Below are 72089 nucleotides of genomic sequence, written 5' to 3'. Positions count from 1 at the left end.
ATATTGGTGTAAAGCGCATGAAGAAACTCCATGCTGATGGGATTTTGGAATCACTTGATTATGAATCACTTGATGATTGCGAACCATGCCTCATGGGCAAGATGACTAAGACTCTGTTCTCCGGAGCGAGCAACTGACTTATTGGAAATAATACATACTGATGTATGCGGTCCGATGAGTGTTAAGGCTCACGGCAAGTATCGTTATTTTCTGAATTTCACAGATGATTTGAGCGGATATGAGTATATCTACTTGATGAAACATAAGTCTGAAACATTTGAAAAGTTCAAAGAATTTCAGAGTGAAGTGAAAAATCATCGTAAAAGGAAAATAAAGTTTCTACGATTTGATCGTAGAGAAGAGTATTTGAGTTACGAGTTTGGCCTTCAGTTTAAAACAATGTGAAATAGTTTCACTACTCACGCCACTTGGAACACCATAGTGTAATGGTGTGTCCGAACGTCATAACCGTACTTTATTGGATATAGTGCGATCTATGATGTCTCTTACCGATCTACCACTATCGTTTTGGGGTTATGCATTAGAGACAACTGCATTCACGTTAAATAGGGCACCATCTAAGTCCGTTGAGACGACACAATCTGAACTATGGTTTGGCAAGAAACCAAAGTTGTCGTTTCTTAAAGTTTGGGGTTGTGATGCTTATATGAAAAAGTTTCATCCTAATAAGCTCAAACCCAAATCGGAGAAATATGTCTTCATAGGATACCCAAAGGAGACTGTTGAGTACACCTTCTATCACAAATCCGAAGGCAAGACTTTTGTTGCTAAATTCGGAGTTTTTCTAGAGAAGGAGTTTCTCTCGAAAGAAGTGAGTAGAACTTGATGAGGTAACTGTACCTCCTCCCTTATTGGAAATTAGTACATCACAGAAACCGGTTTCTGTGATACCTACACCAATTAGTGAGGAAGCTAATGATGATGATCATGAAACTTCAGATCAAGTTACTACTGAATCTCGTAGGTAAACCAGAGTGAGATCCGCACCAGAGTGGTACGGTAATCCTGTTCTGGAAGTCATGTTACTAGACCATGACGAACTTGCGAACTATGAGGAAGCGATGATGAGCCCAGATTCCGCAAAATGGTTTGAGGCCATGAAATCTGAGATATGATCCATGTATGAGAACAAAGTATGGACTTTGATGGATTTGCCCGATGATCGGCAAACCATAGAAAATAAATGGATCTTCAAGAGGAAGACGGACGCTGATAGTAGTGTTACTGTCTACAAAGCTCGACTTGTCGCAAAAGGTTTTCGGCAAGTTCAAGGGATTGACTACGATGAGGCCTTCTCACCCGTAGCGATGCTTAAGTCTGTCCGAATCATGTTAGTAATTGCCGCATTTTATGAAATCTGGCAAATGGATAAACAAAACTGCATTCCTTAATGGATTTATTAAGAGTTGTATATGATGCAACCAGAAGGTTTTGTCAATCCTAAAGGTGCTAACAAAATATGCAAGCTCCAGCGATCCATCTATGGACTGGTGCAAGCATCTCGGAGTTGGAATATACGCTTTGATAAGTTGATCAAAGCATATAGTTTTATACAGACTTGCGATGAAGACTGTATTTACAAGAAAGTGAGTGGGAGCACTACAACATTTCTGATAAGTATATGTGAATGACATATTGTTGATCGGAAATAATGTAGAATTATTCTGCAAAGCATAAAGGAGTGTTTTGAAAGAAGTTTTTGAAAGAAAGACCTCGGTGAAGCTGCTTACATATTAAGCATCAAGATCTATAGAGATAGATCAAGAGGCTTGATAAGTTTTTTTTTTCAATGAGTACATACCTTGACAATATTTTGAAGTAGTTCAAAAATTGGAACAGTCAAAGAAAGAGTTCTTGGCTGTGTTACAAGGTGTGAAATTGAGTAAGACTCAAAGCCCGACCACGGCAGAAGATAGAAAGAGAATGAAAGTCATTCCCTATGCCTCAGCCATAGGTTCTATAAAGTATGCCATGTTGTGTACCAGATCTATTGTATACCCTACACTATGTTAAGCAAGGGAGTACAATAGTGATCTAAGAGTAGATCACTGGACAGCGGTCAAAATTGTCCTTAGTGGAATAAGGAAATATTTCTCAATTATGGAGGTGACAAAAAGGTTCGTCATAAAAAGTTACGTCGATGCAAGTTTTGACACAGATCTGGATGACTCTAAGTCTCGATCTAGATAAATATTAAAAGTGGGAGCAATTAGCTAGTGTAGCTCCGTGCAGAGCATTGTAGACATAGAATTCGCAAAATACTTACGGATCTAAATATAACAGACCCGGTGACTAAAATTATCTCACAAGCAAAACATGATCACACCTTAGTACTCTTTGGGTGTTAATCACATAGCGATGTGAACTAGATTACTGACTCTAGTAAACCCTTTTGGGTGTTGATCACATATCGATGTGAACTATGGGTGTTAATCACATGGTGATGTGAACTATTGTTGTTAATCACATGGCGATGTGAACTAGATTATTGACTCTAGTGCAAGTGGGAGACTGAAGGAAATATGCCCTAGAGGCAATAATAAAGTTATTATTTATTTCCTTATTTCATGATAAATGTTTATTATTCATGCTAGAATTGTATTAACCAGAAACATAATACATGTGTGAATACATAGACAAACAGAGTGTCACTAGTATGCCTCTACTTGACTAGCTCGTTAATCAAAGATGGTTATGTTTCCTAACCATGAACAATGAGTTGTTATTTGATTAACGAGGTCACATCATTAGTTGAATGATCTGATTGACATGACCCATTCCATTAGCTTAGCACCCAATCGTTTAGTATGTTGCTATTGCTTTCTTCATGACTTATACATGTTCCTATGACTATGAGATTATGCAACTCCCGTTTGCCAAAGGAAACACTTTGGGTACTACCAAACGTCACACCGTAACTGGGTGATTATAAAGGAGTACTACAGGTGTCTCCAAAGGTACATGTTGGGTTGGCGTATTTCGAGATTAGGTTTTGTCACTCCGATTGTCGGAGAGGTATCTCTGGGCCCTCTCGGTAATGCACATCACTTAAGCCTTGCAAGCATTGCAACTAAATGAGTTAGTTGCGGGATGATGTATTACAGAACGAGTAAAGAGACTTGCCGGTAACGAGATTGAACTAGGTATTGGAATACCGACGATCGAATCTCGGGCAAGTAACATACCGATGACAAAGGGAACAACGTATGTTGTTATGCGGTCTGACCGATAAAGATCTTCGTAGAATATGTAGGAGCCAATATGGGCATCCAGGTCCCGCTATTGGTTATTGACCGGAGACGTGTCTCGGTCATGTCTACATTGTTCTCGAACCCGTAGGGTCCGCACGCTTAAGGTTACGATGACAGTTATATTATGAGTTTATGCATTTTGATTATACCGAAGGTTGTTCGGAGTCCCGGATGTGATCACGGACATGACGAGGAGTCTCGAAATGGTCGAGACATAAAGATTGATATATTGGAAGCCTATGTTTGGATCGGAAGTGTTCCGGGTGAAATCGGGATTTTACCGGAGTACCGGGAGGTTACCGGAACCCCCCGGGAGCCATATGGGCCTTAATGGGCTTTAGTGGAAAGGAGAAAGGGGCAGCCCAAGGTGGCCGCGCGCCTCCCCTTCCCCTAGTCCTATTAGGACTAGGAGAGGTGGCGGCCCCCTCTCTCTCTTTCCCCCTCCGCGAATCCTATTCCAACTAGGATTGGGGGGGAATCCTACTCCCAGAGGGAGTAGGACTCTCCTGGCGCGCCACACCTTGGCCGGCCAGCCTCCCCCCTCTAGTCCTTTATATACTGAGGCAGAGGCACCCTAGAACACACAAGTTGATCCACGTGATCTATTCCTTAGCCGTGTGCGGTGCCCCCAGCCACCATAGTCCTCGATAATACTGTAGCGGAGTACCGGGAGGTTACCGGAACCCGGGAGCCATATGGGCCTTAATGGGCTTTAGTGGAAAGGAGAAAGGGGCAGCCCAAGGTGGCCGCGCGCCTCCCCCCTCCCCTAGTCCTATTAGGACTAGGAGAGGTGGCCGGCCCCCTCTCTCTTTCCCCTCGGGGAATCCTAGTCCAACTAGGATTGGGGGGGAGTCCTACTCCCGGGGAGTAGGACTCCTCCTGCGCCCTCCTCCTGGCCGGCGGCCCTCCCCCTTGGCTCTTTATATACTGAGGCAGAGGCACCCTAGAACACACAAGTTGATCCACGTGATCTATTCCTTAGCCGTGTGCGGTGCCCCCAGCCACCATAGTCCTCGATAATACTGTAGCAGAGTTTAGGCGAAGCCCTGCTGCTGTAGTACATCAGATCGTCACCACGCGTTGTGGACGGAACTCTTCCCCGACACTTTGCTGGATCGGAGTCGGGGATCGTCATCGAGCTTGACGTGTGCTCGAACTCGGAGGTGTCGTAGTTTCGGTGTGATCGGTCGGATCGTGAAGACGTACGACTACATCAACCAAACGCTTCCGTTGTCGATCTACTAGGGATGTAGATCACACTCTCCCCTCATTGCTATGCATCACCATGATCTTACGTGTGCGTAGGAAATTTTTTGAAATTACTACGTTCCCCAACAGTGGCATCCGAGCCTAGGTCAGGGCGCCATGCTTGTTGCCAGCACGGCGCCCCAGCCCAGGGCGCCATGGTCGGCGAAAATGGCTAAGTCCAAATGAAAATTGCTTCTGATGTTGGGGATGCCATGCAATTTTTCTTGGTGCCATGTATGACGCCCTGGCCCAGGTCGCCATACTTACTAACATGGCGCCTTAAGCTAGGGCGCCGTGACCTGCACTTCTCTATTTTTTGCCCGTTATGTGGTTTCTGTTTTTTTGTAACTAACATGGTTTCAGTTTTGAACCACATAAGTTCACGACATACATTCAAAAGGTTCACGACATACATTCAAAAGGTTCACGACATACATTCATTCCACACATACATTACTTTCATGACTTACATAGTTCAACCACCCAAAAGGTTCACGACATACATAAGTTCGACCACCCAAAAGATTCATGACATACATAAGTTCGACACATCATTAGTTTCACACCCCAAGCCAATAAGTGAAGCCTCGACCATCACCATCAGCACGACCACGTCCTCGAGCACCACCGTCACCACGGCCACATCCTCGAGCTCCACCGTCACCATGGCCACGTCCTCGAGCACCACCGTCACCACGGCCATGTCCTCAAGCACCACCGTCACCACGGCCACGTCCTCGAGCTCCACCGTCACCACGGTCACGTCCTCGAGCTCCACCGTCACCACGGCCACGTCCTAGAGCACCACCGTCACCACGGCCACGTCCTCGAGCACCACCATCACCGTGGCTGACACCACCATCACCATCTTGTTTTGATCTCTTTCTTTTGCCCCTTGAGCTACAACCTCTACTATTGTGCCCCTCGTTGTTACATTCACCGCAACGGTTGATATCACGAGGCTCTGTGAAATGTTGGCTACCCCATTCCTTACGGAATCCACCACCCCAATCATCCATGTCACCCAAGAAACGCTTTGTCTTCCGTCTTCCACGTGTCACCACCTTCATTTCCAAATCAGGGTATAGTGGGGTTCCATGGTATTCCGGCCATTTAGATTGGTCTAGATAGGGATGAAACCTCGCAGCCCATGTTTTTTGACTGCATTGATCGAATACTCCTCCAATCTTACATTGTTGGTCATGTTGACACTCACATTTCTAGTGCGAGATGCAGCCAACAAGTGAGAGCACGGGAGATGATACAACGTAGGCCTCTCGCATGAACACGCGCCCATCTTAAGATAAACCTTGAAGGATCCACCTCCATATGGCACGTCGTCACACGACATTCCACCGTGCTCATCAACTTGGTAAATCAATTCTATGTTGTCAAAGGACTGGACTTTGTGTGAATCTTCCTTCCTTGCTTGGTATTCCATCCAATCGTCGATCTTTCGTGGATACTTGTACATCTTTTTGGCCTTGTTTTTCCCGCACATCAAGTTGGATGTTTCTTCACTATACTTTTGAAAATAGACATTCAACTTCTGGATTGTATACTCTACTATTGCAGTCACCAGCAATGCACGGACACCCTTTAGTACCATGTTGAAACATTCAGCCATGTTGTTTGTCATGTCACCGTACCTCACTCCATCGTTGTCAAAAGCCCGTGCCCACTTTCCTTTATCGGCAAGATTCCTATTTAGGAAATCTTTGCCACCATTGTTTGCTTTGGCATACACTTTGTCCCACAATTTCTCAAAATGTCTAGTGGTGAATGCGAGACAACAATCATGAAGAAGGTCAGACAGTTCCTTGTCTCCACATGCTCGGTAAAAGTTGGAAACAAAATGCCTCATGCACCACCTATGGTGCACGCGAGGATGTCCTGGAATGTCAATCTCCACTGCATTGAGTATCCCTGGGTGGCGGTCGAGATGATGCAAACCTCTCTTTCAGGTCCAATTACCTTGGTCCTCACTAGACTAAGAAACCACTCCCAGTTGTCATTGTTCTCCGCCGACACCAAAGCAAACGCCAATGGAACCAATTTGTCACCACCATCATTAGCCATGGCGATCAACATTGTCCCTTGAACTGGCCAGTCAGAAATGTGCCATCCACGGACATAACCGGCCTACAATGCTTGAAGGCCCTAATGCATGGCTCAAAAGTCCAGATGCACGTCCAAATATACGAACGTTTGCATCGTTGTATATCCTTGTTCTCACGCCATCTGGCTCCACCATATAGTACATGCCAGGATTTTCTGCCGCCATCGCTTTCAACACCATCGCGAGGCGGTTGTATGATTCTTCCCAACCACCATACAATATCTCAAAGGCAGCTTGCTTGGCCTTCCATGCCTTCCCATACTTCACCTCGTACCCAAAACCTCCTTCACCATCTCCATCAAAGCCCGAATGGGATATGTCGGGAGTATCTTTATGGAGGCTGAAAATCGATATGCAATGAATTTGGAGGTCAATTGACGGTGCTCATCCTTTACATTAGCATCATCAATATCCTTGCCACTACATCGATGGTGAAACACAGAACTTGTAATCTTCCATTGTGGCCCGCCTTTGACACATCTTGCACGGATAACCCAAGGGCAATGATTCTTGTGTTCCTCACATTTGACCACATAAGCACTTTCGAGTTTGACTTCTCCACAATGAATGGCCGATGAAACTTAACCGTGTAGTCCTTGGCCCATATTTGAAGTTCTGTCAAGCTTTCAAAGATTGTTCCTTCACTAACACCATACACACTTGCTTTGGTATCTCACTTTGAAGTTAACCTTGGTGCAAGAATTTTACTTGTGCCACCATCAACAATCGCCTTATCGGCTAGGCTTAGATCACGAAACAATGATGTCTTGTGACTACGGCCTATTACCTTCTTGAAAGCATTGCTTCTTTAGCCGTCAAACCATCCTCCATCTATTTCTTCATCCGGGCCTTCATCCTCCGAGTGTTGGGTTTCGTAGTAATTTCAAAAATTTCCTACGCACACGCAAGATCATGTGATGCATAGCAACGAGGGGGAGAGTGTTGTCTACGTACCCAACGCAGACCGACTGCGGAAGCGCTGACACGACGTAGAGGAAGTAGTCGTACGTCTTCACGATCCAACCGATCAAGCACCGAAACTACGGCACCTCCGAGTTCGAGCACACGTTCAGCTCGATGACGATCCCCGGACTCCGATCCAGCAAAGTGTCGGGGAAGAGTTCCGTCAGCACGACGGCGTGGTGACGATCTTGATGAACTACAGCAGCAGGGCTTCGCCTAAACTCCGCTACAGTATTATCGAGGAATATGGTGGCAGGGGGCACCGCACACGGCTAAGGAATAGATCACGTGGATCAACTTGTGTGTTCTAGGGTGCCTCTACCTCAGTATATAAAGGAGCCAAGGGGGAGGCTGGCCGGCCAAGGGGCGCAGGAGAGTCCTACTCCCCTGGGAGTAGGATTCCCCCCCTCCCAATCCTAGTTGGAATAGGATTCGCGGAGGGGGAAAAGAGGAGGAGGGGGCCGGCCACCTCTCCTAGTCCTAATAGGACTAGGGGAAGGGGGAGGCGCGCAGCCCATCTAGGGCAGCCCCTTCTCTTTTCCACTAAGGCCCACTATGGCCCATATAGCTCCCGGGGGGTTCCGGTAACCCTCCCGGTACTCCGGTAAAATCCCGATTTCACCCGGAACACTTCCGATGTCCAAACATAGGCTTCCAATATATCAATCTTTACGTCTCGACCATTTCGAGACTCCTCGTCATGTCCGTGATCACATCCGGGACTCCGAACAAACTTTGGTACATCAAAATGCATAAACTCATAATATAACTGTCATCGTAACCTTAAGCGTGCGGACCCTATGGGTTCGAGAACAATGTAGACATGACCGAGACACGTCTCCGGTCAATAACCAATAGCGGGACCTGGATGCCCATATTGGCTCCTACATATTCTACGAAGATCTTTATCGGTCAGACCGCATAACAACATACGTTGTTCCCTTTGTCATCGGTATGTTACTTGCCCGAGATTCGATCGTCGGTATCCAATACCTAGTTCAATCTCGTTACCGGCAAGTCTCTTTACTCGTTCCGTAATACATCATCTCACAACTAACATATTAGTTGTAATGCTTGCAAGGCTTATGTGATGTGTTATTACCGAGAGGGCCCAGAGATACCTCTCCGACAATCGGAGTGACAAATCCTAATCTCGAAATACGCCAACCCACTACCTTTGGAGACACCTGTAATGCTCCTTTATAATCACCCAGTTATGTTGTGACGTTTGGTAGCACCCAAAGTGTTCCTCCGGCAAACGGGAGTTGCATAATCTCATAGTCATAGGAACATGTATAAGTCATGAAGAAAGCAATAGCAACATACTAAACGATCAGGTGCTAAGCTAATGGAATGGGTCATGTCAATCAGATCATTCAACTAATGATGTGATCTCGTTAATCAAATAACAACTCATTGTTCATGGTCAAGAAACATAACCATCTTTGATTAACGAGCTAGTCAAGTAGAGGCATACTAGTGACACTTTGTTTGTCTATGTATTCACACATGTATTATAAGGAAATAAATAATAACTTTATTATTGCCTCTAGGGCATATTTCCTTCAGTCTCCCACTTGCACTAGAGTCAATAATCTAGATTACACTGTAATGATTCTAACACCCATGGAGCCTTGGTGCTGATTATGTTTTGCTCGTGGAAGAGGCTTAGTCAACGGGTCTGCAACATTCAGATCCGTATGTATCTTGCAAATCTCTATGTCTCCCACCTGGACTAGATCCCGGATGGAGTTGAAGCGTCTCTTGATGTGTTTGGTCCTTTTGTGAAATCTGGATTCCTTTGCCAAGGCAATTGCACCAGTATTGTCACAAAAGATTTTCATTGGACCCGATGCATTAGGTATGACACCTAGATCGGATATGAACTCCTTCATCCAGACTCCTTCGTTTGCTGCTTCCGAAGCAGCTATGTACTCCGCTTCACATGTAGATCCCGCTACGACGCTTTGTTTAGAACTGCACCAACTGACAGCTCCACCGTTTAATGTAAACACGTATCCGGTTTGCGATTTAGAATCGTCCGGATCAGTGTCAAAGCTTGCATCAACGTAACCTTTTACGGTGAGCTCTTTGTCACCTCCATATACGAGAAACATATCCTTAGTCCTTTTCAGGTATTTCAGGATGTTCTTGACCGCTGTCCAGTGATCCACTCCTGGATTACTTTGGTACCTCCCTGCTAAACTTATAGCAAGGCACACATCAGGTCTGGTACACAGCATTGCATACATGATAGATCCTATGGCTGATGCATAGGGAACATCTTTCATATTCTCTCTATCTTCTGCAGTGGTCGGGCATTGAGTCTTAGTCAACTTCACACCTTGTAACACAGGCAAGAACCCTTTCTTTGCTTGATCCATTTTGAACTTCTTCAAAATTTTGTCAATGTATGTGCTTTGTGAAAGTCCAATTAAGCGTCTTGATCTATCTCTATAGATCTTAATGCCTAATATGTAAGCAGCTTCACCGAGGTCTTTCATTGAAAAACTTTTATTCAAGTATCCCTTTATGCTATCCAGAAATTCTATATCATTTCCAATCAGCAATATGTCATCCACATATAATATCAGAAATGCTACAGAGCTCCCACTCACTTTCTTGTAAATACAGGCTTCTCCAAAAGTCTTTATAAAACCAAATGCTTTGATCACACTATCAAAACGTTTATTCCAACTCCGAGAGGCTTGCACCAGTCCATAAATGGATTGCTGGAGCTTGCACACTTTGTTAGCTCCCTTTGGATCGACAAAACCTTCCGGTTGCATCATATACAACTCTTCTTCCAGAAATCCATTCAGGAATGCAATTTTGACATCCATCTGCCAAATTTCATAATCATAAAATGCGGCAATTGCTAACATGATTCGGACGGACTTAAGCATCGCTACGGGTGAGAAGGTCTCATCGTAGTCAATCCCTTGAACTTGCCGCTCATCGTAGTCAATCCCTTGAACTTGCAACAAGTCGAGCTTTGTAGACAGTAACATTACCATCAGCGTCAGTCTTCTTCTTAAAGATCCATTTATTCTCAATTGCTTGCCGATCATCGGGCAAGTCAACCAAAGTCCATACTTTGTTCTCATGCATGGATCCCATCTCAGATTTCATGGCTTCAAGCCACTTTGCGGAATCCGGGCTCACCATCGCTTCTTCATAGTTCGTAGGTTCATCATGATCTAGTAGCATGACTTCCAGAACAGGATTACCGTACCACTCTGGTGCGGATCTTACTCTGGTTGATCTACGAGGTTCAGTAGTATCTTGATCTGAAGTTTCATGATCATTATCATTGGCTTCCTCACTAACTGGTGTAGGTGTCACTGAAACAGTTTTCTGTGATGAACTACTTTCCAGTAAGGGAGCAGGTACAGTTACCTCGTCAAGTTCTACTTTCCTCCCACTCACTTCTTTCGAGAGAAACTCCTTCTCTAGAAAGGATCCATTCTTAGCAACGAATGTCTTGCCTTCGGATCTGTGATAGAAGGTGTACCCAACAGTTTCCTTTGGGTATCCTATGAAGACACATTTCTCCGATTTGGGTTCGAGCATCGCAGCCCCAAACTTTAAGAAATGACAACTTTGGTTTCTTGCCAAACCATAGTTCATAAGGCGTCGTCTCAACGGATTTTGATGGTGCCCTATTTAACATGAATGCAACTGTCTCTAGAGCATAACCCCAAAACGATAGCGGTAAATCAGTAAGAGACATCATAGATCGTACCATATCTAGTAAAGTACGATTACGACGTTCGGACACACCATTACGCTGTGGTGTTCCGGGTGGCGTGAGTTGCGAAACTATTCCACAGTTTTTCAAATATACACCAAACTCGTAACTCAAATATTCTCCTCCATGATCAGATCGTAGAAACTTTATTTTCTTATTACGATGATTTTCAACTTCACTCTGAAATTCTTTGAACTTTTCAAATGTTTCAGATTTATGTTTCATTAAGTAGATATATCCATATCTGCTTAAATCATCTGTGAAGGTGAGAAAATAACGATATCCGCCACGAGCCTCAATATTCATCGGACCACATACATCGGTATGTATGATTTCCAACAAATCTGTTGCTCTCTCCATAGTACCGGAGAACGATGTTTTAGTCATCTTGCCCATGAGGCACGGTTCGCAAGTACCAAGTGATTCATAATCAAGTGGTTCCAAAAGTCCATCAGTATGGAGTTTCTTCATACGCTTTACACCGATATGACCTAAACGACAGTGCCACAAATAAGTTGCACTTTCATTATCAACTCTGCATCTTTTGGCTTCAACATTATGAATATGTGTATTACTACTATCGAGATTCAATAAAAATAGACCACTCTTCAAGGGTGCATGACCATAAAAGATATTACTCATGTAAATAGAACAACCATTATTCTCTGATTTAAATGAATAACCGTCTCGCATTAAACAAGATCCAGATATAATGTTCATGCTCAACGCTGGCACCAAATAACAATTATTTAGGTCTAATATTAATTCCGAAGGTAGATGTAGAGGTAGCGTGCCGACCGCGATCACATCGACTTTGGAACCGTTTCCCACGCGCATCGTCACCTCGTCCTTTGCCAGTGCCCGCTTATTCCGTAGTCCCTGTTTCGAGTTGCAAATATTAGCAACAGAACCAGTATAAAATACCCAGGTGCTACTGCAAGCTCTAGTAAGGTACATATCAATAACATGTATATCACATATACCTTTGTTCACCTTGCCATCCTTCTTATCCGCCAAATACTTGGGGCAGTTCCGATTCCAGTGACCAGTCTGCTTGCAGTAGAAGCACTCAGTTTCAGGCTTAGGTCCAGACTTGGGTTTCTTCTCCTGAGCAGCAACTTGCTTGCCATTCTTCTTGAAGTTCCCCTTCTTCTTCCCTTTGCCCTTTTTCTTGAAACTAGTGGTTTTGTTAACCATCAACACTTGATGCTCCTTCTTGATTTCTACCTCCGCAGCTTTCAGCATTGCGAAGAGCTCAGGAATAGTTTTGTTCATCCCTTGCATATTATAGTTCATCACGAAGCTCTTGTAGCTTGGTGGCAGTGATTGGAGAATTCTGTCAATGACGCAATCATCCGGAAGATTAACTCCCAATTGAATCAAGTGATTATTATACCCAGACATTTTGAGTATATGCTCACTGACAGAACTGTTCTCCTCCATCTTGCAGCTATAGAACTTATTGGAGACTTCATATCTCTCAATTCGGGCATTTTCTTGAAATATTAACGTCAACTCCTGGAACATCTCATATGCTCCATGACGTTCAAAACGTCGTTGAAGTCCCGATTCTAAGCCTAAAGCATGGCACATTGAACTATCGAGTAGTCATCAGCTTTGCTCTGCCAGACGTTCATAACATCTGGTGTTGTTCCAGCAGCAGGCCTGGCACCCAGCGGTGCTTTCAGGACGTAATTCTTCTGAGCAGCAATGAGGATAATCCTCAAGTTACGGACCCAGTCCGTGTAATTGCTACCATCATCTTTCAACTTTGCTTTCTCAAGGAACGCATTAAAATTCAACGGAACAACAGCACGAGCCATCTATCTACAATCAACATAAACAAGCAAGATACTATCAGGGACTAAGTTCATGATAAATTTAAGTTCAATTAATCATATTACTAAAGAACTCCCACTTAGATAGACATCCCTCTAATCTTCTAAGTGATTACGTGATCCAAATCAACTAAACCATAACCGATCATCACGTGAGATGGAGTAGTTTTCAATGGTGAACATCGTTTATGTTGATCATATCTACTATATGATTCACGCTCGACCTTTCGGTCTCCGTGTTCCGAGGCCATATCTGCATATGCTAGGCTCGTCAAGTTTAACCTGAGTATTCTGCGTGTGCAAAAACTGGCTTGCACCCGTTGTAGATGGACGTAGAGCTTATCACACCCGATCATCACGTGGTGTCTGGGCACGACGAACTTTGGCAACGGTGCATACTCAGGGAGAACACTTCTTGATAATTTAGTGAGAGATCATCTTATAATGCTACCGTCAATCAAAGCAAGATAAGATGCATAAAAGATAAACATCACATGCAATCAATATAAGTGATATGATATGGCCATCATCATCTTGTGCTTGTGATCTCCATCTCCGAAGCACCGTTCATGATCACCATCGTCACCGGCGCGACACCTTGATCTCCATTGTAGCATCGTTGTCGTCTCGCCAATCTTATGCTTCCACGACTATCACTACCGCTTAGTAATAAAGTAAAGCATTACATCGCGATTGCATTGCATACAATAAAGCGACAACCATATGGCTCCTGCCAGTTGCCGATAACTCGGTTACAAAACATGATCATCTCATACAATAAAATTCAGCATCATGCCTTGACCATATCACATCACAACATGCCCTGCAAAAACAAGTTAGACGTCCTCTACTTTGTTGTTGCAAGTTTTACGTGGCTGCTACGGGCTTAAGTAAGAACCAATCTCACCTACGCATCAAAACCACAACGATAGTTTGTCAAATAGACTCCGTTTTAACCTTCGCAAGGACCGGGCGTAGCCACACTCGGTTCAACTAAAGTTGGAGAGACAGTCGCCCGCAAGCCATCTATGTGCAAAGCACGTCGAGGGAACCGGTCTCGCGTAAGCGTACGCGTAAGGTTGGTCCGGGTCGTCTCGTCCAACAATGCCGCCGAACCAAAGTATGACATGCTGGTAGGCAGTATGACTTATATCGCCCACAACTCACTTGTGTTCTACTCGTGCATATAACATCAACATAAATAACCTAGGCTCGGATGCCACTGTTGGGTTTCGTAGTAATTTCAAAAAATTTCCTACGCACACGCAAGATCATGTGATGCATAGCAACGAGAGGGGAGAGTGTTGTCTACGTACCCAACGCAGACCGACTGCGGAAGCGATGACACCAACGTAGAGGAAGTAGTCGTACGTCTTCACGATCCAACCGATCAAGCACCGAAACTACGGCACCTCCGAGTTCGAGCACACGTTCAGCTCGATGACGATCCCCGGACTCCGATCCAGCAAAGTGTCGGGGAAGAGTTCCGTCAGCACGACGGCGTGGTGACGATCTTGAACTACAGCAGCAGGGCTTCGCCTAAACTCCGCTACAGTATTATCGAGGAATATGGTGGCAGGGGGCACCGCACACGGCTAAGGAATAGATCACGTGGATCAACTTGTGTGTTCTAGGGTGCCTCTACCTCAGTATATAAAGGACAAGGGGGGAGGCTGGCCGGCCACAAGGGGCGCAGGAGAGTCCTACTCCCCTGGGAGTAGGATTCCCCCCCCAATCCTAGTTGGAATAGGATTCGCGGAGGGGGAAAAGAGGAGGAGGGGGCCGGCCACCTCTCCTAGTCCTAATAGGACTAGGGGAAGGGGGAGGCGCGCAGCCCATCTAGGGCAGCCCCTTCTCTTTTCCACTAAGGCCCACTATGGCCCATATAGCTCCCGGGGGGTTCCGGTAACCCTCCCGGTACTCCGGTAAAATCCCGATTTCACCCGGAACACTTCCGATATCCAAACATAGGCTTCCAATATATCAATCTTTACGTCTCGACCATTTCGAGACTCCTCGTCATGTCCGTGATCACATCCGGGACTCCGAACAACCTTCGGTACATCAAAATGCATAAACTCATAATATAACTGTCATCGTAACCTTAAGCGTGCGGACCCTACGGGTTCGAGAACAATGTAGACATGACCGAGACACGTCCCCGGTCAATAACCAATAGCGGGACCTGGATGCCCATATTGGCTCCTACATATTCTACGAAGATCTTTATCGGTCAGACCGCATAACAACATACGTTGTTCCCTTTGTCATCGGTATGTTACTTGCCCGAGATTCGATCGTCGGTATCCAATACCTAGTTCAATCTCGTTACCGGCAAGTCTCTTTACTCGTTCCGTAATACATCATCTCACAACTAACATATTAGTTGTAATGCTTGCAAGGCTTATGTGATGTGTATTACCGAGAGGGCCCAGAGATACCTCTCCGACAATCGGAGTGACAAATCCTAATCTCGAAATACGCCAACCCAACATCTACCTTTGGAGACACCTGTAATGCTCCTTTATAATCACCCAGTTACGTTGTGACGTTTGGTAGCACCAAAGTGTTCCTCCGGCAAACGGGAGTTGCATAATCTCATAGTCATAGGAACATGTATAAGTCATGGAAGAAAGCAATAGCAACATACTAAACGATCAGGTGCTAAGCTAATGGAATGGGTCATGTCAATCAGATCATTCAACTAATGATGTGATCTCGTTAATCAAATAACAACTCATTGTTCATGGTCAGGAAACATAACCATCTTTGATTAACGAGCTAGTCAAGTAGAGGCATACTAGTGACACTTTGTTTGTCTATGTATTCACACATGTATTATGTTTCCGGTTAATACAATTCTAGCATGAATAATAAACATTCATCATGATTATAAGGAAATAAATAATAACTTTATTATTGCCTCTAGGGCATATTTCCTTCACCGAGTCCCACGCATAGGACCTACTGTATGGAATCTCATGGTCCATGTCCTCTTCCATGCAATTTGCCTCAACATCACCAACATAATGGTCATGAAGATAAGCTTCCGATTCATCACCCTCAAACTCACCACCATCCTTGTGCAAGTCTTCATTATCAACTTGGTCATTCCCGCCGGGGCTCAAACATTGGGTCATTGGAGGTTGGCTCATTGTTGTGTCATGCACATCCAGAGTGACATGTGTTGAATCTCGAACCGGGCTTCTAACATCATATGAAGATGCACACTGATTCAAATCAATGTGCAGCCGAGCACGAACAACCTTTGTGGCAAATAACTCAAATGATTTATCTTGTGAGGCCAACACACTCTCTTTATATGCTTCCCAATGAAACTCGGAGTCAAGAGGCATTATCTTCCAACGAATATGTTGCCCATACCCAACATTATACCTTCCGATTAAGTCTACTCCATCGCTTTCTTCCATCCAATTCAACCTTCTTCGAAGCTCAACCAAAACCTCCTCAAGGCTAGGACTTGTGGGAAACACCATCACTACCGGCTTCTTCTTCGGGTCACCATACTCCGCGTCTCCCTTCTGAAAGGAGACAAAGTCCACATGATGCACATTGACGATCCTCGCCATCTAGAATCATAAACAACAAAATGCATCAACAAAAATAGCAAAATTGGATGACCTAGGGTTTCCCCAAATCCCCACAATGTTGAGATTTCAACCAACAAAAAGAGGAGGAATGATGGAGAATACCTTGAGGGGTCGAAGGGAAGGATAAATCACCGATTTGGAGCTCCGATCCACGATATTTTGTGCGCATTAGATAGGGGATTGAGTGGGGCGGCCGGGGTGGAGAAGGCGGAAAGTGAGGATATGTGGAGGGGAGACTTTGTTTTGTTCACGGAAGGGGCATGGCGCCCTGAGCAGGGGCGTCATGACCATCAACACGGCGTCGTGGCCTGGAGCGCCATGGTGGCATGCCCTGCCAACGTGGCAAGTAAGCGCTGACCAGTCTGGCGCCCTTGACCGAGGTGTTATGTTGTCTAGCATGGCGCCCCGGATGCGGGCGTCATGCGTGTAGGGCCATTTTGTGAAATATTTTCAAAAGAGGTCCATTTTGTGCTAAACTTCGGCCAAAGGGCAAGTTTTGTGATTTTTCACTAGTATATGTACAGTGTTTGGTGTTGAGCACTGCACAATTTTTTAAAATCAGCTGCAAAAAGATGCCCCCTTTAATTCTTGTACAATCATAATGTGTTTACCTTTTATAACCTTTTATCCAAGTAGCTACTGGCAACTATGGACCAATGTATCTGAGCCAATTCATGTTTTGGTTGCATTACAATCTCGTCATATTTATTTCTAGCTGATTGTTTTCTTTGATTGATTTGTATAGATGTGTCAATTTAATTATCATCAGAGCTCTTTATGGTCTTTCTGTTTTCGTCTAATGTGAAAAGTGAATCCTGCATGTAGTTGTGCTAGCGACTTTCAGTAATATGGCCATGAGTAAGGCGGGGATGCCATGAGTGCGGATTTTTGGAGGCCGAGCTCCAGTGAGCTCGATATTTTGAAAAAATCAAAAAGCGTATTTAAAAGTTCCAAAAAAATCTGAAAAAAATATCATGAAAACTTATATGTATTCCGCAAGAACGTGTTAAATTTCGTCGAAAAATGTTGTGATTTGTAGGCTGTACAAAAATAACAAATTTCTGGCCCAATAACAAAAATAAAAGGCCCATTAAAAAATGTGTATTTGTCTTTTTCCTGTAGGCCACATGTAAATGTATAATACTGTGAAATTTTGCATATACATAGTATACATGTGCATGTGTGTTCAAAAAATAAATTTGGAATTTTTCGTGCTCCAGAAAAATAAAAAATGAAAACAAGCTCACTGGACCTCGGCCTCCGATGGCATTTTCCGGGGATGCCATGAGCTATATGGCTAGACATATTTGACCAGTCGTAGCTTAAGGGCTTCTTTGATTCAAAGGAATTTTATAGGATTTCTGGAGGATTGAAATCCTTAGGATTTTTTTCCTATGTTGGTCCTTTAATTCATAGGATTGGATCCCATAGGAATTTTTCCTATGGAATCTTCTGTACTACATTTCATAGGAAATTTAACATCCACTCGAACCTCTTTTTACAATTTCTTTGTTTTTCCCGTGGCATCAAACAATCATTGCTAATTCTATATGATTCAAATGGGCATGCCACTCCAACCCTACACTTCTCCTATTCCTATGTTTTCAAAATCCTACGAATCAAAGAGGCCCTAAAAGTTCTTGCAGTTACATGTTCATCTGTTTATCTTACGAACTATTATCAAAATCTTGTTCCACAGTTCATTATGCCTATTTTGATTTCTATTACTTTGTACTTCTTCGTTTCTGGTGCGTCTAGATATTTGACCTTTTTTGGTTTTTCATTGTGTTCATCTTGCTAGCAATACCAGTACCGTGGATGTCGCAAGTGCCGTGCAGTTCTTGTTTCAGACTGGTTTAACCTGCACATAGTATACTATACATCGCTGCCTACTGTTTTTTTAGGTCCATGTGGTATACCACAGTACCATATTTACACTACTACACTAACTGTATTATACCAGGCTTACTATTGTCATGGCTCACATTTGTAAATGAATATATTATTTGGCAAAATATGCACATGTTTCAGACTTCTGCTTTAGACTAGAATATGCAGCCTTAATTTTTCATGTTTTAGACTAGACTTCTGCTTTAGACTAGAATATGCCTGCTTGCGTATACAACAGCTCAGTTGTTTTCTCTGTTCTACTAGTCTGCCTTGTCATTTCTCCCAAATATGTGTTTGGTTATGCATACATATATTACACGTTATGTGTTCAACGACATATCTTGAGGCTTTCACATATCTTGAGGCTTTCTTCATTCCAACTTTCCAACTGCTGCCTTCAAAAAAAAACTTTCCAACTGCTGACCGATTCAATCAACTTTTGCAATCTGGCAAACAATCAACTGGTCAGCTCAAGTTCAGGGAAGGTCCCATTGAAAGTGCCATGTCGCGCATCAAAATGATGTGTTTCCGTGAATTCCGTGGGGATGAAGGCGAGGTTGCCTTCCTCAGATTGTTCTTCAAGAGCACAACGATGCTGGAGACCGCAGTGGTAATAATGGTGAACCCCAGCTTCACACCATTTTCAACAGCTGCAGCATCTTCCATGGTGCGGCGTACTTCTGAGGTGAATAGGTGCAACCAAGTGCTGGTCCTTGAGAGCATAGGTCCTGAAGGAGGCGATGCGTGGAGCTTTAGAATAGGAAGTGATTTTTCATGTGAGGACCCCTTTGCAGAAATGGAGGCCCTCAGCCAATCTTAGTGCCTGCGGAGCCGTGGATTTTTTTGGATGTGCTGAACTATGATCAGTCATGGATGGTATCTGCTTCTTTTGGCTTGCGGCCACTGGTAGAAAAAGGGCCTATAGTCCAGGTTCGTAAGGGCCTTTAGTCCCGGTTCCTGAATTATTTTAACCTCTAGTCTGTAATCACCACCCTTCATCACTTCTCAATTTATCCTCTAATCACCCCTCATCATTCCAAATCATCTAACTTCCCGAACGGTCACCCATCCTCCCACTCCCCCAGCCTGAGCACGCTTAACTTCCGGGTTCTATTCTCCCTCGCTCCAAGTCTGCACTTGTTGTTTTCCTGACAATAGTAAGATGTCAATCCTATTAACCTTCGGGAATTTTGCTTGAGCATGAAGTGACACATTTCACTGTTTGAGTTTGAAACTATTGTTTTAAAAAACAATAATTATTTAGTAACACTAATATTTCTTGAATAATTAGTTTGACCATTGTTTGACCACAGTTTGACCATAGTTTGACCAGATTTGACCAAAATTGAAATAACTAAAATAATTATTTAGTAACACTAATATTCTAGAATAATTAGTTTGACCATTGTTTGACCACAGTTTGCCCACTGTTTGAATATTTTTCAATTTTTTCCACTCTAGATCTTAAAAGCCCCGTAACTTTTTTTCTATTAGGTTTTTGAGGATTTTGAAAATGTTTAACAGAATTTGGATGTAACTTTTCGAGTAGATGATTTTTCATATAAAAAACTTTTTCATCCGAGTTAGTATGCAAAAGTTATGCCCATTTTTACAAATTTCAGAGAGATTTTGCAAATAAAGTCAAAATTCACATTTGCAAATTTTCCCAACAACTAGACCACATATCACATGAGAAACTTATTTTCTTTTATTTTTTTGACATTTCCATTATTTTCTTTTAAATTTTTTTAAACTGAAAAGGCGATCCACGGGGGGGGGGGGGTACAGTTTGAAAATGGGACCTTTAGTACCGGTTCGTGGCATGAACCGGGACTATAGGTCTCAACCCCATTAGTCCCGGTTCGTGCCTCAAACCGGGACTTAAAGGTCTAATCTTTAGTACCGGTTCGTGGCATGAACCGGGACTAAAGGTCATCGCACCCTTTAGTCCCGGTTCATGTCTTAAACCGGGACTAAAGGGCCCGAGTGAACCGGGACTAATGCCTTAGCCGCACGAACCGGGACCAATGCTCACATTAGTCCCGGTTCTAGACTGAACCGGGACTAATGGGCTGAGCCGGCCTAGACCATAGCCCTGTTTTCTACTAGTGGGCCTTTGATTTGGCGGTCTTACATTGTGTTAAACTTTGTGGCCTGATATCTGGTGGGAATCAGAGATACTATGAATTTGTACACTAGCAGATTTGCATTTTCTCATCCTTATTGAGGTGTCAAATATAAGACCTCCATGGTTTACTGAAATCTGCTGCCTCACTTTCTAATTTGTGTTACACATGAGTAGATGCATATATAGCGACGACACCAGCACAATTATTTTTTTGCCTCACTTTGGTGCTTTGTGCTAGTTCCATGCATGGAAGTATTGATGATCTGCCATTTCTCCAACACCATAATTTGAGGCTTCATTTATGCATGGAGGTATGGTGTCTAGTGGGAATCAGATTTACCATGAACTGATTATTTGTAATGCCGTGTAATCTGTTTATCAGTTTCCATCAGTAACATTTTCATTGTGCTCCTGATAATCACGCTACACTTCTATACACTTGTAAATTTGGTTGCAATTTATCTTGATAGCATATGCACACTCGCAACATTTTGTGCGAAATGGAACAAAGTAAAACTGTGTATCTGCGAACGCATTACTATTCACTCACCACTGCCTGTGAAAGGTCAGTGATTGTCCACTGGAACTATTAAGGAACAAGCTATTCAAATTTGCCGATCGCTTCAAATTTACAAATAATTTACCAATCGCTTTGAATTTCCAAGTTGTACCAACAACAAGAAGCAGGGCATGGAGCTATATTTTTGCTGCAAAGCATAGAACTTGCATCTTTGCCATGAAGCACAAAGAAGCAGGAGCATGGGAAACCTGCTACAACATTTGCTGCAAGATACAAAAGTTGCATCTTCACAACAACATGCCAAACGATAAGCTAGTCACATAGACCACACCATTATACTGTGAACCCAACTTCAGTGCTCCAACTTTTAAGTCAATGCATTATTGCCAAAATTAACCAACAAATATTGTGAGAACTACATGACATGAAAATTTCCTTGTCAGTTCTTAGCGGTGAGAGTATTGTTCTCCGTGACCCAAACCCGGTTGTCCAGCTTGACGAAACGCTTCAGGTTTTCATAAGGCAACGTCTTGGCATCTTTAATCCGCAGCTTGCTCAGAACAAGACGCTTGTTGATCATCTGCCACAGGATATTTGCCCCAAACACACTTGTACTCTTCATTTCTTTGCTGAGCACAGGTTTAGCATCAGCCACGCCACCTTTTTGAAGGAAATATGCCCTAGAGGCAATAATAAAGTTGTTATTTATATTTCCTTATATCATGATAAATGTTTATTATTCATGCTAGAATTGTATTAACTGGAAACTTAGTACATGTGTGAATACATAGACAAACAGAGTGTCACTAGTATGCCTCTACTTGACTAGCTCGTTGAATCAATGATGGTTATGTTTCCTAACCATAGACATGAGTTGTTATTTGATTAACAGGATCACATCATTAGAGAATGATGTGATTGACTTTTTTTGTGGTTGAGAGAATGATGTGATTGACTTGACCCATCCGTTAGCTTAGCACGATGATCGTTTAGTTTACTGATATTGCTTTCTCCATAACTTATACATGTTCCTATGACTATGAGATCATGCAACTCCCGAATACCGGAAGAACACTTAGTGTGCAATCAAACGTCACAACGTAATTGGGTGACTATAAAGATGCTCTACAGGTGTCTCCAATGGTGTTTGTTGAGTTGGCATACATCGAGATTAGGATTTGTCACTCTGTTTATCGGAGAGGTATCTCTGGGCCCTCTGCGTAATGCACATCATTATAAGCCTTGCAAGCAACGTGACTAATGAGTTAGTTGCGGGATGATAAATTACGGAACGAGTAAAGAGACTTGCCGGTAATGAGATTGAACTAGGTATTGAGATACCGACGATCGAATCTCAGACAAGTAACATACCGATGACAAAGGGAACAACGTATGTTGTTGTGCGGTTTGACCGATGAAGATCTTCGTAGAATATGTAGGAACCAATATGATCATCCAGGTTTCGCTATTGGTTATTGACCCGAGATGAGTCTCGGTCATGTCTACATAGTTCTCGAACCCGCAGGGTCCGCATGCTTAACGTTCGGTGACGATCGGTATTATGGGTTCATGTGTTTTGATGTATCGAATGTAGTTCAGAGTCCCAGATATGATCATGGACATGATGAGGAGTCTCAAAATGATCAAGACATAAAGATTGATATATTGGAAGGCTATAATCGGACACCGGAAGTGTTCCGGGTGATTTCGGAGAAAACCGGAGTGCTAGAGGGTTACTGGAACCCCCCGGCGAACTCCGTGCGCCCCCTCCCCCTCTGGTCCGAATTGGACTACAGAAGGGGGGAGGCGCCCCCCCTTTCCTTCTCCCTCTCCTCCTTCCTTTCCCCCTCCTAGTAGGACTAGGAAAAGGGAAGTCTTACTCCTACTAGGAAGAGGACTCCTCCTCTCCTGGCGCGCCCCAAGGGCTGGCCGGCCTCCCCCCTTGCTCCTTTATATACGAGAGCAGGGGGCACCCTAGGACACACAAATTGATCATTGATCTCTTAGCCGTGTGCGGTGCCCCCCTCCACCATAATCCACCTCGGTCATATCGTCGTAGTGCTTAGGCGAAGCCCTGCGCCGGTAGCTTCATCATCACTGTCATCACGCCGTCATGTTGATTCCCCGATTCCCCGTGTTAGGCCATAATTCGCAGTATGTCATCTTTCACAGTATGTCAGGCAATAACCACCACAATATGCTTGGTTAGCAAATTTTTCTTGGAGTTGAGCAAAATCATGAGAAAGGCGCAGAACAGAAATGCCCAGTTATAATACCAGTTTGTTTCTTGCTGAAGCAAAATCAGTTGAAACATCAGGCACTAGTTGCAGCATGAAGCACTAGTCGACTCAAAATCAGATCCACAATCCAGCCTTTAGACCATTTATTTATGCACAACACAGTTCACAACACCGTGCCGCATCGTACCGCGCGAGCCATGCCCGCTGGCCGCCATGGGGTCGCACGCACCATCTTGCCGCATGCCACCTAGTGCCGAGCCGCATCGTACGTATTTGAACTAAACTCCAGCTGTGAGTTGGAAAGAGAAAAAAAAGAAATGAAAGAATTGATAATCCAGTATAAGAGAGGGAAGAAATGGAAACGCGGTTGCAACGGAATAATCAGATCGGGCATGTCGCTTCAACTGCATGCCCAACAGGCCACATGCATTCACCCAAGGGCCGCCAGTGGCAGAGCTGACATGAATACATGGGGGGGGCAAAGACAAAAAAAAATTTGATGCAATTCAAGTAACCGTAGACAAATATGTGGTGCAAGCAACAAGAAATTCCCAATTAGATCAAATGAATAGGCATACTACATGATTGTTAAATTACTAATCAAATTCATACTGGGAAACAACAAGAAATTCCAAATTTTGCTGCCCCTAATTTGACTCGTACATGCAACATTGCTGCAGAGGATTCGGTAGTTTAAGGTTGCAAGCACAGGGCACTTAAAAAAAATTGGCCGAAAGCCGGTGGGGTTCACTACTACCTGGTAAAAGTATAAATTTGGGTTTGGGAGGGGGGGGGGGTTGGGGGGGGGGAGGGCACGGCCCCCTCAGCCTTACATGTAGCTCCGCTGTTGCTGGGTGGCTGCGGCTGCAATGGCGGCCACCGTGGAATTTTTATTCAGATTTTTTTGAAATGGAGAAGTTTGTTTCTTGACTTTTTTTTCAATAAAATAGGCCCTCGTGCATGGAGGCCGAGCTCCAAACTGCCCTACTCTTCTTACAAATATATTGTTACCTGTGGCACTCTTAGTCTTAACCCCTTTATCATACAACATTTGGGTAGAAAACTTTGGCATGGCACAAAGTTTGGATGTCATTTCTTTGATCTCTGATTTCACATTTCATTTTAGGCCTCGTACAAAGTGCTACGCATGTCTCTTTTTTCTTCTTCTTCTTTCTCATTTCCTCTTTTGGATTGGAAGGATCCATTACTTTGCATATATTCTGTAAACAAAGCATGTGTTTATCCGGATCACGCCAATGGAGGGGGTAATTAAGCACTTATCTGATCTTCAAATGTAAACAAAGCATGTGCGACACCGGAGACAATCACAAATTCAAGCTTCACAACTCTGGATCTCACATGAGTATCAGATGATCTTGAATCCATGTTTTGCTTCTTCAGTACCTTCTATAACTAGTGTTCCCTCCATCTCATAATGTAAGCCGTAGTGTAGTGTCAAAAAACGTCTTACATTATGGGACAGAGGAAGTAGTTATTAGCAACCGCGATTTTACAACAAAAGGTGGTCAAACGTTATGCAGTAGGAACAACCTATCATAAAAAATCCTTCTTGCTATATGCGCAAATATCAGTCCATCTTAACAATAATCCGTTGACTGATTCCAGTAACAATCGTCTTCCTTCTTGCTATATGTGCAAAAATCAGTCCAGATATACTAACCAATGTTTAATTAGGCAGTATTTATTCTACAGGCTGAGTACAGCTAATTAACTAAGTTGCGGTTTTGTTCAACGATGTATAACGTACAAGATGTTCAAACATTGTCCACATTACATCCCACAAGTATATCATCAAACAAACAAGATCCGGCCGGCACAACTTTCTCTGTCGCACTCAATCTTCATCGATCTTCCACCTCTACCGGCCATGGCTAGTTACTGGATAGTTCTCCTTTTCACGAGCTCCTGCGCGCTCAGTGGCGCACTGGCGGCACGCGACCTCACCGACGACCCGTCCATGGCCGCGAGGCACGAGCAGTGGATGGGCAAGTGTGGCCGTGAGTACAGTGACGCCACGGAGAAAACACGGCGGCTAGAGGTGTTCAAGGCCAACGTCGCGCTCATCGAGTCCGCCAACACCGGGAACAGCAAGTTCTGGCTGGAGGCCAACCAGTTTGCCGATATCACTGAGGACGAGTTCAGGGCTACCCACAGTCCCACACCGAGTAAATTGCAAAAAACCACCACAATTGAGGACCCTAGTTCAGAAAACCGCCAGCATTCAGTTTTTATTCAAAAAACCACCAACATTGGGGTGACAGTTTTCAAAAAACGCTGATACCGTGATTTAGAGCGTTTGAGTGGATTTCTGGCGGGTGGGTCCCTTTGTCAGGTGCCACGTGGCCAGGGCGAGACGGCGACCGTGACGCGCCGTTAGACGGCGTCGGTCTAAACCTAACCAGCTCGAACCCTACCACCACTTTCCCCCAAATCGCATCTCGACTCCCCTGGCTACCCGCTCGTGCTCACATCTCCCCCATGGCCACCGGCGGCGGCGGCGGATGTGCCGGCAGCGACCTCAGATTCGTCGAATCCGGTGCCCACTCCGCCTTTCCTCGCTCTCCCACGGCCCTTCCTCGCTCTCCCACCCCCCCCCTGCTAGGGTTGCTGGCAATGGTGGATCGTTCACCGACGGCGGAGAGGAGCTCGACGAGCAAGGCGGCAGCAAGTTCAAGCCCACATCCGACGACATTTTTTCGCGGGCGGCAGCATCATTGGCCCAGGTCTGGACGGCAAATCCCGCACAGAGCCACCACTTCACCTCTGGCCTAGGCGGTGTGGAGTGAGTCTTCTTCTTCTTCCTCTTAACTCTCTGAATTAGCTAGGAGTGCTTAGCTCTGTATAATTTTTCGTGTAGTCTATACTTTGCGCTTAGCCAACTGAATTTAGGAATTAGGGTTAACTGAATTGTTCATGTTTATTTGTTCCTGTATGTCTTAGCTATCTTGAGGTGTACTCGATATACATTGTAGTGTTATTTTAAATTATTTGGAACTGAACTATAGTTTAAGTGTAAGTAGTGTTAACTAACATTGGAACAGAACCATAGTGTAACTGAATATAGTGTTAACTAAATTTAAGTGTGACATAAATTAAAGTTTAACTGAATTTAGTGTTAAATGAATTTGTTTTGACATGTATTATAGTTTAAATGAATGTAGTTTAACTGAATGCACTATTAAGTGTAAGTAGTGTTAGCAGAAAATATTTGCAACTAGTTTAACTGAAATTAGTGTTAACTGACATTGGAACATAACCATAGTGTAACTGAATTTAGTGTTAACTGAATTTGTTTTGACATAAATTACAGTTGAACTGAATTTAGTGTTAAATGAATTTGTTTTGACATGTATTATAGTTTAAATGAATGTAGTTTAACTGAATGCACTATTAATTGAACTTGTTTATAAATTGCAGTTTGGATGATGATGAACCATGGGAAGTGAGGTTTCATTTCCAAGGCTGTGACAATCTAGAAAGGAGACTGTATGAGTCAGATATAACATATCTAAATATGTTAGCTATCATTGGGATTCAGGGCTATGATCAGAATGATTCCATGTATTATGTGAAGGAAGATGGTGTAGGAATGTTAGGGATGCAACTAATCAGGAGTGATGAAGATGTTGAAGAGATGCTGGAGTTATATGAGGACAAGATGTGTGTTACTATCACTGTTATGAAAGGTAGAGAGTCTGAGAGGGCAGAATTGCAGATTAACATTGGAGATGAGCAACAAATTCCTATTTCACAGATAGGTTCACCTAAAATATACAATGTAGATGAAGAAGGTGTGCTATATGCAAGTCAGTCAAGTGAAAAAGCAGAACAAGCAGCATGTTCTGCTCCAATTGTCAGTGTACACACAGAGGACTCATTTGGAGAATATCTTATCACTCAGGAGAGTTGCAATGTGAGGAAGGGAACAACTATTGCAGAGCTAGATGATTTCCTTAATGAGTTTGCTGACATGCCAGAAGTGCAAGAACACAACATGGAAGAAGATAACATGGAGGAGGAAGATCTGATGGATTCTGATAGTGAAGAGGAGCAGGAGGATGAGGATGCAGAGCTACATGTGAAAATAAAAGACCTGAAGAGGAAGAGGGTTTTTGAAGGTGATTCTGAGCCAAAAGATTTATTTTGTGAGGCTGATGAGGAAGAAGAGGGCTTTGTTGAACCAGCACCTATGCAGAAATTGCCTATTAGAAGAGGACCCACAACAAGATCTCATTGTAGTTCAGAAGCTAAACTTGAAGAAGACTATGTTCCATTGTCTGATGAGGACATAGATGAGGAATTTGAAGTTGATTCAGATGAAGAGGTTGTGTTCTACTGCTCCTCATCTGGCAGGAAGTCAAGGGCAAAGAAGAGGAAGGCCAGGAAATGGTATGATGAGAACAGGCTTGCCCCACAGGAGCAAATATGCTTTCACATGTGTTTTACTGATGTTTATCAGTTCAGGAGAGCTTTGGTTAATCTTCATGTCACTCAAAGGAGGAACTTCCATTACCATAGGAACAACAAAGACAGGGTAATTGTTGATTGTGTTGAGAAAGACTGCCCCTTCCACATGGTTGCATCTGTTATAGCAAATGAGAAAACATTTTGTATTAGGAAGTTGCAATTAGAGCATACATGTGCTCCAAGTGGTGAGAATTGTAAGATTTCTGCTAGGTATGTGGCCAAAGTAGTTGAGGATAGTTTCAGGACAGATCCAAAAGCAGGAATTGAAACTGTGATAGACAATACAAAGGAGAAGTTTGGTGTGGAGGTTGGGAAGATGAAGGCTTACAGGGCAAGATAGCAAGCTCTTAGTGTGGTCCAAGGTGATCAGGAAGCACAATATACCAGGATAAGAGACTATCTCCAGGCTGTGCTTGACACTAACCCAGGAAGCAGATGTATTGTGACAACAAGAGTTGTGAAAGAGCATCCAAGAAAGAACCCTAGATTTCATAGGTTGTTCATTTGTTTGGCAGCTCAAAGGGATGGTTTTCTCAAAGGATGTAGACCTTTCATAGGTATGTTACTAGTGTAATTACATACACAAGTGTAGCATATTAAGGTTTTGTGAAATTTACTATGGTCTTGTGTAATTGTTTTCAGGTCTAGATGGTTGCTTTGTGAAGTTGAACACAGGTCAACAAATCCTAGCTGCTACAGGTAGAGATGGAAACAATAACATATTTCCACTAGCTTTTGGAGTAGTTGAGAAAGAAGATACTCCAAGTTGGTGTTGGTTTCTCACTCAACTAAAGATAGCTATTGGTGGAGAATCAGGAGAATTTGGATACTACACAATTATTTCAAACAGGCAAAAGGTAATACTGGTGCCTTCATTATTAGTGACTAGATTAGTGCCTTTATTTCATACTTAGAATTACTAGTTGCAATTAGAATTACTTAGAATTATTAGTGTCCATGGCAAAACATAGTTAGTGACTAAATTAGTCCCTTCATTACTGTCATCAGGGTCTTCTCAATGCAATTGACCAAATTTTTCCAAATTGCCCTCAAAGATACTGTTTAAGACACATTTATGCAAATTTCCAAAGTGCTGGCTTTAGGGGGGATGAACTTAAGAAATATATGGATGCAACTGCTTACTCTTACACTGAAAATGGGTTTAAGTTAGCAATGGAAGAGATTAGAAAGGAGAGTGAGGATGCATGGTTGTGGCTCAAGGCAATTCCTGTTGATACATGGGCTAGGCATGCCATGGACACAAACTGTAAGACTGACCAGTCAACAACATCAGTGAGGTGTTCAATAGGATGATTTTGGATATTAGGGGAAAACCCATTAAAACAATGGTTGAAGGTGCCAGGAGCAAACTGATGGTCAAGTTCAATGAGAAAAGGATTGGAGGGCAGACTGCTAGATGGGAAATTACCCCAACATATGCAGAGATGCTAGAAGAGGCCAAGGAATGGGCTAGGAATTGAAAGGCCATGATGGCAGGCCCAGATCTATTCTAGGTCAACAGTGGTGAGAAGTCTTATGCTGTCAACTTGAAAGATTGGACCTGTGGTTGTAGAAAATGGGATATGACAGGTGTACCATGTAACCATGCTGTGTCTGCCATATACAAATCAAAACAGCAACCTGAGGATTTTGTGCATAAATTCTTCAAGAAAGCAATGTATGTTGCAGCATACAAACTAATGATCTACCCTGTTCCAGGTCCTGATCTTTGGACAAGAACTGATACAAGAGACATTGATCCACCTGTGTTTCATAGAAAGAAGGGTAGAAAACAGACCCAGAGAAGGAAGGGCCAATTTGAGGTGCCAAAACCCAAGGACACATCCAGGGTTGGAACAATTACATGCAGTAATTGTGGAAGGCAGGGACATAGGTACACAAACTGCCATGATGCTCTAAAGCCAGCACTTGCTGCTAGGAAAAACAAGCACAAGGTACATTTACATTTCTGCACTGTACATTTCTGCACAGAAACTGTTTTTGATACATAGGGCTGGAACTATTTTGTTTCAGGAAAATAGGGCTGCTCCAAGAGCTACAGCAGGAACTTCAGCAGCTCCTACTCATACTCCAATAGCTGCTCCAACACCTACTGCTAGGAAAAACAAGCACAAGGTACATTTACATTTCTGCACTTTATAATTTCCAAAGAAGCTAGCAAAATCTATTTTTGATACATAGGGCTGGAACTATTTTCTTTCAGGAAAATATGGCTGCTCCAAGAGCTGCAGCAGGAACTTCCGCAGCTGCTCCAAGAGCTACTCCATCTTCTGCCAGCACAATTTCCACATCAAGGGCTTCTGCTGCTCCAAGATCTGCAGCTCCAAGAGGAAGGGCTGCATCAACAAGGACTACACCAGCACCCAGGTCTTCATTTGCTCCTCCAAGGCCTTCCACTGATCACAGGGCTGGAAGTTCTTCAGCTGCAGGTAGAAGGGTCACCAAGAGGCCAAATAGGCTCAAGGATTATTTCTATGCTAGTGCAACTAGCTGTGTAATGCACCCTAGCTGATGGACCAACCAAGGAGTCATTTTGCCAAAAAAAAAACTATGTCATTTTGCAACTTGGTGTGCCTGTTGCTTTGTGGCTATTGAACTCATTATGGATGAGGATTGCCATGTTGAACTTGTTTTCTGGTTGTGTAATGAACACTTGGATGATGTGTCATGGATGATGTTATATTATGCTACTGTTGAGCATTGCCATGTTGAACTTTTTTATCATGATGAAGTTTATGATGATGTGTTTGGCTTTGATGATTGGCATGATGAATTTTATTTGTCATGATGAAGTTTATATGTACTAGATGAACTATTATTTTGTCCTCGAGTGGTTTGTCGAGAGGCTAGGTTCACCCAAAAGAGGCATTTTTGTCCTCGAGTGGTTTGTCGAGAGGCTAGGTTCAACCAAAAGAGGCATTTTTGTCCTCGAGTGGTTTGTTGAGAGGCTAGGTTCAACCAAAAGAGGCATTTTTGTCCTCGAGTGGTTTGTCGATAGGCTAGGTTCAACCAAAAAAGGCATTTTTGTCCTCGAGTGGTTTGTCGATAGGCAAGGTTCAACCTGTAGCGACCAGACCTCAAACAGTCTGATCTCTGTGCTCCGGTGTCATCCCTGGATCAGTAATTGACACCACACAGAGTACTCGGAGGACTTGTATAGGATAACGAGTAGCAATCACACACTTATTCCATCGAGTGTCTCAAAGAGAACTTATTACAATAAATATGGCTTTAAGGCCATCTAATAACGATAACAACGGAAGGCTTGGAAGATAGGTGAGTCCATCAACTCCAACGGCATCAATGAGTATAGAACCACGACCTAAAACTCCTTAATTGCCGTCTGAAAAGTCTGCAACATTAACGTTGCAGCCCGAAACGGGTCAGCACATGGAATATGCTGGCAAGGTAACACATAGAGATAATGGAATGCACAACTATACTATATGCATATTTGGCTGGTGGAAAGCTCTATGGTTACAGTTTTTGCGTAAAGCCAATTTTTCCCTACTTCAAAGGAATAAATTAATTACTATCATGGTGGTTGTTAAACATTGAGAATGGTTGACAGCATTCTCAATCCCAATTAAGTACATCATTAAAACCCAACAATATTAATTTAGAGTAACATGTTGAGATTCACATGAAAATCCAGGTACTAGATACTCAAGATGTCCATAACCGGGGACACGGCTAACCATGATTAGTTTATTACACTCTGCAGAGGTTTGCGCACTTTTCCCCACAAGACTCGATCGCCTCCGTTGGATTTCTCGCACTACATGGTGTTTGAGAAATGGATGACCGAGACATAGTCTTTAGAAGCGCTAGCACCTTACGATCGGGTAGACCGTACCACCTACATCCTACATCTGCTAGCCTACCACTGTAAGAGTTCACACGACTTAGTCAACTATGCTAGAGCCCATAATAGCTTGTGGCTGCACACGGAAGTTTCTAGTATGAATAATCTCATGATCCCTTTGAGGCTGGGTGGCGGTCCAAAAGAAAACAGGCAAGTCCTGGATACCCCAGGTGCCTCAATCCACCCAGATGTGTGTTAGGTTGTCACCTTAGATAAACCCTTAATTATAAAATCTCACATCTGTCATGGATATCACTCACCCAATCCACGTCTACTGGCATAGCATGGCATAATAAGCAAACGTAGAAGTAACTCCCAAAGGTTTGATAATAAACAGGTAATAGGTACTACCTCATCTACTTCCCATACCACAATTTAATTAGATCCTAATCATGCAATGTGTGAGGATTGATCTAATGCAATAAAACTAGGTTGTAGAAAAAGGTATGATCAAAGTGTTACTTGCCTTGCTGATGATCCGCGAAACCTAGAGATTCGAAGTAACAAGCGGCGCACTCCGGGTATTCTGTCGCAGACAACAATAAGCATACAATAAGTACTCATCTAATTCACAGGTAAAACTCAAATAGAAGATCTAACCAGAAAGTTCAACTTAAGAACCCTGGTTGGCAAAAGAATCAAATCGAACGAAGCAAAAGAAATCAAACGGCGAAAAAAAACAACTTCGTTCTAGTAATCTGAACCTAGGGAAAATTTTACAGTAGCAAAAACATGTTTAAGTTGATTATTCGGAAAGAGGGTTTCGAGACGAAACTCCACGCGCTTGAATCGCCTGATTCCGATAAACGAGCGAAAAGTTATACTAAAACGAAAATCAGATCAGAAATCGCGATCAGAAAATAACCGCGGAAAATCCGACGAAAAAGAAAAACGACGAACAGAATTTTTTTTTAAAAAAAACAGCACGGAAAACGAGGCGGCGGCGAACCTCGAAAGGCGCGCGCTCCGGCGAGTCGGCGGCGGGGCGGCGGCGGCGACGGCTGGAGGCGCCTAGGGTTTCGGGTGGCGGCTGGGGCTCCTCTCTCGGGCCGGGGCGGCGGCTTATAAAGGCCCCCGGCCGGTGGTTTCCTGCCCGGGTACGGCTCGGAGTCGGTTACGCGTTTTTTTTTAAATCCGCTCGGAAGAAAAATAAAAAGAAATACTAAACGGACTCCAAAAATCACGAAATAAATTTTGCCGGGTTCCTAAAATCATGCCCGATAAAGTGAACATTTATCTGGGCCCAAACTACAACTTTGGAAAATGCGCATTTTTCCTAAATTCAAATAAAAAAATACCGAAAAACTCTGAAATAAATCTTATTTGATTTTTTTATTAAATCCTCAATATTTCTATATTTTGAGAAAGTCATTTTATTCCCTCTCTCATATTTTTGTAATAGAAATAATTGATGATAAAATAAATAAAATCAAATGATCCTGTTTACATAATTTGAGAAAACTCAAATATGTAAGTAACGAAATCCCCAACTCTCTCCGTGGGTCCTTGAGTCACTAAGGATTTTCTAGGATCAAAACCAAAAGCAAAATAAAATATGATATGCATGATGACCGAATGTATAACATTCCAAATTGAAAATTTGGGTGTTACAAACCTACCCCCCTTAAGATGAATCTCGCCCTCGAGATTCGGGTTGGCTAGAAAATAGGTGAGGGTGGTCTTTGAGCAAATCTTTCTCTCGCTCCCAGGTGGCTTCATCTTCCGTGTGGTGGCTTCACTAAACTTTGCAAAACTTGATAACCTTGATGCGAGTAACTCGGCTGGCAAACTCGAGAATCTTGACTGGTTTCTCCTCATAGGTCAGATTGTTATCCAACTGGATTGCTTCCAATGGCACTGTGTCTCTCAAAGGTATGTCAGCCATCTCCGCGTGACACTTCTTCAACTGAGAAACGTGAAACACATCATGCACTCCGGCCAATCCTTCTGGCAATTCCAACTTGTAGGCCACTTCTCCCATATGCTCCAAAACTCGATATGGTCCTACAAATCGTGGCGCTAACTTCCCCTTAACTCCGAAACGCTTAATCCCTCGAAGTGGGGATACTCGAAGATAAGCTCTATCTCCGACTTCGTAAACTGTCTCCTTGCGTTTAGAATCTGCGTAGCTCTTCTGCCTGGACTGGGCTACCTTGAGCCTATCGCGAATCAACTTCACCTTCTGTTCAGACTCCTTAATCAGATCTGGTCCAAACAACTGGCAGTCTCCAACTTCGTCCCATGACAACGGTGTCCTGCACCTCCTTCCGTACAGAGCTTCGAAAGGGGCCATCTTCAAACTGGTCTGATAGCTATTATTGTAAGAAAACTCTGCATATGGCAAATTATCGTCCCAACTAGATCCATAATCTAGCGCACAAGCTCTCAGCATATCTTCCAAAATCTGATTGACTCTCTTAGTCTGTCCATCTGTCTGCGGATGAAAAGCTGTACTGAATTCTAGCCTAGTACCCAAAGTCTCATGCAACTGCTTCCAGAATTTTGAGGTAAACTGGGTTCCTCTATCTGACACGATGCTCCTCGGAACTCCATGCAAACATACGATCCTGGTCATGTATATCTTTGCCAACTTAGCACTGGTGTAAGTGGTCTTTACGGGGATGAAATGTGCTACCTTCGTCAATCGATCGACTACAACCCAAATCGAGTCATAGCCTGAACGAGTCCTTGGTAATCCCGTGATAAAATCCATGCCTAGCTTATCCCACTTCCATTCGGGTATCGGCAATGGTTGCAACAATCCTGCTGGCTTCTGGTGCTCTGCCTTCACTCTCTGACATACATCACAAACTGCTACATAATCCGCAATATCCTTTTTCATTCCGGTCCACCAGAAAATATCCTTCAAATCCAAATACATCTTGGTATTTCCTGGGTGAATCGAATACGGTGAATCATGTGCCTCTTGCAAAATCAACTTCCTGATTTCCGGGTTGTTGGGCACATAAATGCGGTCTTCAAACCATAGGGTGTCGTGCTCATCCTCGCGAAATCCTTTAGCTTTTCCTTTGCTCAGTTTCTCCTTTATAGCGGCAATCTCTTTGTCAGTTTTCTGAGCTTCTCTGATTTTGTCCATTAATGTTGACTGAATCTCCAATGCTGCTACATAGCCTCTCGGAACTATTTCCAAACATAGTTCACGAAAATTTTCTGCTAACTCCTTGGGTATTTCTCCCGCCATTAACGTATTGACATGACTATTGCGGCTTAATGCATCAGCTACTACATTAGCCTTCCCGGGATGATAATGCAATTTCATATCATAATCTTTGATGAGCTCCAACCATCTCCTTTGTCTGAGGTTCAACTCCTTCTGTGTGAAAATGTACTTCAAACTCTTATGATCCGTGTACACCTCACAATGATTTCCAATGAGGAAATGTCTCCATGTCTTCAATGCATGCACTACGGCTGCTAACTCCAAATCATGCGTAGCGTAATTCAATTCATGGGGCTTCAGTTGTCGTGAAGCATACGAAACAACTCTTCCTTCCTGCATAAGCACTGCTCCAAGTCCTCGACGTGAAGCGTCGCAATACACCTCATAATCCTTGGTTTGATCTGGCAAAATCAACACTGGTGAGGTAACCAAATGGTTCTTCAACTCCTGGAAACTTGCCTCACACTCCTCAGTCCATTTAAACTTAGTATCCTTCTTCAACAACTCCGTCATAGGTTTCGCGATCTTTGAGAAGTTCTCAATAAATCTCCGGTAGTATCCTGCGAGTCCAAGAAAACTCCGGACCTCTCCAACGGTAGTTGGGGCTTCCCACTTGGTCACGGTTTCATCTTTAGCGGGATCTACTGCTATACCTTCTCTAGATATAACATGTCCGAGGAATCCTACTTCCTTCAACCAAAATTCACACTTGCTAAACTTGGCATATAATTGATGTTCTCTGAGCTTTCCAAGTACCAAACACAAATGCTCCTTATGTTCCTCTTCATTCTTCGAATATATCAGGATTTCATCAATGAACACTACGACGAACTTATCCAAAAACTCCATAAACACTTTGTTCATCATGTTCATAAAATAGGCAGGCGCGTTAGTCAGTCCAAATGACATAACGGTATACTCATACAGCCCATACCTGGTGGTAAAAGCTGTCTTCAGAATATCCTGTTCTCGAATCTTCAACTGGTGGTATCCTGATCGCAAATCGATCTTGGAAAACACTTTAGCTCCTTTCAACCGATCAAACAGATCATTGATCATTGGTAGCGGGTACTTGTTCTTGATTGTTACTTCGTTCAATCCCCGATAATCAACAACCATCCTTAACGATCCATCCTTCTTCTCTACTAGAAGTACTGGTGATCCCCAAGGCGAAGAACTTGGGCGAATATATCCCTTATCCAGTAACTCCTTAATCTGCTTCTTAATTTCCACCAAATCCTTTGCTGGCATCCTATATGGTCTCTTCGATATTGGTCCAGTGCCTGGCAAAAGCTCAATCAAAACTCAATGTCTCTATCCGGTGGCATGCCTGGCAACTCTTCGGGAAATACATCAGGAAAATCCTTTACCACTGGTACTTCCTCCTGCACAACTCCTGATAAGGAATTTACTTGTGTCCTGTTTGGCACATGCCGGGATACATACTTGATCCTTCTCCCTTCTGGTGTGGTAAGCAAGATTGACTTTCTAGCACACTCAATATTCCCTTCATACTTTGATAACCAATCCATGCCTAATATCACATCCAATCCTTGAGATTCCAATACTATTAGGTTTGAGGGAAAAACGTAGTTACCAATCCTTAATGGTAACTGATCACACCATAGTCTTGCCACATACTCTGCTCCTGGCGAGGTTACTAACATGGGTGATCTAAGGGCTTGGGTTGGTAGGTTATACTTATCCATAAATCCCCTTGATATGTATGAATGCGATGCACCAGTATCAAAAAGAATGAGTGCAGTAAATGACTTAACCAAAAACTTACCTATTACTGCATCGGGCTGAGCTTCAACCTCCTCCACATTAACGTGGTTCACCTGTCCCCTGTTGAAAGGGTTCGGCTTCTTTCCAGAACTTCCATTGCCGTTTTGGCCTTCAGGACATTCGTTTGCAAAATGTCCGGTCTTCTGACACTTATAGCAAGTGACGTGGCTTAAGTCCTTCTTGGCTGGGGTTGATGGGGTGCTGCGGTTCTGTCCATTGCTTCCTCCATTCCCATTACCATTCTTGGTGCCATTGTGATTGTGCGAGCTACCTACTCCATGGGTATGCTGAAATTGTCCTCCCGGTCTAGGGGTAAAACGAGGCTTCTGCTGAGCTCCTGAATTATACTTTCCTTGTCCATACTTCCTCTTGCGGTTCTCAATTTGTTGCTGCTTCCCTTCAATCATAAGAGCACGATCTACCAACTCCTGGTAGTTGTTGAAGGTGGCTACCAACAACTGCATACTCAACTCATCATTCAGTCCTTCCAAGAATTTCTCCTGCTTAGCTGCATCCGTAGCAACGTCATCTGGAGCATAACGAGCTAGCTTACTAAACTCCTCCACATACTGGCCAACTATCCGTCCTCCTTGGTGCAAGTTACGAAACTCACGCTTCTTCATGGCCATTGCTCCTGCTGAAACATGGGCGGTACAAAAAGCCTGCTGAAACTGGTCCCATGTGACAGTGTCGATTGGGAAGGTGGCTATGAAATTCTCCCACCAAGATGCTGCGGGTCCTTCTAACTGATGTGCGGCAAACTTAACCTTCTCCACATCTGTGCATCCTGCTGTGGTCAACTCCCTAGCTATCTTGCGGAGCCAATCATCTGCTACTATCGGCTCGGTGCTACTGGAAAACACCGGCGGATTCAGCCTAAGAAAACGGGCTAAGTGGTCAACAGGTGGTGGTGGTGGTGGTGGTGGGTTGTTGTTGTTGTTCCCCTAATTCTGATTCTGAACTAGCAACCGCATCAAGGTGTTCTGCTGCTGGATCAAATGGGTGAGCTCCGCGGAAAGGCAAATCCGGGGTCACGTCTCGGAGGCATCTGAGGGTTTAGAAAAGATGAGATATAAGAATAGAGGGGGTCTAAAGGGAAAATACTACCCATATGCACATGAGCAAAACAAACAATTCACTTCAATCAATCAATCAAAGGCATACAATCGATCTAGCTATCGCAAAAGTGCTCGGACTACTATATTTACATGGTGGACTACTACTACTGATGAGGTGGTCTACTAGAAATATTCTACGGTTGTAGACTCCATGATATCTGCTCCTGCTTCATCCACATAATCATCATCGCTACTATCTTGTTCCGAGTCGGTGGCGTCAATGATGATGTAGTCTTCCGGGCTAATCTCTTTGGGTTCTTCGTCTTCATCTACTGGAGTCGGGCCTCCCATAAATATTCCAATCTTCTTGATTAGATCGTCATTCTTCTCCACCAATATTTCAATTTCTTCTTCATAACCTTCGCGTGTAGCCTTGAGTTCTTCCTCCAGTTCCTTGATTCTAGTCTTAGCCTTCTTCAGATCTATCATGTCGGCGCACATCTGATTCTCCAGTCGTCGAATGTGCTGATTTAACTCCTGGATAAAAGCTGCAATTGATCTATCTTTCCTGGTGCTGATCATCTCCCAGTGTTCATCTCGGCGCCCGCAAATTTGGTAGATAGTATCCTTAAGATCCTTGCGGTAGACTTCTCCAATGCGTCCCATAGCGATGTGAGCTGCCATACTCTTTCCTAGACTCCAAGTTGGTGCATCAAAAGAAAACTCTATGGGCTCAGTGACTGGCATGAACGTCCTTCCTGGAACTTGAACTTGAATCATCCAGCGCTCTTCTTCAGGTAAAGTGGCGTTGTAGGTTCCCGTGAAGCTTGGTACTCCTATGTTCAGGTATCTAGTGACTTCCTTCAAGTGGCGTCCAAAGGGTGTATCTTCATCTGGTTGTGTGAACTTGTTCCTTGCATCCGCCATCCTAAAAAGTAGAAAAGATGAGAAGTCATAAGAGAAGAGAGTGAGTAGTGATCTAGGTCTTTAGCTTAGTGGTCGTGTCCTACAGTCAGCGTGTGCTCTGATACCATCTCTGTAGCGACCAGACCTCAAACAGTCTGATCTCTGTGCTCCGGTGTCATCCCTAGATCAGTAATGCTGACACCACACAGTACTCGGAGGATTTATAGCAGAGTAGCAATCACACACTTATTACATCGAGTGTCTCAAAAGAGACCTGAAAACAATAAATATGGCTTAAGGCCATCTAATAATGATAACAGCGGAAGGCTTGGAAGATAAGTGAGTCCATCAACTCCAACGGCATCACTGAGTATAGAACCACGACCTAAACTCCTCAATCGTCGTCTGAAAAGTCTGCAACATTAACGTTGCAGCCCGAAACGGGTCAGCACATGGAATATGCTGGCAAGGTAACACATAGAGAATAATGGAAATGCAGCAACTATACTATATGCATATTTGGCTGGTGGAAAGCTCTATGGTTACAGTTTTTGCGTAAAGCCAATTTTTCCCTACTTCAAAGGAATAAAATTAATTACTATCATGGTGGTTGTTAAACATTGAGAATGGTTGACAGCATTCTCAATCCCAATTAAGTATCATCATTAAAACCCAACAATATTAATTCTAGAGTAACATGTTGAGATTCACATGAAAATCCAGGTACCAGATACTCAAGATGTCCATAACCGGGGACACGGCTAACCATGATTAGTTTGTTGCACTCTGCAGAGATTTGCGCACGTTTCCCCACAAGACTCGATCGCCTCCGTTTGGTTTCTTGCACTACAGGGTGTTTGAGAAGACGGATGACCGAGACATAGTCTTTCAGAAGCGTTTGCACCTTACGATGGGTAGACCGTACCACCTACAACCCCTACATCTACTAGTCTACCACTGTAAGAGTTCACACGACTTAGTCAACTATGCTAGAGCCCATAATAGCTTGTGGCTGCACACGGAAGTTTCTAGTATGAATAATCTCATGATCCCTTTGAGGCTGGGTGGCGGTCCAAAAGAAAACAGGCAAGTCCTGGATACCCCAGGTGCCTCAATCCACCCAGATGTGTGTTAGGTTGTCACCTTAGATAAACCCTTAATTATAAAATCTCACATCTGTCATGGATATCACTCACCCAATCCACGTCTACTGGCATAGCATGGCATAATAAGCAAACGTAGAAGTAACTCCCAAAGGTTTGATAATAAACAGGTAATAGGTACTACCTCATCTACTTCCCATACCACAATTTTTTAATTAGATCCTAATCATGCAATGTGTGAGGATTGATCTAATGCAATAAAACTGGGTTGTAGAAAAGGTATGATCAAAGTGTTACTTGCCTTGCTGATGATCCGAACCTAGAGATTCGAAGTAACAGGCGGCGCACTCCGGGTATTCTTCTATCGCAGACAACAACAAGCATACAATAAGTACTCATCTAATGCACAGGTAAAACTCAAATAGAAGATCTAACCAGAAAGTTCAACTTAAGAACCCTGGTTGGCAAAAGAATCAAATCGAACGAAGCAAAAGAAATCAAACGGCGAAAGAAAACAACTTCGTTCTAGTAATCTGAATCTAGGGCAAATTTTACAGTAGCAAAAACATGTTTAATTTGATTATTCGGAAAGAGGGTTTCGAGACGAAACTCCAGGCGCTTGAATCGCCTGATTCCGATAAACGAGCGAAAAGTTATACTAAAACGAAAATCGGATCAGAAATCGCGATCAGAAAATAACCGCGAAAAATCCGACGAAAAAGAAAAACGACGAACAGAATTTTTTTTAAAAAAAATAGCACGGAAAGCGAGGCGGCGGCGAACCTCGAAAGGCGCGCGCTCCGGCGAGTCGGCGGCGGGGCGGCGGCGGCGGCGACGGCTGGAGGCGCCTAGGGTTTCGGGTGGCGGCTGGGGCTCCTCTCTCGGGCCGGGGCGGCGGCTTATAAAGGCCACCGGCCGGTGGTTTCTTACCCGGGTACGGCCCGGAGTCGGTTACGCGTTTTTTTTAAATCCGCCCGGAAGAAAAATAAAAAGAAATACTAAACCGAATCCAAAAATCACAAAATAAATTTTGCCGGGTTCCTAAAATCAAGCCAGATAAAGTGACATTTATCTGGGCCCAAACTACAACTTTGAAAAACGCGCATTTTTCCTAAATTCAAATAAAAAAATACTGAAAAACTCCGAAATAAATCTTATTTGATTTTTTTATTAAATCCTCAATATTTCTATATTTTGGGAAAGTCATTTTATTCCCTCTCTCATATTTTTGTAATAGAAATAATTGATGATAAAATAAATAAAATCAAATGATCCTGTTTACATAATTTGAGAAAACTCAAATATGTAAATAACAAAATCCCCAACTCTCTCCGTGGGTCCTTGAGTCGCTTAGGATTTTCTAGGATCAAAACCAAAAGCAAAATAAAATATGATATGCATGATGACCTAATGTATAACATTCCAAATTGAAAATTTGGGATGTTACACAACCAAAAGAGGCATTTTTGTCCTTGAGTGGTTTGTCGAGAGGCTAGGTTCAACCAAAAGAGGCATTTTGTCCTCGAGTGGTTTGTCGAGAGGCTAGGTTCAACCAAAAGAGGCATTTTGTCCTCGAGTGATTTGTCGAGAGGCTAGGTTCAACCAAAAGAGTCATTTTGTCATCGACGGGGTTATCGAGAGGCTGGGTTCAACCAAAAGAGTGATTTTGTCATCGACGGGGTTATCGAGAGGCTAGGTTCAACCAAAAGAGTCATTTTGTCATCGACAGGGTTATCGAGAGGCTAGGTTCAACCAAAAGTGTTATTTTGTCATCGACAGGGTTATCGAGAGGCTAGGTTCAACTAAAAGAGTGATTTTGTCATCGACGGGGTTATCGAGAGGCTAGGTTCAACCAAAAAGAGTGATTATGTCATCATTTCTCAACTTCAAAGTGCACATCATAATTGTTTTGATATCAATGCTGATTTTTTCATCATTTATCATACATGATTTTGTCATAATTAAATCAATGGACAACACATTTCATTCGAACCAACATCATAATTGTTCTGCTATCACAGCAACAGATTTCATTCCAACCAACATGATAATTCCAAACATTAGTAGCCACGACCATACATGATATAGGTTCACATACTACAACACCCACACATTGTTCTTACTTCTAACATTAGTAGCCACCACAACCATACATAATACATAATACATAAACCACCAACATTTACTCATCACAAATTTCCTTGATTCTATTGATCTTACTCTTGTTCTGCTCCCCAGCCTTCAGCAAATCAGCTATGATGTACTCCAACCTTTTCTTCTCTTGCTTCAGCTCTACCATACCTTGATCTGCTACAGCCTTCTTCCAATTGGTGATCAGTTCATCATTGCTCTGCTTAATAACTTGAAGTGCTAGCTTCAGATCCATATTCTCTTTCTCAAGCCTAGCCTTCTCTTCCTGGGCTTCAACTACAGCTTTCTCAACATCACTATCCTGCATAATCTTCTCATAGTTCTCCCTCATCACATTCTTGTGAACTGTTGCAAAAAACTGGCTTGTTTCCTTTATATGGGTGTGATGCTTCTCTTGTATTAACTTCTTTTCTTCTTCCAGCTTCAATATCACCTTATCTTTTCTTTCTATCCCTGTGTTGCTCTGGTCATACATATCCCAAATCTTGCGCAATGCATTCTGCATTGGTTCTGGCCATTCTGCATCAATCCACTGCACCAGACCACAGTTGTCGCCGTCCTGGATTAAATTTTTTGCAAAAAGAGTAAAGACTAAGTACAATTGAACAGGAACTGAGAACTTAAATGTTCTAATTATCAAATGCTGAATTTGAATGGATTTTTGTAACAAGCTGTACACTTTGTTCTTAAATACCAAACAGCACATACATACGAACAGCACATACACTCTGTTCTTAAATTAGACCTAAATTACACCTAGTAGACAATTGTTCAATGGCATAGAAAGGATCAACACGAACCTCATTACCACATCCGTAAAACCTACGGCCAGTGTTCACGCCTTGGAATACAACACCCCTATGCACCGGCAAATTGTGACTGCACATCGGTCCTTCGGCAACAATGCCACACCACTCTGGGTCAACAATGGTATGTGGAACCTAGAAGGGTTCACATAGAGTACATCCTCAAATCCCAGATCAAATGGGTCAAAACTAACCTCAAATGGAGTACAGATCGAAGAAAACCTAACCCTAATTGAGAAAGACGATGAACTCATATAGGATTCGTCCGCGTGCGAGATGAAAAGGGGGGAAACAGACTCCTCGCTGTTGGTTTCGCCATCCTTCCAGGAGACCATGGCTGCGGCGGTCGGCGGCGGGGGCACGGGCGGTCGGCGGCGGGGGGACGGGCGGCGGCGACAGAGACCTGCGAAAGAGTGAGAGAGCGAATGGACGAATGGGTTGGGCTCGAGCAGCTGGTTAGGTTTAGACCGACGCCGTCTAACGGCGCGTCACGGCCGCTGTCTCGCCCTGTCCACGTGGCACCTGACAAAGGGACCCACCCGTCAGAAATCCACTCAAACGCTCTAAATCACGGTATCAGCGTTTTCTGAAAACTGTCACCCCAATGTTGGTGATTTTTTGAAAAAAAAAAAACTGAATGCTGGCGGTTTTCTGAATTAGGGTCCTCAATTGTGGTGGTTTTTTGCAATTTACTCTCCCACACCGGATACAAGCCAGTTGCTGCTGACAAGGGCCGGAGCGCTGGGTTCAGGTACGCGAATGCCAGCCTCGACGACCTCCCGGCCTCCGTCGACTGGAGGACCAATGGCGCGGTCACTCCCGTCAAAGATCAAGGCCAATGTGGTACGCACTACGCAGCACAAACGTACATTATGTTGGACACTGGAGTATGCTGACTCATTTGTACATTATTTTCAGGGTGCTGCTGGGCGTTCTCCACGGTGGCTTCTATGGAGGGCATCGTGAAGCTGAGCACGGGCAAGCTGGTGTCTCTCTTGGAGCAGGAGCTGGTTGACTGCGACGGCACGGACAAGGGTTGCGAGGGCGGGCTCATGGACAACGTCTTCGAGTTCGTTGTCGAAAACGGGGGCCTCGCCACCGAGGCCGACTATCCCTACACCGGCGCAGACGGCAGCACATGCGACTCCAGCACGGCTGCAGCGACCATCACGGGGCACGAGGACATGCTGGCCAATGATGAGGTGTCGCTGCTTAAGGCGGTGGCGGCACAGCCCGTGTCCCTGGCCGTCGACGGCGGGGACAACCTCTTCCGTTTCTACAAGGACGGCGTGCTCTCGGGCAGCTGCGGCACGGAGCTCGACCACGGCATCACGGCGGTCGGGTACGGCGTGGCTGGGGACGGGACCAAGTTCTGGGTGATGAAGAACTCGTGGGGCGCGGGGTGGGGCGAGGACGGGTTTATCAGGATGGAGAGGGACGTCGCCGACGAGAAGGGCCTCTGCGGGCTCGCCATGCAGCCTTCCTACCCCACCACGTAGCCTGCTTCAATCATTCCTAGCATGTAAATCGATCCACCTTCGAAGTGTTTCTGGTGTGTATGGATGTACAACCTGCATTATTCTTATATATCACCCTTTCGAAAAATGCTTCTGTCTATCACAAATTCACGATTCACACACTCTACTTCTCCACTTTAGCTACTTGTAAGTTGCCTGAATTTTAATTTGGGTCAGTCGTTTCCTTAGCTGTTGATTCTTGCTATTCGTGCTGCTTTTTTTTTTTGCAATGTCTTGTTGATTGGGCTGGGCTTGTTTTTTTTACGGACCCTTTATTTGGGTCAGTCGATTTGCTACTGAACCAAAGCCCATTAACTATGTGATCCATCCCTCCTATCCCTCCCATTTTTCTTACGTTTATCAATTTTTGTGCGTTTCTGCTTTTGTTTTTTGTTTTTCTTTGTTAGTTGGTTTTTATCTTTTTATTATGTGTATTTTTGGACGTTGGGCGAGTGTAAATGTATACACATAAATATTACCAATATAAAAAGACCCAGTGAGGCAGATCCAATACATCTCGGCCATCAAACCATATCAATTCAACGACTTAGATTGCTCCAATGGTGAGCGTTAAACATGTTTAACGTGCAATTAATATCATACCAAATAACAATAACGGTGTCAATCACATAATTAACGTGTGACTGATACCCTACCTAATATAAAACGTGCAATCAATTTCCCCAATATCAACATGCATTGCACGTGTGCATTTACTAGTACTACAAAAGGTGCAATTTTAGTGCAAAGTTGTGTGCAAGCTTTTTCAAACTATTTTCGTTATCTTCCTTCTTTAAAGGGTATTGCTATTAATTCGTCGTTCCTTATTTTGAATTTTCATAAGGGTACAACCAATGATGCTAATTTATTCCTTCATAGGAATAGCTTCATACGATAAGAAGGCACAATGTCTGCATAAATTGTGTGCAAATTTTGTCATTATTTTATTTCCTATGCCAAATGAGGTAAAACGTGAAATGAACTTCATAAATCGGATAGCTTGGTACCATTTTACGAAAATAGGGTAGTTGTTATCACTTGAGCACAAAATATGAGGTAAAAAGAGGAAATTTACTCAAACTTTCATTACTCCCGCATAATTGATATGGTGGTTGGATGTGATCATCTGTTATCTAACTCTTATACCTATGTGCATAAAACCAAGCATATCTAACTGTTCACGACCTTACATCGACGACATGCCGAGGTATAGCCAATTCATTGGCAACTTAATATAAAACGAATTTGTGTAAAGGTCTCTGGTACAAGAAAACTTGAGTTTCGTTATATGCTTCTCGGTGGATGCGTTGACAATGTTGTTGTCTAAAGTGAAGAGGAATAGTACCCTATCAACACGTGCATACATAATATGTGATGACTATTGAGTGGTTGCGGATAATTGGACCTAAATTCATTTTGATAAACACCTAGCTGCAAATTCAGCAATATTCTTACCCCATAGGACGCGAGGACTACTGAGCAAGGGGGCTGCTGATCCAGCCATGCCATGCACGCGCGTTGCTGCTGATGAAGTTGACGCCGTAGACCTTGTTCGATGGCAGGCGGCCATCGTCGAGGAAGAATGACGTGCACGCCGCCGTGCTCATCGCCGGACGACGAGGTCGCGCTCTCCATGTCTCTATCTTCTTGGCTTTCAGTTCTGGGCAGGGAACTCTGTTTTGCTCTGCTTTGGATGTGTCAAGGAAGTGAGTGTACGATGAACTTGTTGGCAAATATAGTTCTTTTGTTCTGTTACTATGGGTAGCTTCTGTGAGCATGGGTATGACCTACCAAGTCACCTTCACGCTTAGTTAATCACGTTGACAGGGAAGGTGCTCATGTAGTTTCCCCACGCCATGTGCTGGACTTGCCTCTCCAGCCGCAACTATTTTCTTTCTCTCCTCTATCCTGTTTCTCTTGTTGATATTTTGTTGCAAAGGGACCGTCTCTCCAGCTGTAGTGATTTTTCTCTCTCCCCGTCCCGAATTACTTGTCGCATAAATGGATAGTAATGGATCTATCTAGACCTAAAAATACGTCTAGATGCATCTATTTCTGCAACAAGTAATTTGAGACGAAGGAGTATTTCATAAGATGGACAAATTTATATTCGCAGAAAAAGAAGATGAACAAATTTATAAGACAACTTAATCTTTCTTACAATCTAAGTTGTGGGTAAGTGGAGTGGAAATAATTATTGTGTTTTTAAATTTTGCTGAGTGCAACCCCTTTTGAGCAAGGGAAGACTTCCTAGAGAAGATGAATGTGCCCATGGATAAGGAGCTCACATTTGAGGTCAACCTAGTCATATTAAAAAAGAAGGCTCAAACTACAACGCTCTTGCCACCGAAGAGGCAGAGCGAAGCTTTTTCGGATGCCCTCGCTGGAGAGACATTGCAGCAGACTACATGATGGAAGCTAAGAAGACGGTCTTGATGTTTCTTGGCGAACCTGATGACAACATCATGGTGTTGTACAACTCCCACGCTTACCATAGTTCCTGGTGTTGATCCAGAGTTCGTAGGCATGCTAGCTATATGTCATTAGTGCTTCGTTAAACATGTTAGAATGTATTGTTGTTATGTTGAAGTATTAAATTTTGATGTATATATATGGTATTACAATTATTGTTAAACTTAAGTATTATGTTTATTGTTATTGTTAAACCGTGCTATATGATACTAGCATATATGATATTATTATTACTGTTAAACTAAAAATTTAGCCATTTGGCAGAAGACGCTACCGTGTTATCTTTCTGGCCTAGGACCCGATACCAGTGGCGGGGGAGCATATGAGCCTGCCACTAGTAGTTACATTACCAGTGGTGGGCAGACCGCCCGTTACTACCCCAGCCGCCAATGGTGAGCTTCTTTCACCATCACTACTAGTCTATGTCGGAATAGTGAATTTAATAGCAATTTCATAATTTTTGTAAGCGTACATTCTTTTGCATGGTTCTTTCGTAACTTCATGGCGCCTCTGTGTGCTAAATATAGTGGGTGATGATCGGCGATGCAACTATTTACTTTGCTACTAGAAGCCCATTGCAGCCACTATAGCATATGAATATGAGGTACATCTTCGAGTTCTATGTTTTTTTCCAATGCCTTGAGTGTCATTTTTTTGGAGATTCAAATTTATTACCATGACCATGAGATATAGCTATGTCCAGTATAACAAAATGCAGTACTCAAGTTTCTTAATGCGGTACTTAAATTTGGTTATATTTTCTCTTTGTTGTTGTGTGCTATATATTATATGGTTGTGGTTTGCGAATACATAGATACATTATTTAATTATCTTTATGATCCTAACAACAATGATCATCTGTCACATGCTAGGCCTACCCTGGTTTCTGCCTTATCCTCAAATGTACTTATGTTAGCCATGCTTGCTCCTAGGGCTCTAACTGGCATGTCTCTATTTTTTACTTCCTAACTATCCGGGTCTACAATTAAAAACAAATAAATTTCTTGTCTAGATATTGGTGATTTAGTTCAACCATCTGTTCCAGAAATTATTAATTAATAAAAAAATTACACCATTCTCGATCATGACATTTTCATGAACCTCTTTCAATTAGATAGCTACAATGTTAGCTTAATCACCTCATGATTCAAGTACTAGAAGACTTGATAATTCAACTGCTCAAAGATAAGAGAATCAAAATGGAATTACTCGTTGGTAAGCATCCAATAAAAAATGGTAGTGTAAGAGAAGTGGGCACAAGTATGTGGGTTTTGGTTGTAGTAACTTACAAAGTCACATTCTATATTTTCAATACAACTCATGCTAGATTACTGAACATTTTGTTACTCTTTCTATATTTTCTATTTACATTCCTACCAAATCTCATTTTGATATCTCTTCCGTTTGTTTTCACCCATTTTCAACAATTCATTTGATTAAGCGGTTAACTTGCCGATTAATCCCTACTCGTAGGTGAAGGAAATATACCCTAGAGGCAATAATAAATTTATTATTTATTTCCTTATAATCATGATAAATGTTTATTATTCATGCTAGAATTGTATTAACCGGAAACATAATACATGTGTGAATACATAGACAAACAAAGTGTCACTAGTATGCCTCTACTTGACTAGCTCGTTAATCAAAGATGGTTATGTTTCCTGACCATGAACAATGAGTTGTTATTTGATTAACGAGATCACATCATTAGTTGAATGATCTGATTGACATGACCCATTCCATTAGCTTAGCACCTGATCGTTTAGTATGTTGCTATTGCTTTCTTCATGACTTATACATGTTCCTATGACTATGAGATTATGCAACTCCCGTTTGCCGGAGGAACACTTTGGGTGCTACCAAACGTCACAACGTAACTGGGTGATTATAAAGGAGCATTACAGGTGTCTCCAAAGGTAGATGTTGGGTTGGCGTATTTCGAGATTAGGATTTGTCACTCCGATTGTCGGAGAGGTATCTCTGGGCCCTCTCAGTAATACACATCACATAAGCCTTGCAAGCATTACAACTAATATGTTAGTTGTGAGATGATGTATTACGGAACGAGTAAAGAGACTTGCCGGTAATGAGATTGAACTAGGTATTGGATACCGACGATCGAATCTCGAGCAAGTAACATACCGATGACAAAGGGAACAACGTATGTTGTTATGCGGTCTGACCGATAAAGATGTTCGTAGAATATGTAGGAGCCAATATGGGCATCCAGGTCCCGCTATTGGTTATTGACCGGAGACGTGTCTCGGTCATGTCTACATTGTTCTCGAACCCGTAGGGTCCGCACGCTTAAGGTTACGATGACAGTTATATTATGAGTTTATGCATTTTGATGTACCGAAGGTTGTTCGGAGTCCCGGATGTGATCACGGACATGACGAGGAGTTTCGAAATGGTCGAGACGTAAAGATTGATATATTGGAAGTCTATGTTTGGACATCGGAAGTGTTCCGGGTGAAATCGGGATTTTACCGGAGTACCGGGAGGGTTACCGGAACCCCCCGGGAGCTATATGGGCCATAGTGGGACTTAGTGGAAAAGAGAAGGGGCTGCCCTAGATGGGCTGCGCGCCTCCCCCTTCCCCTAGTCCTATTAGGACTAGGAGAGGTGGCCGGCCCCCTCCTCCTCTTTTCCCCCTCCGCGAATCCTATTTTGGGGGGGGGGGGAATCCTACTCCCAGAGGGAGTAGGACTCTCCTGGCGCGCCCCTTGTGGCCGGCCAGCCTCCCCCCTTTGGTCCTTTATATACTGAGGTAGAGGCACCCTAGAACACACAGGTTGATCCACGTGATCTATTCCTTAGCCGTGTGCGGTGCCCCAGCCACCATATTCCTTGATAATACTGTAGCGGAGTTTAGGCGAAGCCCTGCTGCTGTAGTGCATCAAGATCGTCACAACGCCGTCGTGCTGACGGAACTCTTCCCCCGACACTTTGCTGGATCGGAGTCTCGGGATCGTCATCGAGCTGAACGTGTGCTCGAACTCGGAGGTGCCGTAGTTTCGGTGCTTGATCGGTTGGATCGTGAAGACGTACGACTACTTCCTCTACGTCGTGTCATCGCTTCCGCAGTCGTCTGCGTTGGGTACGTAGACAACACTCTCCCCCTCGTTGCTATGCATCACATGATCTTGCGTGTGCGTAGGAAATTTTGAAATTACTACAAAACCCAACAGTAAAACCCAACAGTAGGGTCACCGAGTAGCCGATAAATTGATGAATCATCCGATTAATTGATTAACTGGCCGATTAACTTGACGATTAGTCTATTAATCCCTTACTCTGTTGTCTATGGGACATGCATGCCAACTTGAAATTAAATATTTTACTACTCCCTTTGTTCTGAAGTAAGTGTCATGGTTTAGTTCAAATTTGAACTAAAACCACGACACTTATTTTGGAAGGGAGGGAGTACCTTTTAATATTTTTTACTTAGTAGCACTTTCAAAAAAATTCAAATGACGTGAATTTTCTACAATATTAACATGGAAAAATATTTGCAATGTCACCAATGATTTGCATAAAGTGGCGACAACCCAAATATTTTCTCCATGTTCTTCTTTACAGATGGAGAAAATATATTTTCTTGGAATATTTGCAAAAAGAACATGGAGAAGATATTTGTAGGGTTACCACTCAAACTCTAACAATACCTTTAGTACAAAATTGTACTAAGGTTGAGACACTTATTTTGGGACGGATGCAGTATTACTTTAGGTACATATGTTAAAGCAGTATACCCCCCCCCCCCTTTTACAAAATGCATGATGTTTTACACAATCTTGAAATTGCACCTTAATTTAATTTTATACACTAGAAAAATATATGTATTGAGAAAATCGTACAAGATCTCATTTTTTATCAAGTATATTTTCAACAAGTTTTTACCTAATAATTGTCAATGATAGCAAAGTATAATCACCATTTATAAATGATATCATGTATTTAATAACAAAGATAGCAAAAATGTCAAAAACTGAATATCTCAACCATCATAATGTAGCTGATCTTTGTATAAGAGTTTGAATAATAAATTTTAAACTTGATGAAGGTGTTGCTCGTACATGTGCGCGGGCCAATTTGCTAGTTTTGAAAATAGGCTTCAAATAGCAAGCAGTTGTTAGATAACTAGTGTTAAATACATAAGATAAGTTAGGTTGCGCTTTTAGAGGCGGCGCCGTGGCCATACACATATACACATAAATAGAAATTGGGGTGATATAATTTTTAATACTTTGTGTATTCATTACTTGGGTAATTACCTCCCAAAGGTCATCATCATAAGACAAAAGAATCATGTGCTTTGTCACACTAACACTTGTAGTACACACAACACAGTAGCACTACAATAACCAAAATGGTTCCAATTATTATTACAAAAATGGATCCTAAGTCGTGTGACTTCCTTGTTTCTTTGCCCTTAGTAAAGGGGCAGGGGTTCAGCAGGAAAGGGGGTAGGCGGGACAGGTGCATGCACGTCGACATCGCCCTTATGGCGAACACATGTATAATCTACACCAATCATCATCAACATGAATGGTATAAAAATAAAGCAACTTATAAATATGACAGCTGAACCATTGCAGTCCTTCATGTACAGTGGCCATGACACGTCTAGATCAGAATATTTGTCATCACTACAAAAATTATACACAAATGGAAGATTATAATGAATTTCCCATGCCACCATAAATTTGCATAGTCTAACTCAAACCGTGGCACGAAATCCGCACAAACAAGAGAGATTCACAACACTGGTGGAGCTTACGGTAAGGGGGGGGACCGCCCCTCCCCTCTTAGTATTCAAATTTTATATTTTGCCACCCCTCCCAAACTCAACATTCTCAAGTGCCGCCATTGCGCCGCAACACGAGGGTCTTGGAGACTTCAGATACTCTTGGCAGGACATCGCGACAAGACTAAGAAGTTCAGACTTACAAGTGTGCTTCGGTACCACCGAAGTCACCGAGAGTAACGTCGACACAAAAAGACATGATCACAAGGAGGAGAAGAGTTGTTTCCCGAAGTGAGCAAGAGTAAAGCAAGAAAACTAGAATTATTTGCGAGTAGCACAAGGAAAAACTTTTGAAAGATTTCTACCAACACCAAAGAATATTTTGTAGACAAGATTGCAGTAACTATCCGTGACAGAACAACATTTAGAAATTAAATCAAATTAGGACAGGCAAACTGAAAAATTGAACCCCTTTAAAGAAACAAAATTTTGAAAGCCAAATGGGGGAAAATGAAATGATCCCGGCATCCTGACCCGCCATGGGTCACTAGGTTTTCTTGGCGGCAGACGACCTCGACACCAATGCTCGTTCCATGGTCGTGAGGCACGATCTCATGAGCATTGCCAGGTACGGCCGCGTGTACATTGATGCCGCAAAGAAAGCACGTCCGCAAAAGGTTTTCAAGGCCAACATTGCATTCTTTGGGTTGGTGAGCGTCAGGAATACAAAGTTCTGGCTGGAGGCCAACTAGTTCGCCGATGTCACCAACGAATGGGTTCAAGCCTACCCACATTGAATATATGCCAACGGCTACGAATAAAAAGGGCCGGAGCACTGGGTTTAGGTATGCAAACGCCAGCCTTGACGACCTTCCAGCCTCCATCAACTGGAGGATCAATGGTGTGGTCGTTCCGTCAAAGACCAAAGCTATGTGGTAAGCAACACAAACCTTTGACGCTTTTGTGGTGCATACAGATAAACAACCTGCATGATTCTTCTTTCACAAATTCAAGCTTTATAACTCTTGATCTCACCTATGTATCTTAGACTATGGCAGTTCTTGCAAACATATTATTACTGAATCATATGATCTTATTTTGCTCCTTCCATATCTCCAACAACTAGCAGTTATTAGCAATCACTCGGTTTTAAAACAAAATAGACTCAAACGTTCAGTAAATGCTTACTAAATTACGACCATCTCTCTAAAAAAACATGGTGTTAATTTGACAAATACAGGCAATTGGCTGCAAAATCTGCAAAGTTCTGGGCAAGAAACTCTGTTTTGCTCTGCTTTGTATGTTTCGGTCGAGGGAGTGACTGTACGATGAAAGTATTGGCAAATAAATAAGCGCTAGAAAGAGTACCTCTTTTTGCCTGTGCTTCTAGCAGTTTAGCTAGCTGCAGGATTCTAGCGGAGTGGCGCGCAGAAAACATAGGTTTTTTGTTCTGTTATGGGAAGCTTCTATCATAGTTGCCATCAGCGCTGCTACACGCGGTGGCTAGTTGCCTGGCTGTTGGACCTCTCCGTCTCCAAGTGGCTCGGCTCAGTGCTGAATCGGGGCAAGAAAGCTCATAGCTGGATGCGAGGCAGTGCTTGATGACGGATGCGAAGGAAATTTTTCTCTGAAGCTGGGCTTGCCACGGCCTGGTTTTGTCCTCACGAAGCTCCGCCGGTGCTTCTATGTGCATGGCTATAACCTATCAAGTCACTTTCACGCTTCCTTGACAGCCACATGGAAGGTGCTCATGTATATTCCACATTCCAAGGCTTCCCTCTCCAGTTGCAGTTATTTTTTTCTTTCTCTCCTTTGTCAAGTTTCTCTTGTTGATATTTTGTTGGAATGGGATCTAGTCTGGCAGAGATGACAGGGATATGGGGACGAGAGAAGGCGGCGCTCCGGCCGGTTGCTCACAAAAAACAATACTTGGTGGAGAGAACATATTTTTCTCTCAAGCTGTAGTCAGTTTTCTATTTCAAAAGATGGACAAATTTATATTCGCAAAAAAAGAAGATGAACAAATTTATAAGACAACCTAATCATTTGTACAATCTATTTTGGATGTAAACAGGGTAGAAATAATTACTTCAGATTTTTCAAGATCATTTGCCATAGTTAATTTCTACTAATATTTTGGGAGTGGCGATGAAGCATTTGACTTGATTGTCGCATGGGTCTAACCGTGGAATAAGTTTATCAGAATCAAACTTCAATGTTAAATAGGGTAAAAATATGGAATAAATTGTTTGCAGAGAACAGACTGTGGTTAACAACTGAATGGCCCGAAAGTTAAGGTAAATTTTGCTAGATCGTATTGCTGATTTTCTAGACAAGTATATTGTGCAAGTTAAGGTGACGAGGATGTTTGTTTGCCGGAATCCGATTTATTCATCAATTGTCAAGGTAGATTCAGGTCGGTAACCACCTAGCGACAACTACAGCCATTGGAGCGAACCAAAGATGCGCAATCATCATTTCAGCTACCTCGTCGGAGCCAGACAAACCTTATTATATATAGTAGACAGCCGAGAAAAAATTATAACAGATAAACTACAAATGTATCCATATCTCCCTGCATTTTTGGAGGACATGATCAATTATTCTCGGTTCCTTTCATGGGGAGATAGGAATTTTTTTCCTGGCAAAGAGTGGGTTTTTTGTTGAAAATGTAACATTAAAGGGATACAAACATAAAACGCATACAACTAGTCTCTGCATAGATAAGATGCACACGATCAACACCAATTCACACACAAAAAAAAAACCACACTAGCAACTAGCAAAAACAAATAAGATCGTAGCTATGCCATGGTGAAGTAAAAAAAGATAAAAACAAACGATGAAAAGGGTGATCAACAACTGCATCAGCACTAACCATCTCTTGACATCACCTGTACTACCATAAGATTCTCCAACAACAATGCCCCGCTGTCGCTAAATCCAACCACCGCCGAAGAACAAGTCCGAACAAATTCGAGCAATGTCTTAGGTAACTGACACCAGAACCTAGTCCGGGCTGTTGGCGTACAATTGGAGGATCGGTAGTTAGTGGTGAGCTACATTACATTTTAAACCAGTGGTATCTCAAAATTGGGTGCCGCTGTTGGTGTAGGACAAGTGTCGTCGCATAGTGACCGCATTCGAGCTGATGGCGATGGGGTGGAGCTGGAGCGCAGTTCTTCTGCTCAAGTGGCTGGGCGGAACAACTTCCTCGTTATTTCCATCGCCACCGGACAAAAGCGTAGCAACAAATCTGACCATCGCGCTCCAAGAGCAATCTTGCGCGTCACTCTGCTTCCATGCCTATAAAATCCACCGAAAGAAAGACACATCCAAGAAACCCCACCAAGCTGAAGTGCTAACCCATGGAGAGCACGCCGGCGGCCACCGCCAGCTCGGGCGTCGGCCATGGAGGCGGCAACGAGGGCGCGACCGTGCTCCTCCTGCCGATCCCGGGGGCGCTGGGCCACACGAACCCGATGCTGGAGCTGGGCCGCCGCCTGGCGCACCACGGCCTCCGCCCCACGTTCGTCACCACCCGCCACGTGCTCTCCGTCACCCCGCCTCCCGGCGCGCCCTTCCGCGTGGCCGCCATCTCCGACGGCTTCGACGCCGGCGGCTTCGCCTCGTGCCCGGACCCTGCCGAGTACTTCTCCCGTCTGGAGGCCGTGGGGTCCGAGACGCTGCGGGAGCTCCTGCTGTCGGAGGAGGCGGCCGCGGTGCGCGTGCTGGTGTACGACTCGCACCTGCCGTGGGCGGGGCGGGTGGCGCGGGCTGCCGGCGTGCCCACCGCGGCGTTGTTCACGCAGCCGTGCGCGGTGAACGTCGTCTACGGGGAGGTGTGGGCGGGGCGGCTGGCGCTGCCGGTGACGGACGGGCGTGAGCTGCTGGCGCACGGAGCGCTGGGCTTGGAGCTGGGGCCGGAAGACGTGCCGCCATTCGTGGCGGCACCGGAGTCGCTGGCGGTGTTCCTTAAGACGTCGATTGAGCAGTTCGACGGGGTGGAGGACGCCGACGACGTGCTCGTCAACTCTTTCAGCGACATGGAGCCGAAGGTGAGTCCTACACTCGTACTTGCGTGCTCCCGCCACTCAAACCGTTTGTTTTGCTTATTTATGGGTGGTTTTGGTCTGTTAAACTGGTTTTCTCGATAGATATTTTGATAAAACCACAAGTGAGGTCCACAACAATTAATGTATACATATTTTTAGACATAGCCATAGCAAAATCACTATAAAGAAAGTTAATTACTTTCTCCAATCAGATTGAGTTTATATGACATGCACATATTCAAGGTCTACCTTGACCATCACTAAAACTAATACTACCTCTGTAAACTAATATAAGAGTGTTTAGATCACTCCTTAGTTTACAGAGGGAGTACTATATAGCACGGTAATATGTTATGTAATACCATACGAAACTGCATAGTTTGAAACTTTTTCGGAATGGTGGATCCAATGATATGTTTTTTGTGTCATATGAGTCATATTTGGTTACCCGCAAAAAACAAAGAATTATATTTGGTTACTTACACTGATGGTCAAAATTAGTCTTACAATATGTGTGTGACTTGTGACCCGAGCGACACTATGAAAATCGAGCAGGAGGTGGATTACATGAAGTTAACATGGGGAGCGAAGCCTATAGGTCCCACCTTGCCATCATTTTATCTCGGCGATGATCGCCTGCCATCCAACAAGTCTTATGGTTTCAACGTTTTTGTTGATGACGCGGCATGCATAGATTGGCTTGAAAAGCAGAGCATCTCCTCTGTTGTGCTTGTATCAAATGGGAGTTACGCAAACTATGACGCGACTCAGTTGGAGGAGCTTGGCAATGGTCTATGCAATTCTAGCAAACCTTTCCTCTGGGTTGTTAGATCCGACGAGGCACACAAGTTATTTGAGCAACTCAAGGTGAAATGTGAGAAAAATGGATTAATTGTCTCTTGGTGCCCCCAGCTTGAGGTTCTAGCACACAAGGCAATTGGTATCATACCATAAACCATATTTCTTTTCCTCTTCATATGAAATGGAATTAAAAGGTTTTCTAAAATGAGAAAATAAAAATAACATTCTAATCTTTTTTCATAAATATATGTGTAGGTTGTTTCGTTACCCACTGTGGATGGAACTCGACACTAGAGGCAGTTGTTTGTGGTGTACCTCTTGTGGGAATTCCGCACTGGGCGGACCAACCCACTATCGCAAAGTATGTGGAGAGCATGTGGGGTATGGGTGTGCGATTGCGGAAGAGTGAAACTGGATCACTAAGGAGTGCGGAGGTCGAGAGGTGTGTTAGAGAGGTAATGGATGGGGATAAAAACGACGAGTACAAAAGGAATGCTACGAAGTGGATGAAAAAGGCTAAGAAGGCAATGCGAGAAGGAGGAACCTCAGACAAGCATATCGTTGAATTCGTTGCCAAGTATTCGTCAATTTAAAGTTTCAACAATGCAGTCTTTATTTCAAGATAAGCAAGCGTGCAATGATTCCAGGCATATATAGAAGTTTAGAGGAGATGGCATTTTCCATATGTAATTGGAGAGCTATCTTCTCACCACTTTGAAGGATGCTGAAATTTTCATATACCGATAGCCAGCAGGAAAATGCTTTACACATTATGTGTCGATGTAACGTTTTCTGTAAATTTATATGTGGACTGCAACTATTACTAACATGTAACTCCATACTATGAACATGGTATGTTCTTAGTGTTCCACAGGGAAAAACAATCGCACATGTTAAAGCAAGCCGATTATTTTCTATCTCATGGACAATGCTTTAGATACATATGCAATTACTCCTACTAGCACAATGTCCGTGCGTTGCTATGAAATAATAAAAAATGCATTCATTATATAATTTGGAAATGTGTGTCGTACATGATGGCATGTTTTCATCGATGTAGCAATGAATTGAGGCTCTTTTCCATTCCTTTCCTTCTCAACAATCATTGTGTCAATGTGTCTCCTTAATCGCGCTATCGTTCCAGGAATGTAAAGCGACATCTTTCTTTCTGCCCCTCCCTCCCTCCAACCTTCACTCTCACCGGTGTGTTTGATCCCTCTTTTCAAAATATGGTACCTCTGCATATTATGGTTTTTAACAACTAAAAGTATTATTTTGATCTTCTATTTGTCGATTAGCTAGTTGAATATTCGCTTAATTCTTATTTTATTGCTATTTGATTAGTAGCCATTGTCTTCGGGCGCTCTTGCTCTAGCATTATTGTCAGTTCAAAAGTATGTTGCTCACGTTACCATAGTGATCTTGTTCTCCAAACCTTTTTGCAAATCTCTAAAATGGCCCTCATGTATTGCAATAGTTGACATATTGTATGCCTTGTTTACAAGAACAGGTTCTTACCAACTGTTAGAGACAACATGTATTAAATTTATTACAAACAATGAAAAATGCACCCAGTGGAATGCCAATAGATGACGTATTCGATATCTGTGAGGCAATGTGTATTACGTAGTACAATGCCATTATTTGTGTTACTCAACCACAAAAAGATAACATTTTGGTAATCACGGCAAAAGTTGAGTCACTTATTTTGGGACGAAGGGAGTAGAAAAGAAATACTACCTTCATTAATTTCATGGTTAAAATTCATGATTTCACCTATAATTAGGCTAGGGCTGTTAACTTCTCTTTAGATGCCTTTTTTTTGCAGGGCTTTAGAGGGCTTGTTAGCTACCACACTCTTGCATGAAATGCATGTTTTTGTACGTGTATAAAGAGCCCAGAGCTCAGTCAATACAATATCGTTCCATCTCACTCTTGCTCTATACTTCTACAATCTACATCTCTCTTCTTCGCAAACGGCGAACTCGTGGGGTGACCCGGAGGCCACTTGGTCTCCAGATGGTGGTGTGAGGCGGCTCGGAAGGGGTGGTTGGCATGTGAATTTCGTCAACGTGTATTGCTGGCAGCAAGTGCGTCTTCCAGGTGAACATTCTCCGTTGCAACGGCCAGCAGACGCAAGGCTACCGGTGCGTGCCCGAGGCTATAGGAGTGGAGGCCGGCGTGGGTGGCGGGCAGCATGGTGCCTTAGGCACGTCGGGTAGAGGTGTATGGAAGGCCACTGCCGTCATGACCGTCCGCAAACTTATGGTGGTGGTGGCTTTGTCGATGAAGGCAACAACGACGGGGCGTAAAGTGCCATCAAAGAGTTTTTTCTTCTCGGTGGCCGTCGACACAACCCGAAGGCGCTCCTCGCTGTCAGCCCGCAGGACGACCTCTCTTTCAACGCTTCTGCTTTGGGTCGGTGTTCCCTTCGCTCTATCATTCGTGTTTGTGCTTGTCATTTCTATTGTTGTTAAAGCACCTTTGTCGCTTCGAGCGTTGCTGTCATTTCTGTCTATAGCAAGAACATGAACAGTCCATTTGATGATGTGAATGTTCTGTAATGGTGTGCAATGTAGTTGCTTTAAGGATGTAGACTTCTTTGGTATGTATCTAGTATTCCTAACAAGTGCGTCCCACTACAAGCAATTCTCTCAACATGCAAATTTTCACCTTACCAAGTGTGCCAAGTCAGCATCCACTAGCACTATTTTTCAGCCATGCACCACATCCACTACCTTCAATTCTTGCATCATGTACTCTCCAACCTCATCAAGTCATGTCTCTCATGCATGTCAGCCATATCATAATTAGTCATGTAATTATCCATGCCCTGCATCTTAGACAAGCTCATATAACTAGCATGTCATCTTATTCATTTGGTATAGGAAATTGACGGTAGACATTGTACATTAGAATGGATTAAAAAGTGAAAATCTAAATTAAAGAAGACAATACATGCATACAAGCATTGGATGGTGTGTTGACTATTAGTAAATACTAGAGCATTTTTTTCTTTAAAGCTCTACAATGCTACAAAACTTTTTAAGAGAAACGTTTATGAAATAAAAAAAGGAATACCGAATATTAATCTGACAAATTGACTTGAGATGTTTTTATTAGAAAAATAATAATTATTTTATTTTGAAAATTCCTTGAACCGTTAAGTTGATAACTTAACAAAATAAATGTTAGTATGTAGTAATAGTATTTCATGACTACATATCCCCTAGTATTTCCGCAATAACGTGCGGGAAATCATCTAGTATCATTAATCGTTCGGGGCCTTTTGCAAGCCTGTTGCATGACTTGGGTTTCACGGTCTCTTTATGGCAGTTTGTAGGAATATTGCCTGGTGCTCTCATCGTCTCCTTGCTACACAAGGCGCAACACCGATTGGCGTGGGTGTATGACTTTGCTCGGCGGATTAGACAGGTAACAGCCCCGGGCAATGACATCGCAAGCCAGACGTTGCCTGGAGCCAAAGTGGCTTGGCGTGCCCGGACGCGTCCCAAAATATTAGAAATTAATTAAGAATGATCTTCAAAATCTTTATTTCTACTATGCTTACCTCCGAATTAGACTGTCAAAAAGATTAAGCTGTCTTATTTTTTGGCAAATGTTAAAAATCTGGCGTCATATCTTTTACACTAAAAATCTGACGACCAAATTTGCCATGCGAAAACAAATAAGTTTGCCCATGTGTTTTGTTTATTATTTTCTAGGACAATTGTCTAATAAATTTGTTCATGTTTCTTTTCTTGTGAATGTAAATGTGTCCATCGTTTGAAGTAGAAAAATCACTATACCTCAAAAGATAAATATCTTCTCCTCTTCGAGTTCTTTTTTGAAAACCAACAGGAGCGCCGCCTTCTCTCCTCCAAATATCCCGGTCATCTACAACAAGTTATACATTATCTTCTTATCTACTTCCTCCGTTCTTAAATATATGTCTTTTAAGACATTTCAAATGGACTACAACATACGGATGTATGTAGACATATTTTAGACTATAGATTCACTCATTTTTACTTCGTATGTAGTACTCGTTGGAATCTCTAGAAAGAATTATATTTAGGAACGGAACGAGTAGTTTTCTCATGTCCACTTCTCTCTATCCATCAGCTCTCTCTTCCCATTTTTTTCTCCTTCTACTCCGACGGCTAGCACGCTGTGCAGCTGCAGGGCGCCACCGAGGCAACACAAAGGCTGATGACGGGGCAGTTTCTCCCATGGATTCCTCTCTTTTTTTTCTCCCTGGGCGCCATCCCCTTCCTACCAGATTTGTTGCGATGTAGCCCCACGTCGGCGAGCGGCACGCCTGGCGACGAGCTGCTGTAGAGGTCCTCGGTGCTGCAACGGGGCTGCTGTAGAGGATCGCCGGTGTTGTGCTGCAACCGGTGTTGCGGGGATGCGTCGTGCGAGCGCAACAAAGGGTCGTCAGTGTTTGTGCTGCGACCGATGATGTGCGATGCTTCACGGTGTGCGCAACTGATGCGATGTGGGTGATGTGTCGCTGTTTGCAACATCACCCCTTTTGCAAAAAAAGAAAGAAAAGAAATTGCAACAAGGGTCTTGTCGCGGGAATACAAAGAAGAGTCTGGAGATGCTACGCAACATCACCTCTGTTGCAATTTTTTTTTTTTGCAATAAGGGTCTTGTTGCAGGAATACAGAGAAGAAATGCAAATTTTGCAATGGTGCCCTGTTGCAGGAATCCGCGTTTTGGTAACCGAGCGAAATTCTGAGGTTCCGTGCGGTTACCGCGTTTACCGACCACCCTCGAGAAACACTCATATCAAGAAATTGCAACAAGGGTCTTGTCGCGGGAATACAAAGAAGAGTCCGGAGATGCTACGCAACATCACCTCTATTGTAAATTTTTTTTTTTTGCAATAAGGGTCTTGTTGCAGGAATACAGAGAAGAAATGCAAATTTTGCAATGGTGCCCTGTTGCAGGAATCCGCGTTTTGGTAACCGAGCGAAATTCTGAGGTTCCGTGCGGTTACCGCGTTTACCGACCACCCTCGAGAAACACTCATATCAAGAAATTGCAACAAGGGTCTTGTCGCGGGAATACAAAGAAGAGTCCGGAGATGCTACGCAACATCACCTCTATTGTAAATTTTTTTTTTTTGCAATAAGGGTCTTGTTGCAGGAATACAGAGAAGAAATGCAAATTTTGCAATGGTGCCCTGTTGCAGGAATCCGCGTTTTGGTAACCGAGCGAAATTCTGAGGTTCTGTGCGGTTACCGCGTTTACCGACCACCCTCGAGAAACACTCATATCAAGCAAAAAATCTCAAATAATTTGAAAATTTTGAATTCAAATTCTCACAGTATAGTTAAATATAGGTCATCTTTTCATAGCAACAGAACTGGTCATGGCTTCGTGGTAAAGCTAACCTTCCCTCGGCCAAGAGACGACGATTCGACTCTGGGCTTTCACGTTTTTACTTTTTGATAGTGCAAAACTTAAAAAAATGCTGCCATTTTGTTGGAGCGATCGGAGCTCGAACCCGCGACGAGCAAGGAAGAGCCAGCTGCGGTCGAATAGCCACTAGGCCAGGGTAACGTAGATGTTAATTAGAGTTAAATAGCTATCTATATCGTTCTTAAAAAATTTGAATTCAAAATTTGATTATAAATTCCGTCCGAAATTTTTTCGGAATTTCATGGTTACCGTGGTAACCATGAATTCCGGTGCCCCTCGAGAAAAAAAGTCCACTTGTGATTCAAAACCTTGGCAGGAATACAAATAAGAGGCAAAAAAAAAGGAGGAAGATGCTTTTGCAACAAAGGTTCTGTTGTGGCGAAGGTTTGCAACAAGGTTCTTGTTGCGGGAGAATGAAGAGGAGTGATCAGACGACTCGCGTCATATAATCAGACGGCTCATGACCCGAGCGATCTTTTAAAAAGATTAACCAACAGACACGTAGCACTCCTCATAGGAGAAACAGAAGAGAAAAGAGAAAGAAAAATAGCTGGAGAGGGTAGTCTTGGAATGTGGAATCTACACGAGCACCTTCCCTGAATCCCTGTCAAGCTTGGAAGCGACTTGCTTGATACTACTCCCTTCATTTCAAAATATAGTTCAGTCGCGCTTTTTGAGGTTTAACTTTGACCATAAATTTAACCAACAAGACCAACTGCGACGGAAAAAAATAATATATAATTGAAAACTTCTTTCGAATACAAATTCACTGATATAATTTTTGCTCCCGCCATAATCGGTCTTGGTAGTTAAATTTACGGTCAAAGTTAAAACACGAGGATAGAGGAAGCACTACATTGTGAAATGGAGGGAGTAGATGATAGCCATGCTCAGAGAAGCTTCCCGTAGGAGAACAAAAAACCTTATCTTATTTGTATTCCCCGATGCATTCATTCATGGTACACTCACTCCTTTGACTGAACATCCAAAGCAGGAGGGAATTGCACGAACCACCATTTATTGGGGCTAGTGTTGCACAAAACACCTACTATACAGGTTTGTTGCAGAAAGCACCACATATTGGTGTAATACATTGAAGATAGGTCTAATCTAGTGTTTAGCTATATTAACATAATTTCAGACAAATGGATCCCGCTTGTAAGTCAATTCTAACCGGCTGATGCAAAGGAATGTGATTTTTATCCGTTTGGGTCGGCCGAGCAGACATGCATGTCCGGGTTTTTTGGGTCGGCTGGTGCACCCACCGTGGCCGACGCATTTGTCCGCGTGGTCTTAGAAAAACTAAATAGGCACAAAAAATATTTAAATTTAAAACATGAATATTAATAATACATGATTAAACATTAAAACCGCTGGCCAAAGTCCCCTTCAAACATAACTAAATATAATAAAACATAATAAAAACAAAAGGCCTCACAGCAGTTCTCGCCCACAGCCGTAAGTGTCATCCTCATCGTTGGAGCAGGTAAAGTCAAAGAACTTTGGCGGCTGTGCCCAGGGGAACGCTGTCTGGTAGGCCGCGAGCGCGGCCTCCTCCGACGTCTGCTACTACGCCATGGCTGCCTGGCGCCGCTTGCCTCCTCCTGCTTCCGCCGCTCCTTCTCCTCCTCGCGCGGCTAGTGCTATCGGTGCTCCTCCTCTCCGCGCTCGTGTTGCATGCGGTGCTCCGACCAGTCCACTTCTCCTCTAGCGTGCGGCAGCGCCGCTGCTCAAGGTAGGCCGCCTCCTCCTCCGATGCACCGAGCCACACCAGTGGTGTGCCGACCCTCCCGCATGATGCCCTGCCACTGCGTATGTCTCGGTGACTGTGGACGGTGCCGGCGTGGGTGTATGTGGTGCTGGTAGCGATGGCGGCGGCAGTGGCGGGTAGATGCAATTGCCGGCCACAGAGAGCTGGAGGGCCTCCTCCAGACCAAGTATGCAAGACTAGTCATATTATTTTGTGATGGTTGTATTGGCCACATGACAACTAGTTTGCTGTAGTGGCCATATAGCAAATACTTGGATGCTAAAATCTAATGGCAACAATATCTATCATGTTTTTGGTGCTAGTGATCACATGCCGAACTTGTTTCATTTAAATTTTGGTTCAAATTTTAACAATTTCAGAAAATATGAAAAATTTCAGTGAATTTCACATGTCTACAGTACCATTTTGGGAAAGTTTTACCCCATTTGGATCAATGGGTTGAAGATAATGAAAATTTTGGTTAGGCCGTACAATTTTTTGGTTAATTTTTGACATTTTTCAGAAAAATGAGAAACAATTCCAGTAAATACTACATGTATTCAATACTAATTTGAGAAAGTTTCGGCTCAATTGGACCACAAGTTTGGGAGATAATGACGATCTAATATGTTGGCTGATGTGACCGGTTTTTATTGCCACATGTGCACTTACAAGTGGGACCCATCTGTATAAAATTATGTCAATGTATCCAAACATTAGATTAGATCTAGTTGCAATGTATTACACCAATATGTGGTGTTTTCTGCAACAAACCCGTATAGTAGGTGTTCTGTGCAACACTAGCTCCAATAAATGGTGGATTATGCAATTCCCTCTCCAAAGCAGAGCTTTTTTCCCAGAGCTGAAGCGAGCCTGAACCCAACAGAGACATGGAGAGCGATGAACGCGGGGGCGCGCACGTCCTGCTGGTGCCGCTGCCGGCGCAGGGCCACATGAACCCGATGCTCCAGCTCGGCCGCCGCCTCGCGTACCACGGCCTGCGCCCCACGCTCGCCGCCACGCGCTACGTGCTCTCCATGGGCCCGCCCCCCGGCGACCCCTTCCGCGTCGCCGCCTTCTCCGACGGCTTCGACGATGGCGGCATGGCCTCCTGCCCGGACCCCGTCGAGTACTGCCGCAGGTCCGAGGCCGTGGGGTCAGAGACGCTGGCGCAGGTCATCGCAGAGGAGATGCGCGCCGGGAGGACGCCGTCCGTGATGGTCTACGACCCTAACATGGCGTGGGCGCCGCGTGTGGCCAAGGCCGCGGGCGTGCCGACCGCCGCGTTCATGTCGCAGTCGTGCGCCGTGGACCTCATCTACGGCGAGGCGTGGGCGGGGCGCGCGCCGCTGCCCATGGCGGACGGGAGCGCGCTGCGCGCCCGGGGCGCGGTGAGCGTGGACCTCGGGCCTGAGGACCTGTCGCCGTTCGTGGTGTCGCCGGAGCTGTACCCCAAGTACCTGGACGTGTCGATCCGGCAGTTCGAGGGCCTCGAGGACGCCGGCGACGTGCTCGTCAACTCCTTCCGCGACCTCGAGCCGCAGGAAGCGGAGTACATGGAGTCCAGATGGCGCGCCAAGACGGTCGGCCCGACGCTGCCGTCCTTCTTCCTCGACGACGGCCGCCTGCCGTCGAACAAGGCCTACGGCGTCAACTTCTTCAGCAGCGACGCACCGTGCATGGCATGGCTGGAACGGCAGCCTACTATCTCGGTAGTCCTCGCGTCCTATGGGACGGTCTACAGCCTCGACGCCGGCGAGCTTGACGAGCTTGGAAATGGGCTCTGCGACTCCGGCAAGCCATTTCTCTGGGTCGTGAGATCCAGCGAGGTAGAAAAAATATCTGAAGAACTCAATGACAGATGCAAGGAAAATGGATTACTTGTGCCATGGTGTCCCCAGCTTGAGGTCTTGGCGCATAAGTCCATAGGTACGAAAAATAGGGAGTTTATTTTTATGAATATAAATATCAATTTTTCAGGTATTAATTTACCTTTCAACTTGCAGGTTGTTTCTTGACCCACTGCGGATGGAACTCGACAACGGAAGCAATTGTTGCCGGCGTGCCAATGGTGACAATGCCACGGTCGGCTGACCAGCCAACCACGGCAAAGTACGTGGAGAGTGCCTGGGGGATCGGCGTGCGGATGCGGGCAAACGAGAAAAGCTTGGTGAGGAGGGAGGAGGTGGAGAGGTGCATCCGCAAGGTGATGGATGGCGAGGGGAAGGATGAGTACCGCAAAAATGCGACAAAGTGGATGAAGATGGCAAAGGAGGCAATGCATGAAGGAGGCACTTCGGATAAATATATTGCTGAATTTGCAGCCAAGTATTTATCGAGATAAATTTAGGCCTGATTATCCACAACCACTCGATAGTCATATTGTGATTCATCGTAAATTCTGTATAGAGGATTATTCTTCCTCTTCACTTTATACTTCAATGTCAAGGCATTCATCAAGAGGTTTAGAATGACACTTTAATTTTCTTGTGTTAGTAGCCACTGCACAAATCCAATTTTATATCGAGTTACCGATGAATTGACTATACTCATGAGGAGTTAGATATATTTGGGTGTAAGCTTTAGAGAACAAACGATGTAATGATGCTTTAACAAACGATGTAATGATGCTTTAACTTGGAGCGAGAGTATTCAAAATTTGACAAAATTTCCTCTGTTTATCCCATATTTGTGCTTGGGTGACGGTAACTACCAAAATTTAGAAAATCTGCCTCAAGGTTTCTGATTTAAAAAGTCTATTTCAGATTTTACATCATTTGACACCAGAGCCTCTCCTAACAAAATGGTCCCACATATTAGGCGCATGCGACAGCTGAGCCTGAAGCTCATAGGCTACACATCAGAAATAGTAGGAAATAATTATAGGAGTTTGGTTAAGATTTTCTATACATCCCAGTCACTTGAATTAGAAAAATATGTTTTTTTTATTTTCCGGATCTTCTAGACTATATTTAGTTTACGGTATTAGAGTTTGCAATCTTATAAGAAAATTAAGTTCTGAAATTAAAAGTAACTCGTGTTTCAGGTATTGTTTAGTAAATTTTATTTAACATCTATTCATATCATTTATCCTTGTTAAATATGAACAATTACAATAAAAATATGATAAACATATTCCAGTACTTGAATTCTACTTCTTCATACTCTGTAAAATACAAATGTAATTTATGTTATTCAGTTGTATGCATCTACTTTACTCTAAATGAAAACTACAGTTCAAGATTTTCCAGACCATGGCAGAATACAACTTGAAGGATTTAAAAGATGACAAGAAACAATTGTTAAAAATTGAGTTTATAGGCCAACTTTGTCTTTTTACAACCTAATTTGAAGGTAAGTTGAGCAGAAATAATAATTTAAGGTCTCCAAGATCATTTCCTGTAGTTAATTTCGAATAGGTCATATATGGAATAATTTGTCACAGGAGAATAAACCATTCATAAAACAATTGAATGGCCTGAAAGTTGTTTTAAAATTCGCTCATATTACACATTTTTTAGACAAATGTGTTGTTCAACTTGCGGTAACTGACTTGCTGTGCTCTTGCAGCGGAATCATCGAACTAAAAAAGTTATTTTTGAAAAGGGGATTACACCGGCTTCTGCATCATTGTAATGCACAATACCATCTTTGAAAAAGTGAAAGAGAATAAAAGAAAAACTGCAGCTGATCGAGAAGAAAAAGATTACATGACTCAGTCACAGAACCTATCATTGACGAATGAACGTACAAATGTGACTTGATAGATTACGTTACTCTGTTTCTGTCATAACCATCTTGCTTATTTTTGTATAATCTAAAAACTGAGCCGCTGTTGTTGCGGGATTGGAGGGCCGGTGGTGAGCTACGTTTTTAACCAGCAAAGGCACTGGTGAAGACCCCACTAAGTTGCTGGCCACTCGCTGATAATATTCATAGTTTTAAATAGTCAACTATAGCAGCCGGGTGCTACTAAATAATCGTCTTCACAAATAGCCCGCTATAACCCGTTTTAGCTCGCTATATCTTTGTTATAACCTGATGTAAAGGCCCGTCGCTATTTTTCATAACCCGTTATTTAAAACATTGAGAATATCACACGCAGTGTCTTTGTCTGATTGACGGGTGTCCTCGGAAGATGGATGTGCACGCGTACGGTGGAGAATGCAGCCGCGCCACCTTCCTCGTTGCTTCCACTCGCCCAAGTTCAGCCACCGGACCTTGCGCGCCGCTCAGCTTCCACCCTTTCCGTGCCTATATAATCCACTCCACCGAAGCACCGGAACACCTGAGGAATCCCCAGACCAAGCAGAAGCATGCAGCGCACGGGCCATGGAGGCGGCGGCGACGGCGAGGGCGCGAGCGTCCTCCTCCTGCCGTTCCCGGGGGCGCAGGGCCACACGAACCCGCTGCTGGAGCTGGGCCGCCGCCTGGCGCGCCACGGCCTCCGCCCCACGCTCGTCACCACCCGCCACGTGCTCTCCTCCAGCCCGCCGCCCGGCGCGCCCTTCCGCGTGGCCGCCATCTCGGACGGCTTCGACGCCGGCGGCGCGGCCTCGGACTACACGGAGTACTTCTCCCGGCTGGAGGCCGTGGGGTCCGACACGCTGCGGGAGCTCCTTCTGTCGGAGGCGCGCGCCGGGCGGCCCGTGCGCGTGCTGGTGCACGACTCCCACCTGCCGTGGGCGGGGCGGGTGGCGCGCGCGGCCGGCGTTCCCGCCGCGGCGTTCTTCTCGCAGCCGTGCTCGGTGAACGTCGTCTACGGGGAGCTCGCTGCGGGGAGGCTGGCCCTTCCAGTGACGGACGGGCGTGAGCTGCTGGCGCGCGGAGCGCTGGGCGTGGTGCTGGGTCAGGAGGACGTGCCGCCGTTCGCCGCGGCGCCGGAGTCACAGCCGTTGTTCCTTAAGACGGCTATTGGGCAGTTCGACGGGCTGGAGGACGCTGACGACGTGCTCGTCAACTCATTCAACGCCATCGAGCCAAAGGTGAGTCTTGTTCGTGTGCCTCTATGGGTTTGCAAACATGGAAATTCTTTCTACATCTTTGTTTGCAACATCTTTATAAATTTTGACAGTACTAATAACGAGACTAGAATCTTTAAAAGGGAAGTTAATTAGAGTAGGGTTTTACAGAAAAATTAGTGCTTGACATTTTGACGTGTGAGCAGGAGGGAGCGTTCATGGAGTTAACATGGAGAGCGATTACCGTAGGCCCCACCTTGCCATCGTTTTACCTTGACGACGATCGTCTGCCCTCCAACAAGTCTTATGGTTTCAACCTATTTGGCAGCGATGCACCGTGCATGGATTGGCTAGAAAAACAGAGCATCTCCTCTGTTGTGCTCGTATCCTACGGGACTTTCTCCAACTACGACGCAACCCAGCTAGAGGAGCTTGGCAATGGGTTGTGTAATTCTGGCAAATCTTTTCTATGGGTTGTTAGGTCCAACGAGGCACACAAGCTATCGGAGGAACTAAGGAAGTCATGTGAGAAGAATGGATTGATTGTTTCTTGGTGCCCCCAACTTGAGGTTCTAGCACACAAGGCCATTGGTATGATATCACAAAACGATATTTGTTTTTGCCTCATTTGAAAATGAATTAGAAGATTTGGTAAAACAAGAAACTGGTAATAACATTTCCTTTTTTATTTCGTAAACATGTATGTAGGATGTTTTGTTACTCACTGTGGCTGGAACTCGACGCTGGAGGCGGTTGTTTGTGGTATACCTCTTGTGGGAATTCCGCATTGGGCGGACCAACCCACCATCGCAAAGTATGTGGAGAGCGCATGGGGTATGGGTGTGCGAGTGCAGAAGAGTGAAAGTGGATCACTAAGGAGTGCGGAGGTCGAGAGGTGTATTAGAGATGTCATGGATGGGGAGAGGAAGGACGACTATAAAAGAAATGCTATGAAGTGGATGCAAAAGGCCAAGGAGGCAATGCAAGAAGGGGGAAGCTCGGACAAGCATATTGCTGAATTCGCTGCCAAGTATTCGTCAATTTGAATTTTCAACAATGTAATCTCTATTTCAAAATAAGCAAGTAGGCAATGATTCCAAGCATATATGTTTAGAGGAGACAATTTTTCCATATGTAATTACAATGCTAAATTCTCACCATTTGGAACGATGCTGAAATTTCGTAAATTAACAGCCCATAATGCTTTACACATTATGTGTTTTTTCAGTAAATTTATATCTGGGCTGTAGCTATTACTAACAACTAACTCTATACTATGTATATGGTTTCTCCTCAGTGTTCCACATGGAATATGATGCATGATAATTCGCGGAAGATGAGTTCATAAGCCTGAAGTCTATCATATACGAACGTGCATCTACGGGGCATCACGCAATGCACGGTGATGTGGTACATATTTTTTTTTTGAAACTAGGGGGGGGGGGGCTCCCCACCTAAATATAAGTCAAGAAAAAAGTTTTTACATGAGAGTTTTTAGCCTAGGTAGGAGGATAGGTAATCACACCACAACCCGGCATGATCCGTAAGAGGTGCCTTTATTGAGGTGATAAGACCAAAGGGTTAGATCTGCAATGACGTTAGAGATCACATCATTATGGGATACATCAATGCTTCTAAACACCTTAGAGTTTATAACATCCCAACTTTTCCTGAGTAGCTATGACAGTCGAGTAGTGTTGGGGCGGTCCAAAGGGATGAGGTCAGCGAGTAGGTTGGTTGGAAACCAAGAGCATCCCATGCAACACATGAGGATGTGCACCCTAAAAAAATGAGCACAGTCTTCCACTGCAACAGAGCATCGAGCACAGGTCGAAGAATCAAGGAGTGTCTTGCGGTGTAGTTTAGCTCGTGTATTTAGCCGGTCAAGGTGGAACAACCAGCCAAACACACAAACACGGTTGGGCACCCGTGATGACCAAATGGAGTCCATACGACCATACATTCGTTGGCATGGGCGGAGACAGGCCCCAGGCAGCCCAGGCGGCTGCCTGGGGCGTGAGGCCCATCTCGCTCGTACACTGTAGCAAATATACTGTAGAACAACGAAGGCTGCCTGGGGCGTGAGGCCCATCTCGTTCGTTGACTGCCTCATCTGCCTGCGGCCTGCCTGTGCGTCTACTTCGAGTCTGGACGAACACGAACCAGCCAGCCACCCGCAGCCCGTTCCCCTGACTTGGACGAACCCTAGGCGCCTCCCGCCGCCTACCCTGCCGGCCAGCTCTGTCCCCTTCGACCCCCTTCTGCGGCATCAGGTTGCGCCGCTGCGGTGCTGCGGGCTACTGCCCTGTCCAACGAGGCGGCGACCTCGGCGAGGCGGCACGCTACCCGGCGTCCGGCAAGCCGCAGCACATAGCAGACAGCAGAGCAAGAGGCCAAGAGCAAAGGTATCCCTTCCTTGCTTCCTAGTTTTCTTCGAGTTCGATGTACAACTCTGTTCGGTGGAGGCGTGGAGCTCTATTCTGAACTTCTGAATTCTGATGTATAGCTTTTAGGACAGAGACGGTGCAGCGTTCAGCTCTGTTCGTTAGAGGCGTGGAGCTCTATTCTAATCTTGTAAGCATGGCCCCCTCACTTAGGATTCACTAGGTAGAGTTCCTGTACTCTGTAATTGCTAGATGCCACCATTGTTTGCTTGATGCCACTTTTTGTTAGATGTGGAAACCTATGTAGACAGATAGTAATTTTGTTTCTATAAATGTTACAGGAAGGCAAGATGAGTAAAAGAAACAAGACATTGAATTCATTTTTTCAAGTTCGAACCACAGAAACTGCAGAAACAGGTCCTTCAACTCGAACAACTGATAATGCCCCTAGTGTTACGGCTCAACTTAAACCTGGTGATATTGAATCAGACCCTGGTAAGAGAATACCAATTGAGGATTTGGATGCAGACATTAGAGATCTTGCTAGAAGGGAGTACATTAGTATGGGTCCATGTCAACCAACTGATCATACATATGAGCAGATAAATGGTAGAAGCTTTCATGATTACTGGTATAATGATCATCGCGGCTGGTTGGAATATAGCATTGAAAAAAAAGCAGTCTTTTGCTTTTATTGTTTTCTATTTAAGCAACCAAGAGCTGCAAACTATGGTGTTGAGGCGTTCACGAAAAATGGATTTAAATCTTGGAAGGATGGGCCTAAAGTTTTTAATCGGCATGTTGGCAAGCATGATAGTGCTCATAATAAATCTAGACAACATTATGATGATTTCAAAAATCAAAGACAAAATTTGCCACATGTGTTTGATAGGAGTTCTAAGAAGAGAGAAGAAGAATACAAAGCTCGTCTCTTCATTATATTGGGTATTGTCAAATTTTTGACACTACAAGCTCTTGCTTTTCGTGGTCATGATGAGTCTGCTAGCTCAATGAAT

The 72089-nt window shown here is 43.8% G+C and overlaps 4 protein-coding genes across 5 annotated transcripts; all 4 read left to right on the top strand.

The window, feature by feature from the left end:
• Positions 1-25468: 25468 nt before the first annotated feature.
• On the top strand, positions 25469-44446 carry LOC125534817 (senescence-specific cysteine protease SAG39-like). The gene is made up of 4 exons (XM_048697906.1): positions 25469-25754; positions 28326-28339; positions 43661-43790; positions 43866-44446. The coding sequence occupies exons 1-4, from the start codon at positions 25469-25471 to the stop codon at positions 44444-44446; spliced, it is 1011 nt and encodes a 336-aa protein (XP_048553863.1).
• A 10565-nt stretch (positions 44447-55011) lies between these two features.
• Positions 55012-57464, top strand: LOC125535292 (UDP-glucosyltransferase UGT13248-like). 2 transcript variants are annotated; one of them, XM_048698346.1, is made up of 3 exons: positions 55013-55747; positions 56300-56684; positions 56801-57464. In XM_048698346.1, the coding sequence occupies exons 1-3, from the start codon at positions 55058-55060 to the stop codon at positions 57136-57138; spliced, it is 1413 nt and encodes a 470-aa protein (XP_048554303.1). In that variant the 5' UTR covers positions 55013-55057; the 3' UTR covers positions 57139-57464. The 2 variants fall into 2 exon arrangements, with proteins under 2 accessions (XP_048554304.1, XP_048554303.1); XM_048698347.1 differs by lacking the exon at positions 56300-56684 and having other exon boundaries at positions 55012-55747; positions 56801-57027.
• Positions 57465-64582: 7118 nt separating this feature from the next.
• On the top strand, positions 64583-66188 carry LOC125540775 (UDP-glucosyltransferase UGT13248-like). Its single transcript, XM_048704337.1, has 2 exons — positions 64583-65657; positions 65735-66188. Exons 1-2 carry the CDS (start codon positions 64619-64621, stop codon positions 66070-66072), a joined length of 1377 nt encoding a protein of 458 aa, XP_048560294.1. The 5' UTR covers positions 64583-64618; the 3' UTR covers positions 66073-66188.
• A 1788-nt stretch (positions 66189-67976) lies between these two features.
• Positions 67977-69876, top strand: LOC125535291 (UDP-glucosyltransferase UGT13248-like). The gene is made up of 3 exons (XM_048698345.1): positions 67977-68713; positions 68896-69280; positions 69398-69876. The coding sequence occupies exons 1-3, from the start codon at positions 68045-68047 to the stop codon at positions 69733-69735; spliced, it is 1392 nt and encodes a 463-aa protein (XP_048554302.1). The 5' UTR covers positions 67977-68044; the 3' UTR covers positions 69736-69876.
• The last annotated feature ends 2213 nt before the right edge of the window (positions 69877-72089 follow it).

This window comes from Triticum urartu, chromosome 2 (genome assembly GCF_003073215.2).
Source record: "Triticum urartu cultivar G1812 chromosome 2, Tu2.1, whole genome shotgun sequence".
NCBI lineage: Eukaryota > Viridiplantae > Streptophyta > Magnoliopsida > Poales > Poaceae > Triticum > Triticum urartu.
Note: the sequence above shows the minus strand (reverse complement) of the source record. Positions and strands in the feature narration are given on the sequence as shown.

Bases quoted from the DNA above. Each gene is read 5' to 3' on its own strand.
- LOC125535292 (XM_048698346.1), top strand. From the start codon at position 55,058: ATGGAGAGCACGCCGGCGGCCACCGCCAGCTCGGGCGTCGGCCATGGA. The intron at 55,748-56,299 runs GTGAGTCCTACA...AAAATCGAGCAG, and splicing joins TCAGCGACATGGAGCCGAAG to GAGGTGGATTACATGAAGTT. The intron at 56,685-56,800 runs GTATCATACCAT...ATATATGTGTAG, and splicing joins TCTAGCACACAAGGCAATTG to GTTGTTTCGTTACCCACTGT.
- LOC125535291 (XM_048698345.1), top strand. From the start codon at position 68,045: ATGCAGCGCACGGGCCATGGAGGCGGCGGCGACGGCGAGGGCGCGAGC. The intron at 68,714-68,895 runs GTGAGTCTTGTT...ACGTGTGAGCAG, and splicing joins TCAACGCCATCGAGCCAAAG to GAGGGAGCGTTCATGGAGTT. The intron at 69,281-69,397 runs GTATGATATCAC...ACATGTATGTAG, and splicing joins TCTAGCACACAAGGCCATTG to GATGTTTTGTTACTCACTGT.
- LOC125534817 (XM_048697906.1), top strand. From the start codon at position 25,469: ATGGCTAGTTACTGGATAGTTCTCCTTTTCACGAGCTCCTGCGCGCTC. The intron at 43,791-43,865 runs GTACGCACTACG...CATTATTTTCAG, and splicing joins CAAAGATCAAGGCCAATGTG to GGTGCTGCTGGGCGTTCTCC.
- LOC125540775 (XM_048704337.1), top strand. From the start codon at position 64,619: ATGGAGAGCGATGAACGCGGGGGCGCGCACGTCCTGCTGGTGCCGCTG. The intron at 65,658-65,734 runs GTACGAAAAATA...TTCAACTTGCAG, and splicing joins CTTGGCGCATAAGTCCATAG to GTTGTTTCTTGACCCACTGC.